Consider the following 72,089-nt stretch of genomic DNA (forward strand, 5'->3'; position numbering starts at 1 on the left):
TAATCAAGACCATGACACCTCGGTTGTTAACGAAATCAAAAAAATTAAGAATTAGTATAAAAAGAAGAGTTCAGCACTCTCTCTGTAAACAAGGATACATTTATACAAACATTTGCATCCATGTACTTAATTTTTTTAACTTTGAGAATTGTAGGTTTACATTCCACTACAAAAGGGTATCAAGGAGGGTAAAAGTTGACCTTGACTTCTTAGTCAGCAAAATGTCTGAGTGAAAGAAAGAAGTCTCTGTGAAGAAGAAAAAAGACTCCAAGAATCACAAAAATAAGCTCTTATTCCTCCGTTCAGAAAATAAGTTACCAAACCAATCGGAGGAAAGGAGAAAAGCACCCTAGTTTACATCAGCCAGAGAGGAATGCCTTAGCAGCAAAAGGCAGAGCACACAGGACACTTCTAATTTCCCTGGAAATGGTGTTCCTCACTGATTTTATCCAGGGACTCTGGGTGCTGATCAGCTTGGAAAGTCTCACACTGTTCAGAGGTTAAAATCTTTCCCTTCCACATCAGAGTAAACATTCGACAGAGTAACAACAGGGCTAAATAGGGCTTTTAGCACCCCATAAAACTGTGCAGCACCTGAACTGTTTCTTCTAAGCACCATTGAGTTAAAAATAGAGAAATCTTGCTGGCAGCTTGCTGCAAATACATATTATGACAGAATAAATTACATATAAAAATGTATTATTCATAAATACTACTACAGTCATTTCTAAACAAGTTCAAATTAGTGGGTTTTTATAGCTGTTTAGTAAAACATTATTGCCTTTTTTACTAGTAAAATACCTAATGCTGGTTTCAGACCATATAAGAGTGCCTTTGGCTTCTGCCACAACCAGGTGACTTCAGTGTGCAGCACAAAGACCAAAGTAGATCACTAAACAGCCAGTATTAAAATAAAAGGTGGTAGCATTTCAGATAATGATAATAAATCAATGGTAATATCTCTGATAACAGATTTCTTCTTATTATTTTATTACAGGTATTCTTTTAAAGCAGCACATTAAATTTAACAATCCTTTAAAATAAAATGTGAATACATTAATGAAAATTAAAATCTTTTCAGTAAATTTTGCCGTAATTTCATTCTAATCAAAAATTACTACACCAGTATCAAGCTTCTGCCATTTCAGGCAGAAAAATTAAAGTCTGCTGTGTACAAGACTTCTTTCTAATAAACTTCAGCTATTTATGTATTCCTTCATAGGATAATGTGTAAGGATCATGTTTCATTTTTATAGGACCCTGCAATTTAGCTCTTACTAAATTCTACAGGCTCTTTCAATTTAGCGAAGAAGAATAGCAGTTCTTGAGATTCCCAGTCTGTTAGTAGCTCAATTAAGACCATCCAGGGCAAGTCCTGATCAGCAATGCTTCTAGATCATGGAATCTGGTGGAGCCCACCAGGACATGCTCTGTGCCAGTGAGTTTGGGTTTTCTCCCACCAGCAGACCTGTCCCCAGGGGTATAATGGGAAAGGGTGGGATGTCTCATGGTTTAGACAGTTCAGTGTGTACTTCACTCCACGTTCAAGCAATGGTAGTGAGGGGAAGGCAGAAGCCATGGCCATGCTGCTTTCTCCACAGCATGTGAGGAGTCACTTTCCTTGAGCAGCAGTGACAAGACCACAAACTGATGAAAGCAGAAATACCACAGCTAGGTTTACCTTCAATCAGAGTGATATCTGTGTTCTGGCTGAAGAGCTCCCTTAATGTGTCTTCCCAAGAAGAGTGCAGACAGAGGTGCCCTGATTTTCTGAAGTTTCCATAAAATAATGTGCTTCCTGTTACCCACAGCCTGGAAAGATCTATCCACCTAGGGATAAAGAAAAGCATATATATTATGTCCACACATGAAGAGCTCCCTGAAAGATCAGCAAAACCCAAATAAGGCCACATTCAAAAAGAGAGGGACATGATCTGTCAGAAAACCTGGATAGACTTGTTTTGTCCAGTAGTGTGTGTTGTCCCGGAGTACGTTTATTGTCCTGCCCACCTCTGGGAAACACATGGGCATCTTTCCTTCTTTGAACAAGCATCTGATGGAATCTGCTCCCCGCTCTTTCTGCCTCTGCTGAATCAGTGATCATGTCTTTCCCCTTATTTCTAGGGAAGAAGCTCACATTCCCTCTCTCAAGATGAGTCATTGCTATCCCTAGCGTGGTTTTGCAAACATTGTCACTTGCACAGTTACCTGGCTGCCAGGTTGAGCCCATGGCCTATTCAGCAAACCTGGGATCTGGCCTCTTAAGAAATTTTGCAGCCATTTTGCATCTCTCTTGCAAATAAATAAACCTCTGAGCAATATCATCAGATTTCATTACCCAAAATGCCAAAATATACTCTATGAGCCAAAATTACTTTCCAGTTTGCTGAGCCCACACAAGGATTACATGTTTAAACTACTTCTGGAAATAAATAGATATGAAAACGATAAATAAAATGTCAAACAATGTGACAGAGTCAGAAAAAGACAAGACTAGACACAGACCATCACAGAATTAATAATGAGTAGGCCCACCCTTCCAACAGGTCTGCCTTGCAGGTGGTGTGTACCTTGTCTGACAATGTTGACACACATAATCTCAAAACTGACATGAAATAATAATGCAGCCAAGCTTTGAAAGAAATGGGGAGAAAAGTCTGTAATAACAGCGTTTTGCTTTTATTGCCTAGCAGTTAGAATAATCATCTTCTCTGGTTGGTACCCTATTATCAACAGAGCAGTAAAACTTCAGTGTAACTCCATGCCATAAAATCTAATTGACTGTTGTCCAAACACTGGATGTAAAGCAACATGCCACAAACTTGTCTCTTGTCCATTTACTGCAGTGCTTGGGAAGTGCTGTAGTGATTTACTGACCAAGGTGCTCTGCTTACTGCCTGTGATTTACTCTGCAGCCATGCAGAAAATGACAGGACTGACAGAGTCCAAGAAAAGTTTGTCAGCCATTACCCCCATGAGTTAGCAAAATGTTCTGGTTGGTGATAAGCAATTCTCACCAGAACACTATTTTGTATTTATTCTGGATTTTACTGTCTTATCCCTCAGTGCTTCTAAAAATGCTCTTCTTAAGGTTTTGAATGAAATTTTTATTGGCTCACATAGTGTGTAATTTACAGTCTCCATAAAAGTGCTGAATGCTAACCAGAAGTATTAGATAAGAATTTTAGAAAGCTGTATTTAAAATAACCTACAAAGGCATTCAGTAACGCAGCAAAAAAATAAATACTGAGGAAAGCACAAAAAAAGGACAGCAAATATATAGTGTGCTATAAAGTGTCAGCTTTTAGTGGTGCTGCTCTAAAATGGCTTGATTACCATTTGCATAGAATTACAGAATTATCTACAACCAGAGAACAAAGTAAAATATTATTATTTGGATTTGAGCTAAGCTGCTTTCTCAGGCAGGGACAAGGTTGTTAGGACATCATCACTCAGGTGCAAGGATTAAATGAGCTCTTTACTGCAACTTTTCTAGAGACAGTAACAGCCACTTTCAGGACTGAGGTGAGCAAAGCATTTAAAAGTTGCCAAAGATCAATAGCCTAAAAGGACAGCATACCATGTAAGACCCAAGATCTGTCTATAGACCAGTAGCCTGAATCAGAAAGAGTTGCACATGATAGGGCAATAAATGATCATTACTTGGACACAGACTTCCAAATTCTCATAAGCAGTATTTTAACAGACACCATTGCCCAGGATTCTCACAGCAATGCATCTACTGTTCTTCCATAAAAAACAGACTCCAGAAGACCCAACCCTTTCCTTTGCTAGTAAGAGTAAGCAATTTTGTTTTGAGATTTCTCAAAAATGCCAGGCTCCTTGGGCTACACAAGCCCAGGAGAGTCAACCACAAGAGAGGCTCCAGCCTCCACATGAAGGTTGGACTCACATGGGAGTACATAACATGCTATCAGCCCTCTCTAAAAGGTATGCAGATAGCCCAAATTAAAACTAAAAATGTTCAGTAGATATGAGAATATTCAGCTTTATAATACCTTAGCATATCACGTTATATTATGTGTTCCAGGGGAAATTGGGAAGAGCAGAATTAACTGTGTTGGTGTGAGAGAAACACATTAAAAAAGGTTTTATTCATAAGATGCTAGTGGTAGCATCAATGAACTTGTGATGGTCTGAGAGAAAATGTTTAAATAGTTAGTCATATTGTTGGAAGAAATGTGCCCGATTGCAAATCACACATGCCCCTGCTCAGTGTCAGACAATGCCTGAGGCAGGAGCCTGTTCAGCTGCCAGCCAAAGCCTTTCTCTGGGGCTGTATTTCCCCAGGATTTTTCTCCAGCCCAGGCCTGTGGGAGAGCATCTCTACCAGTGTTTTGCAGATGCTCTGCATGGTGTGGTCACAGCCTTCTGGAGGCATGGGATTTACTGTATAGCACTTTCAAAGGGGGCCCAAGATATCTCAGAAACGTCAAAACTTTCATGAGTGACAGTACAGCTGCCTGGGATTTTCAAATATATATCCTGCAATATATCCAGAGTAGAGGCAGCTGGATTTCCAGGTGTGAGGTATTCAGAAAAATTACTTCATCCTCAAATTCTAACTAGACAAATTTCCAAGAATAGACAATTTTTTTACCTGGGGAAATCCAGACATAAGGTTAGGAGAACAGATTACAGAAAAGCCTCCCAATTGTTTAGAGGTTCCTGCATGGGCATCATTTTTGTTATGAAGTGTTACAAGCCTGTGACATCTCTGTTCTGAAAGTTAAAATTATCTTAAGAGCAGTTTCAAGTGGATTTCAACAGTTCACAAAATGTTAGCTTATGACAATGTATTCAGAGACAGAACAGCAAGAGTGCCTCTTGGATTTATTAAAAACCTGTTGAGCTGTAGAAATTCAAAATAAAAATCCTCAGCGATACTAACATCAGAACTGAGGCGATAGCAATGCTGAAGAGGACTCACCTTCAGCATTAGACGACCAAAAAAAACCAAAAAAGAAAGAAAAATGTATGAGTTCTCTGATACAGCCAGGGATAAATCTGTGGAGAACATGCAGATATTCTGGTGGTATTAAAAGCAGTTGTTAATAACTTCATTTTTCTGCCCTGTTTTGTGTTGTTGATGAAGAAGAAATTAATTATGTTATGTCCAGGGCCAAAGGATCTGGTGGCTGAAGAGCTGTGTGGTTCTTTGCCTTGAGTGGCCATTCAGAAATAGAGAAGTCAATCCACCCATGTGGAACTCAAAAACCAGAAGAGAAAGTTATATCCCTCAACTTGTAGAAATGAACCTGCCCTAAATGTGTGTCACAGGAACCATCCCACCCAAATGTCATTACAGGACACAAAGAGATAGAGGAAGAAAGAAATCTCAGCTAATGTTGGTTACATAAAAGTTTGGATCCCTTAGCAGCAATAGGGATAGGTGTGTGAAGTAGATGGAATAACTTAGAGTCAGCAAGGTAAATCTCACACAGACAAAATTCTGGAGGAGATCAAGTCTGAGCAAGACACAAATACTATATTGATTTTAATATCTTTAGTTCTAATTTGTGCCATTGTTTTCTAAAAGGAAGGCAAATATGAACAGAAAAGAAAAATAAGTACTTAAAGGCTATCTGAGCATACAACTTCAAGACTGTATTTCAACATTTTATATGAAATAATAATATTGGGAATTATTCTATGAAGCTGGCATTTTCAGAGGGGAAAGTGGCAGAAATACCCAACTCATGAACAATTCTGATTGAAAGTAAAGCATAGAGGAATTCAAGTATAAAAATTTTAACCTAATCAGGAATTATTTTACTTTCTATTCACTCTCCTTACAGAATACCGTTCCAGAAATAATGGCTTTTTGAAGGACTGAAGGTAAAGGAAGCCAAAAATACCATGTCCTTTACTGGGATTATTTCCTTTCCTTATATGTTTATGGAAGAAACATAAAAACACAATAAATATTAATCTTTGCATGTTATACTAACAACAATGCAATAAGGAGTGTTGGAGTTACTGCAAGTATTTTTGGCAGAACTGAACTCATCAGCTGTAGAGATCTGTGTTTGCAAGTGCCTGGCACTGAGAAACACAAGCTGAACAAACCCTAGAAGAAATAAAACAAGTATGATTTTAAAATAAAATTATAAAACCCTCTTTGTTTTATTAAGCAAGAGGAAACACCAAATGATCTTCTACACAATACTGAAGCAGTAGAAGGGGTTGAAGTCTATCAAATCATCTGTTTAAAGATACTCTCCCCATGGAAACTGTAAACAATTTGTAGCTAGCTCTGGGTGCAGCTGCTGCTGCCTTTCTTGTCTCCTTGGTAGGTGCTACAGATGAAAGAAAAACAAAAACGGTGCAACATGTTAGTTGTCCTATCAGGTTATGTGATAACTAAGGATGAACAGAGAGAATTTCACGTGATGACAAATTCAGGCTCCTCCAGAAATTATTCCTCTTCCCCTTTTACTGCTACTTACTAGTGGGTCAGATTGTTTAAACTACTCTCTGTTTATATACCTCTTACTGTGCTTTTATCTCAGGTGAGCACACCTAATTGTGTGTATCCTTTTATTGTGCCATTTAAGGGTCACTTTTCCCTGCTTGTGCTATGTAGGCACTTACCTGCACGTGGTAACACTCCTAAATGACCAGAGACCCATAAATGAAATATGGTTCATAAGTAACTTCTGCAAAGTCAAGAATCAACTTACAAGACTACCTGGCTCCAGCAACTAGAAATCATATGACTGAGAATCTGGAATTATACTTTTACAACTCCCTACCCATGATGTATCCACCATACCCATTAATGCATCCTGCATGTGCAAAATCTTCCCATGCATGAGGAAAGTAAGCCAGAAGTCGCAAAAAGAGCAACTTTAATGTGGGTCTTGCCTATGCAGGAGTGTGGAGATGAACTGGAGGAACCATTAAATTTCTGGGCCAGTTCTACTGTAGTACAAGAAGATCCCTGGTTTGCACTGAGATCCATATGTATTTCTATTTATAAAAAGTAAATAAAGTGGGAAATTTTAAACTGCATGGCCAGAAAAATCCATTTCAACACAATATTAAATCCAGGAATCAAACTAACATTTTATTTTCCTTAAATTATGTTAAAGTTATACACCCAAATTGCCTTCAGAATTTAGATCAATTATATTTCTATTTGTGTGGTTTTGTAGGAAAATTATTCCCTACTTAAGATGAAAATTTCTTTTAAAAGGAAGTCCTGTCATTCAGAAGTATTACAACAGGTAGACTCACGAGTTCTTGAAGTCAGTATAAAGTATCCTGTTAACTTTGCAGGAGATAGCACTCCTGGTGAAAAAAAGTTTAACCATGGAAGAGATTTTTTACTTCTCTGTCCATCTGTGAGTTTCAAGTTTGCAGCACAGTATCTATCAAAGTCCAATGATGCCACCATACTTGCTGGCACTTGTCCCTGGCCCTGCAGTTCTCTGGAATGGAAGAATTGCTATTGCTCCCAGTCCACGTGCCCTGCTGCCAAAGGAAATGGGGGAGAGAATTCCATGTGCCTCCAAATAGCATTGGGGTATTGCCAGGATGCTTACCAGGACTTTGGCCTAAGAAGTTCTCTAATGACTTGTCATAGAATCATAGAATGGCCTGAGTTGAAAGAAACCTGAAAGATAGGCAGGGATACCTCCCACTAGACCAGATGGCTCAGAGTCCCATCCAACCTGGCACTGAACAATTCCAGGGAAGGGGCATCCACAACTTATGTAGCCAACCTGTTCCAATGCATCACCATCCTCAGTAGAGAATTTCATCCTATCATCTGATTTAAACCTAATCTTTTTAAGCTGGAAGACACCCTCCCTTGTTCTGTCACGACATGCCCTTGTAATTAGTCCCTCTTTATGTCTCTTGTAGGCTCCCTTCAGATTCTGGAAGATCACTATTTGGTCATTCCAAAGGCTTCTCTTACTCAGGCTGAACAATCCCAGTTCTCCCAGCCTTTCCTCAGTGAAGTGCTGCTCCATCCTGTGCCTCTCCTCTGGCCTTGCTCCATGACAGATCCATGTTCTTCCTGTGCTGGAGACCCCAGAGCTGGATGCAGCCCTGCAAGTAGAGCAGAGCAGAGGGACAGAATTCCCTCCCCACCCTGCTGGTGACACCTCTTCCTTTCAGCCCAGGACAAGATTGGCTTTCTGGGCTGTGAGTGCACATTGCTGGGTCCTGCCCAGCCACCCATCCCTTGTCAATGTCTGTATGTCCACTAGAGCTACACGTGGCAAGACACCAGTCTGCAAGAACAAGGGTATCTGACCTGACAGGACACTGACCCTGCCCAACATCATGCCTACCAGGATACTGCATTTTAGCAATGTAGGCCAGTCTGACAGGCTTTTTCAGTGCTTCTTTACCACCTGTTTGAACAACTCTTCAGCAAATCAGTCAAAGGAGGTTTAAGGAGAGTGACCTCCAGCAAATCAATTCAATCTTAAATGAAAGCCCTTTTGTAGTCTTCTTTAAAATAATAATAAAAAAGCCCAATTAAGTAAAATACAGTTTACCTTTAATAAAACTATCACAAAGTAATTGTGTTGTATAACAAAGGATATATCAGTGCCCATATTTATAGATTTTCCATAGTAGCCAAAGTCACAATGATCCATGTGCCTTCAGCCAGGTTAATTATTTCTTATTTTAGAAGTATAAAAAGAATAATTTAAATTTAATTATCCTTTTAAACTGCCATAAAACAGAGATTTAGCCTTCCAAGAAATCACCTTTAAATTCATCTCTGAATAGAGTGATAACACTGTTATAAGATGGCTAATTATTTAAGAATATGGTACTTATTATGGGTTAGCAAGGACAGTAATCAGCCCACCATTGTGCAGAGCTTTTAGAGTTCAACCCATTCAAGGGACACGTGTCCATGCATTAAATCCTGACCTCCATTACTACCACCTTCATAGCTGCTGGTTCAGTCTGTGCCTAGTTCCAGAGCCTGAATTCCCAGAATCTAATTGCTAAAAAACCTTCAGGATGAACCTTTAGCAACTACTGTGGATAAAAAAGTTAAATTAATATAAGATCCGCTAAGGGCATTTGCTCTAAATCTAAACTAAACTTATATAATATCCCTGAGGTTCAAAGCCTTTGGCTTTGAATTATTCTGGTATGTTTCAGCTTTTTGAGCTTTGGAGATGAAAGTGTCAAAATGTCACGAGTCAGCTTCCTCATATGAGATTTTCCATGAAATTTTGCAGACATAAGAGGTTCAGGAAATTTTGGAAAGTTTCAATTAAGAGTGTATTGCTTGCCTTTGCTCACCCTACAGTATTTGTTTGATGTGAAAAACACGTGCAACCACACATATGCAGGTGATATGCAGGGACTTCTTAGGTATTTAGTGCCATCAGAAATGTTCCCTGTCTCAGATCAATGAAAATTGGAGTTTTATATTACCTGGGAGGAAAAAAAATCAACACCAACATTTGAAGTGGAGTTGATCTATATCTGAAGAAAACAGTTAAATATAAACTGGTTCAATATATGATGGGATTTATTCCTTAGGTTCTTCAAGATTCAGTTTGAAAATATAAACTGGCATTGTACTAAAGATTTTGTTTAAGCAGAATGAAAGTACAATGGATTTTGAATATCAAAAAGCCTTTTCCAAGGGAAAACACACAAAAAATATGCAAAAAGGTTGTCTCAGTGATAAGACAAAGAAATAATTGAATAAACAATACATACCTGAATAGAGTCCCATTAAAAACAACTTATATTGAAACTGCTTTTATAAAGGCCATGAGTTCACTTAGAAGTAATGAATAACTGCTTAGCTTCAGCACAGTCAATGACAAAACCTGTATCTATTTCAGAAGAGCCAGAATTTAAATTTATATGTAGTGAGTATAGTTAGGGCCTGTACACCTCCTGGCTTTCTTACCTGAAAATTGGCTTATTCATTTGTAGCCCATTGGTATCCTGTTGGCTTCATTTTCCCCTCATCAAGGCAAAAACAGATTCCTGAATTTTGACTCAACTATCACCAATAATTCTGAAATACTGGATAAGCACAGAATTGATTCTGAGAGACTTGATTTGAAATGGCATCCTGAAATGAAGGGATGCATTGGATGACCAGATAGCTCCCTATAAATTGCTACTAGTAAACAACAAAGATAGTAAATAACACATTTTCTAGATTTCTATACTATCCTATACTTCCAGCACAATTAGTTGAATAAACTGTTGAATTTTTTTTCCATGTCTCCAAAAAGGTTGTTCAAGCTTTCAGATTCTATGGATGTATGTAGATACACTTTTATCTATGGGCATAATTTCTAGTTTACTGTTTCAGATTAGTTCCAACATTTCCAGGTAAATGTCCTTGTACCTTGGTTCTCCACCTGTAAAACAGATACCCCATAAAGCTACTGCAAATATAAATTAGTGTATCTGAGATTCACGACGCTCTGATGATTATAATTGTACAGGAAAGCAGAGAGAAAACATTTTTAGAATTCTTTCAACCTAAATCACAGGCAAAAAGACTAAAGGAGAACAAAAACATTAAAATTTAGATCCAAGTTCTCTGGTCTGTTTGTCACCTTTGGTTATGATCTTAGAGTTTATGAAATTAGGGAGGAGATACTTATATGTTGCAAGAGATGAGCTCTCCTGATTATCACTCAAAGAAGTACTCATGCCTGAAGTACTCCTTTCAGTCAATGCAGGAAAGGATTTATGGGATTTTGTATTTCTTTTCAGAGAAATTTCTTTCTCTGAAACTAACTTGAAAAATCTGAGTATTATATATGAGAATTTTCTCCATATGAGTTTACTAATACACTCCTAAACACTTCAGAATCTTTGGAGACTAAGAGAGATGGAGAGTGAGTTTTTAAGGGTACATATAGGTCATTTCTTGGTGATTTCTCATGGGCAGTTTCTCACAGCACTGACTCCTTCTTCTTCACACTACAACCAACAAACCCCAACTCTCTCCTCAACCAGCTAACCCACTCTTTTATATCACTCTTCTTCTTATTGGACACAGCTGTGGTGTATTAAGGGCAGGGCTGTTCCTAATCTTTGGGGATTAGTACAGCTGCAACTCCTCAAGTGTGAGATTACCTTCTGCACTATCTTTATTTTCTTACATTCTATCCATCCCCCCCCCATATAGGTAGGATAAATGGGAAAGGCTTTAAACTGAAAGAGGATGGGTTTGGATCAGATATTAGGAAGCAATGCATTACTATGACAGTGGTGAGATACTGGAACAGCACAGAGAAGTCGTGGAAATTGTTCAGGGCAGGGCTACATGGGGCTCTGAGAAACCTGATCTAGTGGAAGACATCCCTGCCCATGGCAGTGGGGTTGGAACTAGATGATCTATAAGTTCCTTTCCAACCCAAACCATTCTATGATACTATGACTCCATAAGAGAAAAAGAACTAAACAGAGATCTTTGCTTCAGATATTTCCAGTTTTTTATAACCTGAGATTCTTGATCTCCATGATATTGGAATATGGAGCATTTTTTTCAGACATCTTTAGTACTTCTAAATATAAACTATGACTTCCACAAAGGGATCCCTTAGAATGGTTCTAACAAATGTTAAAATTTTATTTTAGGATTTCTGCCACTGATGGAGGTCACAAATCATTCATAAAAGTGTAATTTGAAAAAATAAAATTGATTTTGAAATAAACTAAAACTCCAGCTAAAAGAAAACCACATTATAGAATATAGTCCACCAGTTACCGCCAGCACCTCTTAAGAGATCTGAATCATACATCTGTTTGTTCTGGCAAAATGAAAGGCACTGCAGATCAGAATATTTCCATTTTAGCTGGGAAATACAGTGTCATGCACATGTCTACTCCTAGGGGAAATACACTGTATATACAACACTATTATATGCCTTAAAGGAAGAAATAGTGGATTAGTCACCCCTTAATCCACTATCACTCCAAAGGACTTCTCTGACATTATATCCAGACTCAGACAAGCTGTATGCAGTTGAGACTATTGTCTTTTCAAGTGCATTTTTAATGTAATTTTTTTTAATAAAGTGTATGAAAAATATATTCCTCAGTAAAAGAAGCATTAGAAATAGTTATCCCAGGGAATGAGACAGACCTCGTTGAAATAAATCACTCTTTACTAATCAATTTAGAGCAGAGTATGAGTCCCAGTAAATATAACATATTTACATAACTATGGAAATGAAAGAATCCATTTTTCTCCCTAAAATTTGATGGGAAGACAGACTGTCTTTTCTGGAAGGATAAAAAAGAAGTCATTGCAGAGGAGAAAAAATATATGGTCTGGACTTCTGGAAGAATTGATTGAAGGACATTAATAAGAAAGCTGGAATACTCCACTACAGGATATAAGTGACAAGCATAAAGCCTGCAACCTGAATAAAATCTTGACAAGAAGAAATAATCCTGAAGTGAGAAGGAAAGGAAGACCTTTCTGATCTAATTCTAGGGAAGCTAAACAGATTTTCTCTTTTATTTCTTCACCCATTATTTCTATGAACTCCTGTGACTGAGCTATCTGCTTCTGACATTATAAATAAATGATTGCCTATTTGTTCAACCTGTTTTGAATTAAGAATAATTTTTTAAAAAGAAAACCTGAATCAAACCAATGCACTTCTCAAGAAGTTTCAAAGGTAAATAGTGAATTTTGTTGACATAGTAACAAAATAGGCCCCCATTTGAGCTTCAAAATCAGAGTAGAGAATAGGCAACAGAAGGTCAGGAGGTTCCCAGCTGTCTTCAGGTGGTGGCTGAGGGGACACTGGAGGATACCTAGCAATCAATAGCATACTGAGTTACATACTTGAATGATAAATCTCAAGAGTAATAAACTTTAAATAATGTCTGAGTGAGACAGAAATAAGGACAAATATCTCTTTCAAGCATATTGTGGCACTGGCAGTTTTGTGTGTGTTAATTACAGACCTCAAATTCTAGCAAAAGACATGGATTTTTCACTGTAATACATGGCTCTAAAAATGAAGAATTTTAAGATCAGGAAAAGGGAAAAAAGTCGGAAGATTTCAAGGAGAATAACTTCATGAAGAAACTGAAGTTGCTGTAGTCCTACTTCATTGTTTCTTAGCTCGCTCATACCATTCAGATGGTAGAGAACTGCAGACAACCCAAAGACTGGTAGAGAACTGACAACTCCAAAGATTCAAAAATCATAAAATAAGCATAGAAATTATGAGATTGTAAAACCCTGAGATTTTAAAAAAAATTGAGTATCTGTCTGTCTTTTTACTTTGGAAACATTAGGCTTTATGTGAACCATACAAACTCTTCAGCATGACCAGAATTAAATGAAATCTGAGCATTTCAAACAAACACAGAAGCTGGCTTCACCCAGAATCCACTAAGCATTGCAAGGCACATCATAAAAATTACAGACATCAGCAAACAGGATTATTAAAGAAGTCATGTTTTCACAGAAACTTCAAGCCATGATGAATTCCTTTCTTCCCTTGGTAGTCTGCTCCAACTTATAAAAGTTGTGGTTTCTTTTCATTTTTCATCTTGATACTTTTCTAACTCAGCTTCCAGCCAAGGAGAGTCTTGCCATGGCTTCATCATTTTAAGTCCCTAGTATTGAGACCCACTTCTATTCTGACAAAAACCACCAAACTTAACAAATATCCTGGGTGTTTTTATGAGTTTTACACTTTTTTTTTTGTTTGCCAGGGTAGCTGTCTCGCATTGGACTGAAAGATGGAAGGTACTGTGTGCAGACACAAAGGCAGCCTTGCCAGCTCTTTCTCTTGCCAGTTGAATCTGAGTCAGCAGTGCCCTGGAGCCAGGAAGGTGACCCTTGTCCTGGGTGCATCAGGCACAGCAACACCAGTGGGGTTGTTCTGCTCTGCTCTGCACTGGGGCAGCCTCACCTTGAATGTTGTGTGAGTTCTGGGCACCAAAATATAGCAAAGACATTAAACTATGAGTGTCCAAAGGAGGCCAACAGAGATGGTGAAGGGCCTTGAGGGGAAGCCATATCAGGAGCAGCTGAGGTCACTTGGTCTGTTCAGCCTGGAGGAGACTGAGGAGAGACCTCACGGCAGTCTGCAGCTTCCTCATGAGGGAAAGAGGAGGAGCAGACACCGATCTCTTCTCTGTGGTGACCAGTGACAGGTCCTCAGGGAATGGTCGGAGGGTTTTTGGGTCGCTTTGGGCTGGATATTAGAAAAAGGTTGGATATTATTCACTCAGACAGTGTTTGGGCACTGGAACAGACTCCCCAGGGCAGTGGTCACAGAACCAGCCTGACAGAGTTCTAGAAGTGTTTGGATCATGCTCTTGGGCACATGGTGTGACTCTTAGGAATGGTGCTGTGCAGGGTCAGGAGTTGGACTTGATGATCCTGATGGGTCCCTTCGAACTCAGCATATTCCGTGATTCCTTGTCTTTCCCCTGATGGATCACACAGATGCAGAGCAGGAGTCTGAATTCCACAGGTCCTCAAATGGTGTTCTCCACATGCATAAGCAACATTTGCATCTCTGAACCACGAGTGGTCTAACTAGCGAATACAGCAGGATGTTATTCAGTACAATTTGCAATATACACCTAACTTCTAACCCTCTTTTGATTTCTTCTTCCACGGATTACAACACTGTGTAATAAAAAGCAGCTGCAGTAATTTCAGTTTCATATGAGTGAGTATTTAACCTAACTCTTCTGGAAAGCAAACCACAAACCACTCAGAAAAGCAAAATATTGCTATCCCAGTTTGCATGGTATTCAGATATTACCATAAAATGTAAGTTAACCATTCATACAAAGAAAAAAGATCGTAGTAATGCATTTTTTAAATATAACATTATTAATGTCTTTCATATCCAGAGGAAGAAAGCAGCAAGAGCTTCTCTATGGATAACCTAAATGATTGTATAAAATAGTTATTCATATTTTTCACTTCCTTCCCACACTTTAAAAAATGGTAGTTCAGAGGACTATCTTGCCTGAAAACATTTAGAAAGGAGGTATCCATTTTTCTTGTTATTAGCCCAGACATTTTCCTAAGGACTTAGAAGATATCACAGTGTGTTTTGTGTTCAACTATTTTTTCTGTGGCTATTCCTTTATCAGGACTTTGAATACATCAGTGAAAGACAGTTTCTTGTCAAGAAGTCTTAAGGAACAGTAGGAACAGGAACACAGTAAAAGTTTCTTACCAACACATTATGTTTCATCCTTGCATAAAGTCTGAACACCAAATATTCCAGTTTGTTTAATAGAAGGATAACAGTTTTACAGCTATGGATCCTCAAAAGGCACATGGAGTTCCTGAAATGTATGCAGCACATAAAGTAAAATTGATTAATATAATGGTCACCTGACTTTCACTTTGGGCTTTTTGAAAGGATTTTTGTTTGTTTATTTGTTTCTGAATTAATTTTTAGTATAATAATAAAAACTAAATGAATTTCTGGAGCTTACATGTTGGGAGTATAGTATGCAAACTACAAGAGGAAAAAATCTTTCAGTGCTTGTAATATATTTTAGGACAAAGGGAAAACCAAGCATCAAAGAAAAAAGATCTGTTTACAAGATTTTTGCCCCTTTTTTGCAGAAGAAAAATATTCAGAAGAAACAATTAAGAAAACATCTTCCATGGGATTAAACAGTACCTAATAAAACACAAAAAATAAGCCAAATATGCTGAAATGATACAAAGAGTCTGAAAGTGTAATTTAACAAATAATTTATCTATGAAATATTTTCTAGGATATAAATGCAACTATTGCTTTGGTCTCTTTCATCTGGAACATTTGTTATTTGGAATACCAAGATTAAAGGACAAAATTTCTAATCCAATTTGTAGAGATAAGTTCATTGCTTCTGGTTCTACTTTAATTAGGTGATAGATATATAGAGGTTACGACCATGATGCATTTCTCCTGAAAGCCACAAAAACCAAAGCCATAAAAAGTAACAGAGTCAAATCCTTTGATCCATTAAAATCTAACACACTGATATTTTTCATCTTGTATGGTTATGTACAAATACTTATATCTTAGGAAAACAGATAATTTTTATCTTGACTACTATATTCAGATTTTTTCAGATTGATCAGTCTGTTAAACTGCATGCCGGAGATATATCTCATATGGAAGTTCAGCTCCTGAGAAGGAGTTACGTGTTTCTCAGGAGACCTCAATGACATCAGGTGTAACCATAGCTAAATGAATAAATCCCCAAGTAGCATTTAGAAAGAAATAGAATAAGAACCAGAATTAAGTATAGGCAAGTCATCCAAACATGTCACCAGTTTGGGCTTTTTTTCCACAGGTCACCCTCTTCCTCTGTAATTATGAAGCACTGCTATTGCATGTTTAAGTTCCATGGCGATGACGCTGTGTATTTACCAATCTGGCAGTTCATAACACCATAATTACATTTACAAGTATCTGACAATACAAGTAGGAATTCAAAAATTTGTTTTTCTTCAAGGCAGTGACCCATTAAAACCTTTCCAAAAATTAATGCTGTGTTATTTGAGAAAATGTACAATAATTAATTGATACACAGAAAATGTATGATTATTATTCACTTCCTTCAACTATTATTTTGAGCAATTACCTCTGCTCCAGATATGCTTTTTTAAGAGACATATGTGAAACAAAATTCAGAAGAAAACATATCATGGTTTGATTTTAGAGGAGGAAAGCACATGTTTGTATTCTCCGGAGATCGTGATGTATATTAGCAGAAAATTGTTTAGGAATCAAATTTTGGGAAAATATTATTCAACATTTTTGTCTCAAAAATGTAACAGCTGAAAACAGAGAGGTTTACATAGCATGATATGTATAGCTATCTGTCTTTTATTGCTCTATCTTTTCTAGATTATGATCAAACACTCTATTAGACTTACACTTCTGGGATTTGTACTACCTTTTGTAATCTTAATAGCTGTCAGGAATTTCTGACAGCTATTTATCTGTTTTATCATTACAAGTATCCAGTCGATTTTTGGTAACTCAGTGAATGCAGTGTTGAGGGGGTTGTTTTCTCCTAATATTATCAGTATCAAAGAGACACACATTGTTCAGGCAGAATTTAGGGTTTCAAAAGATTGTTTTATTTTAATTTTTCATTGAAAGGCTCTGTGTGTCTTCATATAGATAACCTGATTCGAATACAACAAAAATTGCAAAGACATGTTTCTATTTGATCCCCCAGGAGCCCTGAGAAATGTATCTAGTTGAGGCATATGATCAGTCTCTCTGACCCTATGCTTAAGCAGGTTATTTTAGACAAGGAGCACAATCCCTAGGCACTTAGTTATATTTCTGCCTATATAAACATTTACAATGGCTGGATGCTCAGGGAGGGAAGATAAGTCTGTATCATGCACTGCAGCATGATGTGGAGCTACACAAACCAGCTTTGGAAATGCTGGCAGGTCTACACAAGAATGGCTTGCTGTGAATTCTTCTCTGCCAGCTGAATGCATGGACCAGTTCAAGGAGAAGCTAGATGAGATTGTACTGTAATATAAGAGGGGCTAGAAAGAGACCATAAGAGCATCCCCATAAATGTTCTTCACCAGTTCAGTAATATATTTTCATGAAAAGATACTAGTTTTTGTCCTAGAGGCAGGATGACTGCCTCTATAATAGCAATGTTCTTGGAAATTAATCCTACTTTTCTAAAGCATTTTAGCTTCATTATAATCAGATTGCTTAACGTTGCACCCTTTTTACAATGTCTATTTTAACTAAGGTCACACACTTCTGCCTAACAGCAGCCAGTTCTGTAGCTTCCTGAATTAGAGATCTGGTGTCTGATTCAGAGCAACCCTTTTACTCAAACCAACCTCAAACAAACTCAAATGTTACTTAGTGCTCCCATCTCTTCCTCTTTATAAGGACTCTTTCTTCAGTACAATGATAACTTTCTTTCTCTCTGTTTCATATATGGAACTGGTAGTGTCTCTGATGGCATCTGATGTCCAATCTGATTTAGCACCGACTTGAGACATAGGCAAACTCTGAAAAGTGGTGCAAGTTAGCAGAATCCTTACCCCACTGGCACAGGGGTGGGTAAGGTCCCACCCATGGCCAGTGAGCTGCGTGCCCAAACTCTTCTGCTGATTTTTGGGACACAGCAAAACCCTGTGAGCTCAGCCTCAGCACTGCAGCAACACACAGTCCCCAGGGAGATAAAGCCACAGTTGGAGCCTCCATCCCTGCACTGGCATTCCTAGAGGAGAGGCAGGTCTGGAGAGGAGCTCTTGGAAGAGGCTATCTTCCCCCTGATTGTGGCTGATTGTGTCATCAGAGAATGGCACAGACACAGGAGGACACAGACTGGAACAAGGTGCAGAGACAAGACAACAAATATTCCCTGCTAGGGCTGAGCCACACATTTAATTCTTGCACATAGAGCAACTTAAGGAGATTATTATCTTGTCCCACTAGGAAACCACAGGCTCAACAGAGAAGGACAGGTCTCTGCCATAACCATGACTGCCATTTAACAATCCCCAAGACAGTATTATTATTTTAACTCATCTTAGGAGGAAGAAAATTGAATTTCTTCATTGCTTCATTATACTGAGATATCTTAGCCTGATCTTGGCTGATCCCAACTGGATTAACTGATCACAACTAGATTTATCCCACTTAACTTGAAGCACCTTACTGTGGCATAAAATTTTGAGGGTAGCCTGACCCCATTAGAATCAATGGGATGAGAAAAAATGGGCTAAAATTGACTTCTGGAATTAATGTTATCTCTGTTCATTACAAAGTGCATTTGACCCTGAATTGGGCACCTTCATTTTGTGTCTGAAGCTAAAAGGGAATGAATCACTCCTCTGCAACTTAAGACATCAAGTCCAATCAAGATTATAGACTTGCAGTCTTAACATTTATCCAAGATATTTGCTGCATCAGTTCCATGTTGAACAAAGTCTAGGGTTTACTGCATGGGTTCATCTGCTGCAGCAAACTAAGAGAGTTTCATAAAGATAATGTGATTAATTGCCAGCACTACAGGCATATTTAAGGACTGGGTTTTAATTCATGTATGCCTCCACCTTCTGAGTCCCGACCATCAAACACACTTTTAGAAACACACAGTAATTCCAAAGGAAAAGCACTTCCTGAAACCGTATTTCAGCCCTTCAACTCCCATTCCCTGAGGAATTTTCTCTTTAGATATTTTATACAGCATTTCTCTTCAGAGCTTTTGCTGCACACACAGCAGAATGGATATACTCACAATACTTTTTTTTGCATCAGTGGAGCTCTAAGCACAAAATGCTTTGCAGACTGGTTGGGAAAATCATCACTTCTGTTTGCTATACTGCTTTAGTGTGAGACATCTAACTCCTTTTCATCCTGAAGTGGTAATAACCAGAGCAAACAGATGATAAAGAAAAATCATTGTGATGGAATAAAACACAAGAAAGAAAAAAATTATACCAATTGGTTAGAATTCAAGGATTTTTTTTTTATACATTGATGTTATTCTACTCCTCTTTTAACACTGCAAGTACACTTGTAATCCAAAAAGCAGTATTGAATAAAACTAAATATTTCCATTCCCTCCCAAGCTCTTACTTCCCTGACACGTCAATCAGGGGCTTGAAATGCAAGAGTCATAATTCTAAAAACAAAGAAAAATGGTGTATTTAAAATACTAGTTCTGATGTGTGCATCCTTTTGACAGGAATATAATCTTCTAAAGAAAGCAACATACTACCTAAAGAAGATTTCATGTTAAATCTTGTATATTAATATTATAAAATAAATTGTTATATTTCTATATTAAATAAAAAAACAACATTTTACCTTGCTTTACTGGCTTGTTTTACCAATATCAATTTTTATATACATGTATTTCTAGGAAAGGATTGCTCAAAACATAGGAAGAATATGCTTGAAAGCATGTTGTCTGTATTAGGTAAACACAATGTCTTGGGCATAATTTGATTAAAATATGAGGGGGAAAGGTAGTGAGTTTATTTTGACTTTCCCTACCTCTTGCAGAAGACTCTTTCTAAAAGGCTTGCTTTATCCTAAGATAAATAAATTGTTAAAAGTGAAAAATAAAAGGTTAATTCAGAAAATGAATGAAGCTCTATAGTCTGAATAATCCAGAAGGTCAAGATAACTGATAAGAATGGTTCTTCTTCAATTAGATTATCAGTTTAGTGATCACCAGTGATCAAATCTAGATTAGTTCTTTATCTTAGAGACAAATTTACAACATTGTGCTGATTCCAGCTAAAAGCCTCAGATACCTCTACAAGGAAAAGCAATTCTGTGAATTAATGCTTTGATGTATTTCCATTTTTTTTGAGCTTTCAATCTAAATATCACCTTATTCAGCTCATGTAGAATGTCTAGATCTTTTCCAGAGGTGGACACATCTTCTAATAATGCAAACTATAGGGAAAAATCTTCACTATTCTGAAAAGCAGGTAAATCACCCAGGTATTGCAGTTAGAAAATGAAAGGTGCAAAGTATCACTTTCCATGACACACAAATAAAATAGGATGCCACTTTAATTTGCAGACAATCCTGAAATATATTATCTCCATCTGTAGCCCAGACATAAAATTTAGAAAGATTAAACTCTGTGGCAAGGAGAAATGATTTCTGAAAATGCCATGCTATCAGAAATAGCACACACTTTAAGGAAATATAATATAAACAACAATCAGGCTTTTGTGTCTTTGTTCCATAATTGAAAGATCATTTGATAGCATGGCGGAGAGACTTTTAGCATATTGGAACAAGAAACTTCACAATTTCAGGAATTGATCATTAGAGCGCAAGGTACCTCTTGCTGCAGTATGAACCAGGAAAGCAATAAAGACCATTCATGCTATCTTACCCCAAGATATAGTCAGAGAGGATCTTGTCAGACAACAAGAGGTGAAAACTCAAGAACAAAGGCAGGCACGTTTTTCTTCACAGTGTTTGTCAAAACACATTTACGTCTGAACATAGATGGAAGGCATCTTGTCTGGAGCTATTCAGAGTGATCTGCCAAATTCACACTGGCATAATTCCAGAAATCATGTTAAAGTTTTGTCACAGATAAATTTTGTCTAATAGGAAGCATAATATTTCTAGTGATGATGCCTCAAGGCAACAGTAGTAGGAGTACTAATCATCTCTATCTATGAAGGTGTTTGCTAAAAGAAATCACATTTCAGAGGCTTCAATTTCCATACTCCTAGTTCAATGCTGCTGAGAAGTCATACATTATAAAAACATACCTATAAGCACTGTAAGATTTGAGAAAAAAGGTTATGCTGTGAGCTGTACCTATGTGGCACATTATTAACCCAGAGTAAGAGAAAGGCAGGCACATGACACTTTAAAACCCAGCAGCATTTTCTAACTCATCAAATATGGTCAAACTTAATATTTTTCTTTACAACATAGTAAGCATCACTCAAGCTGTGATAATGCTTCCTATGTATTTTGACTACACATCTTTAATGATTTACTGGTAGAATATATTTAAATTAGCTGATTTAAATGCAGGAAGAACAAATTGAATGGTTATTTGTGGGATAATATCTTTAGCATTTACTTGTGGACATGTTCTCATGTCACAGTCATACAAAGAACTGCCTAAATATATAAAACAGTCTAAACAACTTTGTTCAAGCTCCAAAAACCTAAGTTCCATTTTTAAATTATTCAGCCTCTAGGAATCTAAGTTTCCTGTTAACAGTGCTGACTTTGACTTTTCAGTAACTAGATGGCTTTTGAAAACACACTAAGGTGGTCGTTTGAAAATAGAAAGGGCTTCTTCCAAGATCAACTTCAGGCTGAAGTTCAGCGCCATCATTTGAAAACTGAGCATTTTGAATGAGTGAGTACCAATTAGGAATATGCAGATTTGAAACCCAAAATTACCCTATTTTGAAATCAAAACCGTTACACCAAAGATATATCCTACAGATTTTACAAACCATGCCCTACTCTGCCTTCTCTATATAATCATGACTAATATTTCAGAGGCATATGCTCAAAAACTACTTTATTTTTAAAGGAATGTACTACATAGATACAGAGACGGAGTAAGGACAAATTATTTTACTTGCTGATCCTCTTCCACCATGGTTACATCTTCTTTGCTCCAATCTTTCTGCTTGGCCTGCTTGGAGACTAGTGATTCCTGAGGGGTGGTATTGCCAGAAAGACTGAGGCAAAAAGGCATTCATCACCTCAGTCTTTTCCAAATCCTGTGTAACAAGGTCACCCATCTCATAGTACTGGCCCCACATTGTCCACAATCTTCCTTTTGTGTACTTATAGAAGGTTTTCTTGAAGTTTTTAACATCTCTGGACAGATTCAATTCCATTTGGGCTTTGAGTTTCTTAAACCTGTCTCTGCATGCTAAGATAATATCTGTGTATCCCTTCCAGATTACCCATTCTTGCTTCCACTCTCTGAGTGCTTCATTTTTGTGTTGCAGTTTGCCAGGAACTCCTTGCTCATCTGCAAAAGTCTCCTGGCATGTTTGTCCAACTACCTACTCATTGAGTGGAACAGAAACACCTTAAATATTAACCAGTATTCTTTTCTTAAGCTCTTATTTGCTTTAGGAACTTATCCCATGTGACGATTTCAAGCAAATTTTTGAAGAAGCCAAAATCTGCCCTTCTGAAGTCCAGGGCTACAAGCTTGATTTTTACCCTTCCCTCTCTCTTCGAGATCCTGAACTCCAACAGTTTTTGGCTACTGCAGGCAAATTCACCCTTGACACACAACCCCAACAAGCTTGTCCTTGTTGGTGAGTGTGATATTCAGTAGAGCACCTCACCTCATTGGCCTGTCTGTCATTTGGGTCAGGAACATATATTATTTACTGGACTTGCCCTGCATTGCTTCCTCACATCATTAATACATCTTCCCAGTATATGTGACTACTGGAGAGGAGAGGATGGTTCTGGATGAGTAGTGTTCATCATACTATTTCACCAGTTGGAGAAGAAACATATTTAGCTTTTGTGGCTCACAAGAAAGCTCTAGAACAGTACGTGATGAAGGAAAAGCCCAAATGCTACCAATGTAACTTACGAGCAAGTAAACAACAAAATCCTAAGAGCGTCACTCTGAATTGTAAATGAAGAGGAAAACTTAAGGAGAATATTTGCTTCCTTCAAAGAATCAGCTTTGAAATATTTACTGTACGGGCTGACAGTTATAAGACATAATTTGTTTTCTCATCTTTCTATTTTTCTGAAATGTGTAGGCATTAATTGAACTGGAAAGGTCCTCTAAAGCCTCGTGTTGCTATATAATGTTTTACAATCAAGGTTTCAGATTTTAACTTTTCCTCAAAACACTGTTGATCATAAAAGAGATATCTTTCTGCTTTTAGCACTTAGTTTTCATTTCCTTCCAGCTAATGCCAGCAATAACTAGTGCTTCAGCAGCTTATTATTCATTAAATGCTCATTTAAAACACATTTTCTTCTGTATACTTTGGACTCTAAATAGTGTTTTGATACCTAGAGCCTTTTATAGTGTAAGCCTTTTCTTTTTCAAATACAATCTCGTTTGATTTTTAAAACAAGGGGGTTTTTTATACATTTTATTTTATTTGTAAAATTTCCAGGCTTAGCTTTAGTTAAAAAACTTAATGGAAAATATAAAAATATTGTTCCCCAAGCCAACAAAAGTAGGGGAAAAAAAGATCCTATAAACCAAAAGGTATAAATAGGGTATTCCAGTGTACTTTTACTAGATACTCCAAGTCTGCCAGAAATAAGCTCAAAATATTTCTGATTTGAGGTTATAACCCAGATTCTATAAAGCCTTGGAGCTGTACCCAATGGACCATCACAATATTTTTAAAAATAAAGTATGAATACACTTTGATAAACTATTTCTTTTCAACATGGCATGAAATTGGGTTCATCAACCATCCAGGTTCAGGCACACATTTTTACTGTGAGAGTTAAACAGGGTTTCTGCTCACACCTCCTTCATACCTAGCAGGTTCTTCCAAAGAACAGTTCCGAACAAGAGCCTCTCTCTAGCAAGACACTGGAAAGACTGCCTGCACAAGTAGCTCACAGACTTAGTCATCTAAACTTGAGATCAAAATTACACCTTTTCCTCTTACAAACAGAAAAATAGAAATTCAGGAAAAGTCCTGGGTAACAAGTTAAGCACGATTTAGCAAAGCATCCATTACAGCAACAAAGAACAAGAGCCTTCTGCACTTCATTGTACATTGTCACATACCACTCCCTGATTGGAGTATGTGAAGAGACAGACTCTTCCAGGAGATGCACAGTGACATGACATGGGCAGCAGATGCAAGCTGCAACCCCAGAAATTTATACAATGTACTAGAAAAAAATCACCCTCTGAGAGAAATCAGGCACTCAACCAAATTGCTGTGGGATCTCCATCCTTGGAAATATTTAATTTTTGCCTGGAAAAAAGCCTTGAGCAGCCTGGTCTAACTCCAAAATCAGTCCTATTTTCACCTGGCAGTTAGATTAGTTTACTTTAAAATGTCCTTTCCAACCTATATTATTCTATGAGTCTGTAAAAATGACAAAGAACTTAAAGCAGACATTTATCGCATTGACCATGTTTTCATATCAAGCTACTGCCAAAACAGAGGCTACAAACATTCACAGAAAAAAAAAAAGAAACCCCCCACACAAAATCTTTTTCTGAAATATTTTTATCACAAAAGAATACCATTTTGCTCAGTTTGGAGAGCAATAACATCTCCAAGAGTTTCCTCAGATGTAAATAGTCAAAGCTGCCTAGAGACCTACTCCTGTTCCTCTGCATTTATAGCCCAGATACATTGCCAACCAAAACTCCTATGTATTAGCCAAAAATGAAACAGACTGAAAAGGCCAGTAAAGGTCACCTAGTAACCCAGTCTTGTAGCCAGAGAAATGTGTCTGTGGGTGTGGCACACCATAATTAAAGTCTGATTTCCTCACTTTTACACTGATATCGCTTTAACTTGCTTTTAAAGCGCCTTAGTCACTCACCCACATCAAAATGATAGGCATAACAGATGCAAATTTGTACCCAGTAACACATGTTGCTGGTGATTAAAAAACACAGAACAGAAACTAATGTTAATGAATTCTGCATACCATAAATAGTGAATTACCCTTGCCACTACAAACAGCCACAAAGGCAAACCTTGACAGAAAAGAGCATCAAAGAGAAACAATTAGGATATCCTTTCAAAAGAGGCATTACAAAAGGTTGTTCACATAAATCTGTCAGTTACTCTTGACTTCTAACAGCACTGCATGGTACCAGACTCTGAGACACACACTCCTGTCCACAGTCTAAAACTTGCAGCACTCAGGGAAGGACCACCAGCATTACATGGCTCATCCCTTCCACACACCTGTTTGCCAGTGCAGGTTCACAGCCTGAAGCACTCTGGCCACACGTTGTATTCCCAATGTAAATCTGAATGTGTCAATCAAATCTTCTAAAACAACCACACAACTCCTTGTCAGTGTACACCCTTCTAACACTTAGAACAAATCAGCATCCAGTATTTAAATATTCATGGCCATTTTGTTGCTTGCAAACCACTGTATAGAAAATCCTCTTAGTTTGTGCAATATTGCTGACTTCACCAAGCTTATATCCATAAATAATTGGGTGCATACAGTCCCAAGTTAAGTTTTTGAATCTGTTTGCTCTGTTGTTGTTGATATCCATACAAACTTTTTTGGTGTTTGTATCAATGTTTGAAAAATCAAATATACTATTGTTTTTTTCCATTTTAATTAGGTGATAACAAACATTGAGGTACTAAAAGGAGATGCAAAGAACGTGGGTGCACAGCAATCACTGAAGATCATTTTGGTATAAGGCGTTTGCTTAAATTCTTCACCTTTTCATAAAAGTATGGTCAAAATAACAGAAATGTTTAAACAAGTTCTTAGTATCCCATCGAAAATTATATGCTTGGGGACAAAGGAGTGAGATTCCATTTGTATATTCTCTACAAAGACCCAGTCACATTACTAGTATCTCACTTCAAGTTTGATGACAGACCTCCAAAGTTCATGCACGCTGGACACTTGAACATCAGCTAAATGACGACTCGTGATCTGTACACACTCTAACTTTACACAAATTGTCAAGACACAAACAGAACCCTGGCAAGAAGTTTTAAATAGTGCATGAATTAGTGTTTAAAACCCCCCAAAACATTCAAAATAATTTTAATTGCATTCAGAGGATTGTAATACTGTCATGAGACATAGCATCCTTACAGACATCTCAGACAAGTGTTGGCATAAGAGAGTTAGGAAATAACATACATATGTTCTCATAGTGTATTTACAAAAAATGTAGGGAGAACATATGGTAGACACTATCATGAATGTTACAGGGGAAAAAAAAGTGCTGTTTGCCCCATTTTCCTTTTCTGATGAGAACTGCAAATAAAAGCACAGGGTAACACCGCAAGAGGCAAACCAGATATTGATGGATCAGAAAATGGCAAGACAATTACAATTACCATTCACTCAAATGCCTTTGAAAAGCATGGTTATGGAAGACAAAATGGATCTTGTCTGCTGGTTATACATGCAAGGAGGGTAATGGGTTTTTTAATAGACATTTGAATATTTAGGGATATCTGTTAGGGATATCTGTTCTTTATTCCATGGTACTTCATGAACCAGATATTCAACACCATCTTTGCTGCTCAGTAAATTGAATTAAATCCTTAGTTTCAATTTGGAAGTTAAATGAAATAAAATCATGGATATTATTCTAGCTTTATGCAATGGTCAATGACACCAGATTTTGACTGCATAGCTAAATACCAACTATTGTCTAAAAACTGTTCTAATTACTAGTACAGTGTAAATATATTAGCATTGCAACTTTTGCCATTAATTTCTGCAACAGTTTTCATTATTACTTAGGAAAATCTGAGCCAAGTACAAAGACATTTGCTTCCAATTTTTCAAATAAAATTATTTTAATGTATCATTTTGACAAAAAGCATCCCCTTTTCAGATTAGTTTTGCTATTGAAGGTCAGGGAAGGGGAAAAAAAAGAATTTTGGTCAAAAAGTCACAGTTTTGATTCTTTAACAAAGTAATATGGAACTTTGAAAAAAAATGTGCTTACATGAGAAAGGGGAACAGAATTGCAAGAGAAGATGGAAGAGAAGTTATAGTGTCTTTTGCCTGAATTAAACCCCTATAGAGTTTTAATTGCATTTTAAGAAAAATAAACTCATTTCAGTTTGGTGAGACTGTTCAAAAGTATGTGTTTTACAAAATTTTTTATTGTAAGTGCTCCATAAACCAGATTTTACATGAGTTTTGGTAAACATCTGCTTAGAACATATTTTCAGAAATTAAACTTGGGCTAACTAAGGAATGGAGTACAAGAGTGTTCGAGCACAAAAACAGAGAGAGAAAAATATTTTTTAAGACTACTGCTATAAGCACAGTATAAAGGATTATGTGGCAGGTGCCCTGACACAGTCTGTCCTATTAAGACTCCTTGAGTGGGATCCATTTGACCAGATACAGAGCTCTGAAGCAAGACCCAAGGTTTGTGGGTGATGGGGTTGCCCACAGTAAGAAGAGACAGCAGTCACTCTCAGGCACAATTCATCTCATACTAATTTCAGTGCCTAAACTGTTCTTCATTACCTCAGCTGTTAGTGGGAGGTGCTGCTGAGGCTCCTCTGCCAGAGCTGTCAAAGAGATGTCAAAGGTTTGTGAATTTATTTTCAGGGTCTCAAACCCTCGTTGCAGTTTCCAGGATGATTTCCTGGCCTGCAGTCCCTCTTCCTGTGATCCACTCCACCCAGCCTTGTGGAGGTTAAAAAGAGCAGAGTTTCCATTTCTGATCATTTACAGGTGACTGATAGTAAAGTCAGTTGACTTTCCTGCTCAGCACAGGTCACTGAGGCCACTGCTGGCAACCCTGAGCTGTTCCAAAGTAAGAATTGTGTCCTTTTTATCAGGAATATGTGAAGTGTCTGATTTATTGTACATCAGGGAAATATCTCTGCAGTTCAATGGGTTTCTGTATGAAAAATCGCTCCTATAAGAAGTTGGTTAAAAAAATAATATGTGGCATTCAAAAATCTGGGGGCATATATATATTCCAATCTACACTGACTTGGAAAAAAAAACAGCATAAACAGCATAAGAAACAAGCACTATATAGTCTAAGGGTAGCAATTTGTAAGATACTTTTTTTGCTGTCCATAACCCCATTTCAAAATACTGACATCTCTTCATATACTAAAAAAAAAAAAAATTAATAAATCTTACAAGGAGAAATAAATCAAAAGTACTTGAGACAGCACTCAAACAAAATGAACAAAAAAAAAGAAAAAACAACAAAACCCCCCACAACAATTAAACAAATCATTTAAAGTACAGCTGTTGATCTTTTTCATGTGAAAAGAAAAAGAGAACAATCTAGTGGTCACCACTATGTAGATTTGATGTTGACCAGAGCTCTGAAGCTATGCATTCTGTCATGTAAATATTTTTTGTGAATTTTTTACTTCAGCTATGTAAATAGAATCTGTTTCTAGAAACTTAAGCAATAAGAAAATGTTAGACTTGCAGTATAATCATAACTAACCACACAGAGAAGCAAAACTACCTAGCCTACATAAGCCTTATCTTCTTCTTAGGTTAGTACTTCATTGGTCCAAAAATTATTAGATACACTTTAAACAGATATTTATTACTAAAACAGCATGTCTTTATTAATATGTTCCTAATTTTGTCATTTGACCAGTATCAATTTGGGGTTATTATTATTATTATTATTATTATTATTATTATTATTATTATTATTGTCACATTAAAAAAATTTTTATACCATTTGAATCATTTTCATTCTTCTAAGACCTTCAGGATCTTCTCAGTACAGCCTGATCAGCTGAGATAACCAAAGCTTATTATTTTTCTCAGAATTCTGCTTCCATTATCATAAGAAATGAAATTTTTGCCCTGTCAGTAACATTGAAATAAGAGTATGAGATTGCCTACTTATGAGTTATATATTTTGCTGCAATGAAGTTAGGAAAACCCAAAGAAAAGGTAGCGTTAACTTTTGCCCAAATCAGACACTTTTCACTCATAAGGTACCACTGACAGCAAACAATTGCATAGCAAATTAAGCTTGGACCTTGACAGAAGGTTTGAAACAGGAGACCCAAAGTTTTTCTAATTGAAAGAGTGGCTGCACAGCATTTTTAAAGTCACTTCAGTGATGTAAAGAAATTTAAAAAATGCCTTGGTAAATGCACACTGCTGCCTAACAAATGATGTCTACAGTCCTAAATTGGGCGTTCTGAAAACTCACTCCATGGAAAAGCTCAAAGTTTTTGTTTCCACATCTGCATCTACAACACATACCCTCACCACAAAAATATAGAGCAATAAGCACACTTTATTCATATTTGGATGCAAAATCCCAGATATTTTTTCCTGAGCATCAGCTCAAGCTTCCAAGATGGGAGTTCAAATAGAGTTTTGTCTGCCCCTTGAGGAAGGAGCAAACCCTGCTTTACAGATTTCACTCAACTGTAACAACTGCAGACGATGGGAGCCCTGCATGAAAGACGCAGCCGTGTGCCTCCCGATCCTACAAACTGTGCATCGAGTGGGGAGGAGCTGCAGGTCACTGCAGACTGGTTAGAAAAGGTACAGCGTGCCACCTTCCCTCACACCCTTCAGAAATCAGCTTTCAGCTGGAGGAACTTGTGCTGATAAAGCATCATGAACCAGTCAGCAGCTCTGATGGTCTCCTCTGCTCCTTTTCCATCTTGTCTATGACTATCCTTGAGAGTAAAAGGCTGCTGAAAAGCCATTATGCCCAAAAAGGGGGATGGTTATTACCTTTCACGTTCCTTTCTCAGGCTATGCTGCTTAACATTTCCACTGTGGCTGTTTGGGAAAGTAGCACCATTTCCATCTGTTATACTTTCTTGCCCTCTGCTGGAAAAACTATCAACTGAATATGCAGAACTGAACTTTTAAAATTGATTTCTCAGATGATTGTGAAAATAACTGATTTTTTCCACACAGTCTTTCAACAAAACCCTCATAAGAAATGCTAAAAAATATTTGATTTCTTTTTAAAATCATCTGATTCCTAACAATTCAGAAATCAGACCAAGGCATTGAAAGTGACATCCTGTCCCTAAAATATACTCACTTCAACATACAAGGGGAAAGTTGAGAGGAATGAAGAACAAACACATAAGAGAAGGTTCAGCAATGAGTAATTTGATTGCATTTTTCAAAAACATAGATGAAATGCAGGTGCTGGTGTTAAATGGGAATACAGGGCAATAGTATTTTCTGCTTTAGTGTAGTGCATTTGTGATGTTTGAAGTGAATAGGTGGGTAGCAGGTTTAAGTCCATTTTCAGTAAATTGCATACATATATTTTCCTACTCACAATGAAAGAAGTTTTCATAACAGGAACTAAATTACCTCTCTGCTGTTACACCATTACTACGTGGACATATTCAGAAGCACATTCAGAACTTCTGAAGAGAGAATTTTGCTTCTGGATATTATACCTTCAAAACTCCAAGCTTCCAATTTTATCCTAACGCTTACAGTTTCCCATGAATAGCAGCTGGAAAAGCAGTCAGGTTTATCGGCTGTATTGTCACCATTCTCCTTTTCATCAAAGAGCAGCTATGGTGGATTAAAAAAGTAATGTCACCATGTCACAAAGAAGGAAGGATAGCTCTTTGTTAAGTATGCCACTGGGAAGGACCTCTCTGGCGCTTAATGCCTCTTCAGGCCTTTCAGACAATCAGTAGTTCCCTCCTGTGAGCCATGAACCTTTGCAGAAAGTCTTTCTGTCATAAGTAACCTTCTGCTTTCTATTTAGTGACCTTAATCTTCAAGATGACAGGGTATTTCCATGGCATGGAGAGTTTCCCTTACACACCCTTACACAGCATGTAACAACTCACATCAATAAGCATATCATATTAAGGAAAATGGAAATTTTCTTTTTTCAGTGAATGCTTTCAAAGACCAGGTCTCTGCCTGATACCACAAAAAGTAGTACTCTCTGCTTGGATAAAACAGATGGAAAATGGATGTGAGGAGTACTCATGTTCCTCTTTTCAGCTGCAGTCATGTTCAGTTTCAGATAGTCAGTCCTTTTACAGCGACTGATTTCAGTTATCGTGCTACATTCCGCTTTAATATCCACAAGTTCCAAACAATGTTTCATAATAGGAACCAGCTTTTTAAGGATTTGTTTAGGGAACTACCACGTTTTCACTAGCAGTACAGAGAGCATCTACATTCCTGTTGCTGGCTACCTAATACCCTTAACCATAACCATAACGTCTTTTTCCTCACAGTAAGGGTCAAGTTCTTTTAACTTTTAACGGCATTATAAGAGCTGGAAACTAAAAATAGATCCAGCAAAATTCAGTCAGTAAATTTTCAGCAGACTGTTGAAGGACTCCAGACTACAGATTAAGAAAAATTGATACAAACTACATTTGTACACATTTATATATAGGCATATTTTATAAATACTTCTGTAGAAAGACACCACCCATGGCATCCTCTGTCAGTGTCATTTTGCCTAAACAGTTGCAGAAATACATCTTCCTTTTGCGAGAATACTGTTCAAATAAAACCCCAAAAACATCAGGGATAATATATTTGCAATCTGGTATGGCTCAGGGAATAAGTAATGGCATGCAGAGTTTTCATTTCAAGGACATAAATTCAGGTTCTGCCCAAGACACAAGAGGCCTGAAAGCCCTGTTGTGACTCCTCTAACAACCCATTTAAAATGAGTTCATTTTCAAAATCCAATTTGTTTGCTTTTATTTTCCAAATCCAGGGAATATGTTCACATCACAAATAACATCAGCATAGAAGACAATCTTCTTAAAGGTTTTAGTAGAAAGGTCAATGATTTGATGGGATTAAAAAGCATGTATCCTCATTTGAGTCAGGTTTTCCTCCTTTGTCAAGACACCAAGGCACAGAGGTTCTCTTGAGCAGTTTCTCAAGAATGGTCAGCCTGTTACAAGGTCTCATTGCCTAAAGAATGGCAAATAAAGGCTCTCAGTGAAAGGTCAGGATTTGAATATTCAGATGATTTCAGAAAGAAGTCAGTGGGAAAAGGAATAAATGCCATTTTGAGCTAGAGCTCTGTCACATCAAACATCAAACAGAACTGCCACGCGGTCATATTGCTTTCTTTTTGTCACACATTGTGTGTAAACAGTATTGTGGACATCTCAGAAGGTGGGTAAGGGTTCCTGTGACTCATGTTAATGCAGTTGATACCCCTGGGTAATCAAAAGGGATTTTATGGAGGAGAAGCTGTGGTTCCCACAACAGTTACTTGAAACCTCTCGACAGGAAAGAGGAGCAGAAGCTCTTGAAATCCACCTGAAAATTTTGCCTCCATTTCTCATCTCTCATTTCTCATTTTGTGAAATAATATTTCACAAAAAAATCTTAATTAGATTGGCCAGTTTACATATAAACTCTCCACATGAGAACACTCCAAATTCCAAAAGGGACTTTCTGCCAATACCAGCAATTACTACAGAATGAAATATAGCACTCCAGAATCAATCTGCAACTGAAATTCAAGATTTTTGGTGTGTGACAATGCCATTAGCAATAATTTTGTTTCAGGGGGTTTTTTTTAATGTAAAAGTTCAGCTCATCAATCAGTTCTCTTATAGTAATTTTTTTTCACAAGCAATAACTGGATTCTGAATGCAATACATTTTTCAGAAGTAAAAAAATTTTACACTCTCTTTGCTTCACTTTTCCCTATCCTGTGGCAGAGGACAATTCACAGTGTAATGTAGTCAGATCAGTAGTAGGTACCTGCAGCTGACCATAGATTTGGGCAGTGATCTACATTTGTTTTGATGCTTCTGATTTTTCTTCAACAAGTCTTGGCATTGATACTATTTGCCCCTGTAACAACCAGCAGCACCTTGTGAGTTTTCTGCACTTTCCTGTTCTTGTTTTGGCAAATAATCAGTATTTTCTTAGCGAGACAGGTTTTTTTCTCGCAGTCTTACTCTATCTAGCAGGAATGGAAAACAGTGTTTCACAGGTGTTTTCCAAATTCCCTCAGGGAATGATGGATTTTATGATTTCTATGGTAATGATTTATGGGTATGTCTACAATATACACAAAAAAAGAATAGTTGTAAACTACATTATCTAACTCAAGAGAGTAATAAAGATAAACTCAGTTTTAATTGAGATTTGACACTCTTTTTTAGGCATTACTCCAAGAGTTAACTGTCATTACTGGCTTTAAACTGAAGTTTAAAGTCAAGTGAAGAGGGAACTTTGTCTTCGATGCAAGGTACACTCAAATTCTCAGAAATATCCTTCCTTAATGCATTTTTTCCCTTAAGGTCAGATGGAAGAAAAGGGGAGAATCTGCCCGTTAAAAGCATCTCACCAAATACAGATGGCCTGAAAACATCATCTGGGATTCACCTGCTCTTTGTGAGGACACTCTGCAGTACCAAGCACCTTTAAGGTATCAAAGGAAAGTGCTTTTACCTGCATTATACAATCAAGAACTCTAGATATCATTTTTACCTTGAATCTTTAATATTTTCTCCAATTTTAGTTACTTCTAATGGACAAGTCACAAAGTCTGTCAAAATATGTTCTGCAGAAAGTTCTCTTCCAGGATATTTTCTAGTGAAGGTCCTGCAGTCAACACACAGCAGCATTAGCCAACATGCAATTTCAGGTTCTTCAGTGAAACTACTATCTTTTTCAATTGGTTTCACTATTGTCATCAAGAAACTGCAGCTTTGCATCATTTCTGTTCTGTGGGCATAGACAGAGGTGCTTTATCTACACCATCAGGGAGAGGATCCACTGGATCTGGAGAGATGAGCCAGGATCTGAGGTGGTGGGTCTCCCACAGGCAGGGCAGAGCCCCTCCAGAGAGAGCACAGCCCCCAGCACCTGCACAGGGCCAGGACAGCAAGGGTGGCATGACCTGGATGAGGCTGGTAGTGAGTCAGATTTGAGGTCCATCCAGGGAGTCTAGGCAATAAAGTGAGACAAGGCGACACAGAAGCACATCCTGCCTCACCTAATGCTCCATGACAGATGAGGAAACACGGATTGTATGAGCCCATGGGGGTTAGAAATATGCAATGTCTCTGCTTGCTACTGAAACAACATGTGCACACTGAATTTGTAAAGATCTGGGAAAGCCCACAATACAGTAAGGATGAGAGTCAATGCTGGATAATGATTGTTCCACCAGAGAAAAGAACACAGCTTCAAGACTGGTATATCATTGTAACCCATCTAACACAAGAATAAATCATTTTCCAGAGGATCCACAATCATCTTTTAACCTTCAAATGAGAGAAATCCAGAACTGAGGAAGAAAGGGGATCACCAAGTATGAGGACACAGACTGACTCAGATTAGTCAATAAGAATGTTATACCTTTCTAAGGATTTGAGTATCCATTTAATTTTTTTTCTTCCATTCAGAAGCACACCAACTTTGTTCTCATTCCACTCTGATTTAAATTTGACCCTCAGCAGTGCAACCCTGATGTAAGATCCTTATCTGTGAAGTAAATGCAGCAGAACTGTGCCCACACAAGTTATCAATCACTGGCTAATCCCAGCCTGCAGCAAATCTCCCTGACTCTGACTCCACTGCTACACCAGGGAAATTCCAAGACAGGTACACAGACTGAGAGCAGAGGTGTGGCAGGAGGCAAAGGTGGATTGAATCCTAGCCTGCATTCTGAAATAAAGAATGTATTTGAAGTGGAAATGCATTTGTTCTTTCTTCCATATCTGCTATAAACCCAGTCTGTGGTGTCACGTCTGTAGTGACTCACGGTACAAGAAAACTTTGTTTGCTGAGCTCTGTGTGGACATAGTTACTTTTATTGGAAACAAAGAATGTGAGTGTGGATCATTATGACTTATGTTTAAAATAGAATGAATGTTATTTGAGTTGCTTTCAAATTAGCATGATTGTTTAAAAATATATGAAGTGCTTCGCTGAATTTTAATCTCTCTACTGCAAAAACAATTTTAAAAGATTACAGGCTTCAACATTTTTAGAAGGATGTAATCATACTAGCTAAAACATAAATTTCACACACCACAATAATTTTTAATCATTCTGCAGTGCACATAGACAGCATTCAAATGTCTCTTTCAAATGTCAAAATGAAATTAATATTTATTACCATACCTCTGAACTAGTACATTTACAAAACTGAAGCTCAGGACATTTTTTACTAAGCCATTTAAGCCATTTTGTATGTTCTCAGTTAAACACATTTTCTAGAGCTATTGCTCTGCCCCAGGGACTCACAGGATTTCTGAAGCACTTTATGGCTTTTTTGACTACATTCTTCAGGAAAAATCACTCAGGTCAAGGCAGGAAGAGTATTCCAATTTCAGAGGTGGTTTTCAATATTGGTAGCTTGCTGTAAATAAATCTGAGAGAATAATTGACATTGCTGAACCTTACACACACACAAAAAAAAAAACCTGAGTAAAAATATAAAATTAAACACAGAAAACTCATATTTGTACCAAAATCTTCGACTTTGACACCTCCAGGGCACCGAAAATTGTCAAAGGGTCAGGACAGCCTCTGTAATAACTGGAAGACCCCAGGAGAGTAGAATAAAAGCAAGGTCCTCCATATCTCCTAGTCTGGGGAAAATAATAGCTCAAGTGGAGAACTTCATGGGCTCAGATCCACCTGGAAAAGTATCCAAAAAGACCTGTAGGATCTTGCCAGACAGAGGAAAGCATTGTTCCCAGTCCCTACTGCAAACTAAACATTGGAGTGGTTTCTAATTGGGTCCCTGACTTCACAGACATAGGGCGTGGAGAAGGATGTGGACTTTTCTCTGCAGCTCTTTTGCATGGTACCCTCACTGTTAAGAGGGTTGTAACAGAGCAGAGAGATGTGCTCTATCCAGAGAGATGTTCAAAGGATTTTGTGTGTCCATAACAACCTCTGTGCTGAGTTTCTTCAACCTCCTGGGATTTTTTTGACTGTCTTCACACTCTCCAGCCAAATCTCAGGAATTTAGGAGACTTCAGAGGGGTAAATCAGTGCATTTTTGATAGTAGTCCTGTGTTATGTGGAAGGAAAAAATGAGCAGATCCATCCTCAGCTGCACTAAATCACTTCACTGGCTTTGAAAAATCCTACCTTTCCCACAAAAACACTAGCTGACAAAGATCTTGTTGTCAAGCAGCATGAACCAAACAAAAATCCAAACAGATATAGCATAACTGTTTGCTACTGCTCATAAAACAATTAATCTGGCTTTAGATTTCTGAGATATCAAACAATTCATTCAGATAGTGAAATTATAGGTACTGCTGCCATGGTGTACCAGGAAGAAGCAGCAGAAGGGAGCTCTTGTAACTATTTTGAGTTCAGCTAAATGGCAGCTGTTACCTTGTTGGTCAGTGCAGAGCACTGTCTGCCAGCAGTTTGCACTATCCAGTGTTTTGTAGGGCCCCCTAACACCTCCCAACACCAGTACTTGGGGGTAATGGCTGCCTTTTTACAGCTATAGCAAGACCCTGACATTTGTTACATACATCCTGCCCTTCTCAGGCTGTTACACTTTGTTCGGTCTGGGAGATAGACAAAGTCAATATAAAAATTGTGACTTACTAATTTTCTAATAGTACTTGTGTTCATTTTGAGTTTATCTTCTATGAACATGAAGTTTAAATTAATATGACTGGAGTGACTCTTCTCTGAGACCATGGCACCCATAAACACCAGCTGCCCCACTGGAAGCAGAGTTACAGCTCATCCAGTGAGGCAGCAGAAACAAGTAACATTGCTCAAGGTGTCATGTTGGGCAAAAAACCTCCTCTGTCCCTCCATAAATGTTTATAATGTAATTCATGCACATGTTTCCAGAAGAATGCTCCAGCAGAATGAATTTATTCTGATGATGATTTCAAAATAGATAAGATGTTCAAGAAAGTCCCTGACCTGCAAAAGGGTTATGGAACTTGTCCTGTTGGCATGGAGTGACCTTGCCCGTGAAGCTCCTGGCAAACAAGCAGCCACCTTCCGCTGTAATTATACAAATATGCAAAACCACCATACCAAACCCCCCAGAAATCTCTGCTGCTTCCCTGATGTCAGCACCAGGTGCCAAGAGCCATAATTAACTTTTGATTGAACTTTGATCAGTCTGAATGGATACAGCCTGTGGGCAGTGCCTGGGCTGGGAGCTCTGCCAAACCTTCAAGTGCCTACAGGGAAGAGAAGCACTACCTGATGGTTGTTCCTGTCCTCATGTCATCTCCCCAGGTATTTGCTGCCCTCCCTGTTAAAGGCATCAGGCTGAGCTAGTTTTTGACCTTGCCTGGTGTAGTTTCTCTTTCTTTCTTCGTACGTTAATAAGAATTTGTTAAAAACCCCGATGACATCTGAACAAGGTAGATCAAAGAATTGACAAGTCACAGCAGAAAAAGGGAATTCCCTCACCTCAAAACTGATCCCCACCCAAAACTGTCCTACTCTTCAGAGTTAAATCCAGCAAAGTTTGGGTTCCCATGACATAAGTACAGGCTGTGTCAAGAGGGACAGAGGCTAGAAATGACTGCTCCTGGTCTATCGCAGCAGCCCAGTAAACCTCAGCAAGAAATGGGATTGGAAACCTGGCAGGGGAAAACTGCATCTTGTATTTCTTCTGTTAAACGTGGTGTATTATTAGTGTTATGCTAATTTAGGTCACCTAAATGGGCTCTGCGTAATTTAATAAATTTAATTACTTAATAAAAGATTGGATTTGGCTGGGTGTCAGGCAGACAGTTAGAGAGTGATTGACTGATACCCAGGGAAGCAACTCTCCCTAGAGTGGAGAGACCCCGTCTTGGGGTTATGATGCCAAAGTAGCTTCGTTAAACAAAGACATGGCTTTTGGCAGTAGACGTTCCTGGTTTCAGATTCAAGGTCCCAAGTTCAGCCTCTTCTCTCAGTGATCTTCCCAGGGGTGTTCTGTTACACACCGACAAAGAAGTGCATAAGCTGAATAAATCATTAATTAAAAAACATTTGTTCAGCTCCATGCAGATGCAATGCCTCTCTCCCTTAGGGCAAATGTCTTACTCTCAAATCAATCCAAAGGGCCAGGAGAAGAGGATGATAGTTTCACTTACCACTCGTCCAATTCAAGAAGAGTGAATGTGGCTAATTAAATATGCAATGCTTAAAAAAAAAAATCCTGTGTCACTGACTCCTACTTTGAAAAAATAAAAGCAACATACAAACAAATAAAAGACCCAGTGAGGCAGGAAGACTATTTTAAACCTTCAGAGATGCAACTTGTCTGCATTTATTTTTTCTTTCACTTGTCTATATAGACACTTTGAAGAATGCTCTTGAAGAACAATTACAACAAATGTAAAATACAGTAAATTTTGTTGATATCTTCATATATGTAATTGCAAAAACATATGGAAAAGGAAGTTTTAGTTTTAGTTTACTTAATGCAATCTCCCTCTTCAAGACATCTTGAAGATTATTCTTTTTTTTTGGCTTTTATACAGGCTTTTATATACAAAGGATCAGATATTGTGGTCAAAACCACACATGGCAATACAATGTCAGCAGTCAATGTACATCAACTATTTCCATTACTGTAAAGTAGTAGCTGGTTTTTATCCTTCAGCTGCTTGTCAACACTTCTCCACTGCTAGGACAGTTTTCTTTTAACCAAATGTAGGTATTTTTATCTGAGCTGGCCATCTCTAAACTTATAGGAAAGGAAAGGCACTTCCAGGACACACATCCTTCCAGTTCCATTTTACTAAATATGTAGGTCTTTATTACTGAGTCAGAGTGCCTACTTCTAAAGTCAGTACAGTGTCCCTTCAGAAGGGGAATACAGGCACCTCCTGCCTGGTTCACACCCCAGAGAAGTCTCTTCTTCTCTGTATTAGGGTGAATGGGAAATAATAGTTATGTCCATAGTGGACTTTCCACACTCCTGGTTTTTTACAATATTTACTGATTAATTGCTAGATCCTTCACCTAGAAGAATTAAGGGCTTGCTCCTGAAGAATTTTGTCCATTTAGCAGAGGAATGTCTTATAGTTTGCTAAAAAAGAAGATAATTTTCTTTACATTAGGAAAATATGTTTGCCTTTTTTATTTTGATTTGTAATTAAAAAAGATTTTGGGGTGGCTGCATGAAGCACATTCTCTGATTTGTTTCTGATTAAAAATTGTCTCAGTTTCTGAAATTCCATTTGAATTTTATTTTAGTTCCTCCATAATGCATTTTTACTGTTCTACATGTTGTAATGCCATGTCAACAGAAGTTCATGGAGCATCAAGACTGAACCAGATAACCTTCAGGTATTCCCTTCCAATAAAATCTTTCTGCTGCTAGTTTACAACAATCATCATTACATTTTAATACCTCCAGCTCTAAAAGATGTACCAATTTAGATAGATTTACATTAAATTTTATTTAATATAACAAGTTTTAAACAGTATTTTGTGAGAGTCTAAAGAGACAGAAGTGTCACACATCAGCAAATTGAAATTCAGGGCCCTGTGCTTTCACTTGTCATTCTATTGTACCCCAGAGAGAGGTGAGCACTTAAGCATTTGACTAATTGAAAACTTTTATTTGCCTCTCTTTATGCTTGACTTCTTTCTTTGCTCTTTCTTCTCTCTACTTGTGTTCCTGTTTGTTGTGTTTGAAATGGACTGAAGATTTTCATGGATAGTCACTTGAATGGAAATGCTCCTGGCTGAACAGTCATTTCCAAAGTCCTTGTTGCCTTCAGACAGTCCACTTCGCTCCTTTTTCCTATATAAAATCACTAACTTCAAAGAAATCCTTCTTATACAGATCTTGACCTACATGGTATTTGTTTTACTATGAGCTAGGACCTTTGAACCTGTAACATCATTTGAGGGCATATTGCAGAGAAGTGTGGCTGCCCTGTAGCTCTGTCAATGCTGCATGCACAGCCTTCTGGAAAATACTCAGAGACATCCATAAAACAGTAAATTTTAAGGAATAGCTGTACAAGAGTTGTGGTATGAAAATTTCTAGTTCAGTTAACTATATGGTTTTATTACACACATCTACCTGTTATACACATAGCTTCTAGGACTACAAGACACTACAAGATGAAATCCAAACAAATAAACTTCACCTTGAACCTGAATGTTCATAGCAAGCTTTGTATGTGCATTGAACTGAGACTGAAAGTACTGAAGTGAAAGAAAAATTTTGTTGCTGCTTAAATTAAATATGGAAAGCAAACTGCCAGTAAAAGATACAGAAAGAGTAAAAAAACCAAAATCTAGCTGGCAGACAGACATATGCCTCATTTCTAGACAGATGATTTTGCTGTGTCTCATTTTTATATTGGATTCCTGTCTAGACCTCAGACAAGAGGCTTGCTGATTACCCATTTTGGAACAAATTAGGAGATGAAGTTCATTGTGCTACAAAAAAGATTTTATTTGTGGCTATGCAGCTGGCTAAGAGCAAATTAGTCTGAGGCAGTACACAGGCCATCCTACCTTCCTAAAATTTCAGTCCATGATAAGTGCTTATTTCCCCAGAAGTTTACTAGTTTTCAGTTTACTCTACAAAGCTAATAAATAATATTTTTTATAATTATAAATATATTTCATATATTTGTAATTATAATATTATGATTTATAAATAATAAATTATAAGGCATATATTGGTAATCCAAAAGTTGTTGCGTGGAATCTGAAAGGTTCATGGAATACTATGCAACATTTTTTAAGTCCACAGATCTTTAGGAACTGAAAAGCAACAAATCAGTTCTTGAAAGACTAGAAGCCTTCTCCCTCTCCAGCTGATAGATTATAGAAAGATTTGTCTAGTGACATTTGTTTTGCAAATTCTAACAGTTTTCTCTGGATTTTCTTTTCACCCACCAGAAATAAGAATATAATGATATCTGCACATATTTATCCTTAATTGTTGGACAAAAGCCTGAAATAAGCAGAAGAGTGACTGGCATGCCTGATATAATCATTCTCCCACACATCCCATACCACAACAGACAGAAGAGGGTATTTTTAATGCAGTAATCAGGAATATTTAAGATAATTAACAATGCTCTCTTGTGTTCCTCCTAGATACAATTGTTTCTTGTATAAACTCTTCAGGAAATTTAACAGATTGGTTAAGCAACACCTGAACCATGTAAGTGGATGACATATTTCTGGATTCCTCCTCAGGACCAATATTATACAGCTAATGCATCATATTCAGTAAAATGGCTTTAAGTGATAACAGGTGTTTAGCATAATGGAAACTGCTGCTAGTTGGTCAACACATAAATTAATTTTGTTATTTACAGAACCAGATGGTCAGTTCTGGAGTACCAGCATGGGTAACGTTAATAAGCCTCCTTGCTGCAGAACATGATGTCTCATCTGTAGCTTCAACAGTTTCTAATTCCAGCTACCATGTGAGTACCCCTCTGACAGAAAGATTACTGACTTACCCTCTGCCCAAGAATACTACACCATATATCATCAAGTAAAAGTGGCAAAAGGTCATACAAATGAGCTTCATGAGATATTAACAGAAGTGGTAAGAAACAATAACATTCAGCTTTTTCACTTTTTTTCACTCTATACTGCTTAAAGTGTCAGTATGATTTGAGATCATTTTCTACATGCTTTCTTTCTTTCTTAGAACAAAGACTTGGCATTATGAAAAATGCAGTTTAGCTATAGGGTTCAACTGATAAGCCATTTGTATTATAAGACAGAAGAGCTTATTACTATGTAATGTTAAGCTTTTCTTCAAAAGTCCTATTTGAGAAACTCATAGACTGACTCAATCTGTGATTTAGAAGAAATCCCTTTTCCATCCACAGTCAAAGCTTGTTCTGATGGAGAAAGGGAGATACACATGCAGGCAGGACTAAGAAATCCTACCTGGCTGAACTTCCAGAACCAAACCAAAAGGGATGGTGAAGGCCTTCAGCATTACAGCCACATTACTCAGGGCAGCTCTCTGTGCCCAGGCTCCCACTTGCAGTGTGAGCTGTGCACAGCAAACACAATGCAGTGGGGGCACATCAGACCCAGAGCACTCCAGCTGTAAACTCATGGGAGCACATACAGCACTCAACAGCAGCTCCTGCCACATTGCCAGGTGCTTGAGACTCATGACCATCCTCCCCCTTATCCTCAAACTGCACTTGGACAAAGTCTAAAGGCACCAAACCAGGCCACTTCAAGGAAGCTCAGACATGCAGTAATCCTGCACACACTTGCAGTGAGACAGATCTTACAGCAGAAAACACTGAATCAGGCTCCTTTGAATAGCTGCCTCCTCACCTGTGATCCCTTCCCTTTGTATGGCACAGCACTTGCCCAGAATTGGGGTGACAAAGTGACACAGAGGGAGGATGAGAGTGCTCACAGTCCCTGCAAAGCGCAGAGAAGCTCCTCTCGTCCCAAGTGTTCAATGCATTCCTGTTACACGCTTTAGAGCAAAGTGATTTATGCACAGCAGAAAGAAATAGTTATTGATAACAATTTTGTGCCTCATATTTTCACTTAAGTAGGTTTCTTTGATGAATATAAACAGGAGCATAGTCATTGAACACTGCATCTTTGACACTCCTCTAATCCAATTTAACTGACTTAAACGGAAGGAAAACATAGCAAATATAAATATGTATTTAATTCTAATCTATAACTACAAATACACATACAGATCTTATCTAGAACTTATATCTTCTATTTCCTTTTCTGCATGCATCAAGAATGTTTTTTTTTTTTCTTCCCCTCTTCACTACTAGGAGATTATGCTTTAAAAATGCAAAATGTTAAATTACTTGCTAAGAATTCTCACGTACATGTGAACTAGTTTTGGAATTCAAGTTGCATATCTGGAAGCCTCCTGTCACACTGAATTATTCAAGTAATGAGTAATGTATTAAAATGGGTAAAATCCAGACTGTCCTATTTCTTATTTTTTATAATCCCACCTATTTTAGAAATATTTTGGTCTGTAAAGGAAATAAAAGCATGCAGCAAGGTGAAGGAACAGAAATTCCTATGGATTGCTTAGATCAGTAGTATCACACACAACAGTGCCTCTAAGTATATTAAACTGTACACTACTTGTGTTATACAAAACATTCTTGCACATTTTTGCTGTTAGCATGCCATGTAATGTGTGAGACATGAAGCAAAATAAGTCATGGAAGCTTTTTTTTTTTTTTCCAGGAAATATGTGTGTATCTCCAGACATCTGCAAAGCACTGTACACTAACTAGTGCACTAACTGTACACTAACTGCACACTAACTAGACTTCATCTTCCCAACTGGGAGTCCATGGGGCATTAGTTGGCCAGCTTAGAAGAAAAGTAAATCATGGTAAAACATGTAAAATAAATATATTTAAGTCACAGAAACTTAAATAAGGTCCTCAATGCACAAAGCAGAGCAGTAACACACATCTGCAAGTGAGTAGAGGTTATCATTCTGGTTCAAGTGTTTTGACTGAAGCCACAAAAACCAGGGGCAAGGACAGAATTAGGGGTCCAGGCTGGCATTTGAATGAGGCAGCTTTTTTGAGCAGTCAGTTGGCAGGGTTGTGTTGCTCTGTTAAATCTCTTGTGTACTGTATGCCCAATGGATGTTACACAGATCTTGGGGGAAAAAAATGGAAGCAAAACAAAAATTGCAGACATATATCTCCCAGGAAACACCAGACAGAAAGGGAGAGAGCCTTTGATTTGGAAGAGTTCTTGCATGTACCACAGAACTCCCCAAATGGGCCATTAGAAGAATTGAGAAACCTGGGAACTGACTGCATGAAGAGTTTTGAGTTGCACAAAATGTTGATGGTTGCACTCAGCCAGGCAAGCTGTTGGCAACTGCTCAGAGTGTCAAATAACAACTCCAAAATATCTATTTACAGCCTGAGTCTTTTCAGTGACCCAGTTTGTAACACAGTTCCTCAGATTATACATACGACAGTTTTTGCTTTATTCCTGCTATTGACATTAAACTGTGCTTACAAACAAGTGCATAGTGATTTAGTAAAACATTCTGAACAGAGAAAACCAGATGTACAGCCACTGAACTCTGCAGTATTTGATGGAGACCCAGCTTTGTACAAGTGAATACACGTCCTGTAACGCAGGAGCCTTCCCTTACGTACTGGTGGAAGCTTGTGTCCCCTCAAACAGGCCCAAGAAACCTCTTCTGGTACAGAGCAAAGGCACTGATTTACAAATTTCAGTCTAAGGAGCAGGATCATTGCTCCTCTGGAGAGTGAGAGGCTCATTGTCTGACATCTGCAGGACTGTATTGTGTCACCCTACTGAAGAAACAGAAATGCAACGAGTGCTGTATGCACAAACACACCTTTTTCCACTGGGTATCTTAATCCCACAACTGCACCACCAACAGTGGAGAAAATTCTTCCTCCCAGCATCAAAATATTTCTGTGTATTTGCAGCAAATGGCTACAAATTAACATCAGTAATGCTGCATGGGTTCTTTAAAAACAGTCCCTGACTTTTGTCCAGCAGCTGGCAATTTGTTTCTATTATTTAATACCAACAGTGATATGCTTGAATAAGACTGTAGAGGAGTTTAATTGAAGCATTAAATAAACAAAAAAAAGTTTTTCTCTTTGAATCCAAATAAAACAGACAATGAAAATTGACAAAGGAGAGGGGAAAAGAAAAAAAAAAACTACAGCCAAACAACAAAAAAAGCCAATTAACAGACACCAAACCTCTGATAAACCATTCAAGCAAAACAAGCTTATCCCAAATCATAATGACGGCTCATTATAGAAAAACCTAATGCTGCACAAACCACAGAGTTTTCAGTAATTGCAATCATCTTACTTACCTGTGATTCAGCGACAAGAGAACAAAAGGAAGGTGAAACTGCATAACAAATTGGGCAAAGCCTGTGCTGCTCTCCAGCATCTGCAGGAAATGTGCAGTCAGATTTTCCCCAGCTGAAGTGCCCGGCTAAGGTGAGCGGGCCATGCTCAGAATTCTGGAGGGGTGGAAGGGGCTTGGCAGCCCTCAGTGAAGGCAGAGTTCCCAGGTAGTTCTAGGAGGCTGTGCCCGGAGCACAGAGCTGAGCTAAGGGTGCTGAGCAGACCACACACACAGGTCCCAACAGCAGAGCTTGCAAAAGGAAGGTGGAGGGCAGTGTAGTAATATCAGGAGATGGAGCAACAGCTGGGCAGTGTAGTAATATCAGGAGATGGAGCAACAGCTGGGCAGTGTAGTAATGTCAGGAGATGGAGCAACAGCTGGCTACAGGCATATCTTAGCATGAGGATGACTTCTTAGTACTCCACAGGGGTTGGAATAAGTACCTGCATGCAGCAGTGCAGCACAAAGAAGCAAGCTGCCAAAGTGCTTTAGGTATTTCTAAAGAAAATTAAGCGCTTTTCCCATCATGGCTTCAGGACTGAATGATGTTTAGTGTAAAGACAGGCAGGAAAACAAGCTGCATTCAGCTCACTTAGGAGAGTATAAAGACAATAATTGCTTTAAAACTGAGCTGTGTAAATATCATGAATTATATTTAAGTAATCAGAATACAACATTTCTACCATCTCAGTATCTCAGCTGTAGCTAGGTACTAAATTCTGTGAACTGCTCATAGCAATGAATTCAGGATCTTCCTTTTCTATCTCAGAAATCAACAATCCACATAAAATCATGCATATCCATAAGCTTGTAGAATATACACAACAATGTGACTGAAGGTCAAGGTCAATTAAAAATGTCTGAATAATATTCCCATGAGAGATAAATTTTTAAACATTACCATAAAAACACGTAAAACCTTCTCTGTGACATATGAAGAGTTTGTGTGCTTGTTAACTCCCTGCTTTTCCAGTGTTCACAGCAGTTTTGCCAACAGCTAATTGTAGTAGAAGGAACAGAGGATGGAAGCCAAGCAGGAAAACATGTGATTGCCATGGACAATGCAAGAGGAAAATTTGAGAGGAGAAGTCTGTATGTTTCATAACAATAACCTGCAGTTTTATTGCACTTTTCTTTAAAGAATTCAAAGCACTCTATAAGCAAGATTTCATGAAGTTGCCCCTTGGCAGGACACCAAGACCTTCCTACTTATTCCATTTGATTTTTTCCAAAAAATCCTTTCTGTCCTTTAAGACTGTCATGTAAATTGGTGAAATAATACCTAGTTGAAACAGACAGTCAAGCACCAAAGTTAATTTTCTCTCCTTGGTCTCTGTGGATACCTCACTATTAAATTACAGCAATATTTCTAAGATAAATCTGATACCTGCACTCTGTGTGCACTGCAAATTTCTACTTCTCAAGGACTTTTAACTAAGAAACCTCCAAGAAGAAGAGCAAAAGAAGTAAAGTAAACCACACCCTCATGCCTTGATAGGGTGCTGCCCACCTTCTACCCAAAAGTCTATAGATGAGCTAAAATGGGAGACTTGTGCTCCAAATTAGTTCTTAATTCTCAGCTGAGAGGTCTTGGATCTCTGTCCTTGGAAGTATAAAGGCACCTGGACCACAGCACCTCCAGTCTTCATGTCACTTCTATAATGCACAAGTCATAGGTTTCACAAGGGCCTTTTCTAAAAACTCCCCCTTAACTTTAAACAGAGAATATTTGCAAGCAAGAGTTTAGTAACAAAACCACTGCCTTCCAAAGGTTTCTGCATGGCTTCAGAGATAAGGTCTCGCTTCACAAGTCATTTAGGAAGTGAGGACAGGTCCTCTGAATTGGTTTCTATTGATAGTTAAGTTACTGCAGGGTACTAAGGCTTATTAAGTGTGACTGACATCAGCAGAGTTCCCAGAAGTAATGCTGCTTGATCAGTATACCTGAAATTTGACCAATTTAACTTGTTTCACTCAGAGGGTAATTTAATGTACTGATGCTGACTTAATATGCATCACTTTACAATTCCTACTGAATTTCCTCTTGGAGCAGTTAGCTGCACTAGAATATTGCTATTTCCATACCAGGAGAGCACTACCAGTGCACATATAGCCTGCACATCATTTAAATTTAATGGGGCCTGATTTCTCAGAACTATGTTTTAAAGATATTTAGGCTTCTAAGGATGAGGTTAGTGCCTGAGGTACTTTGGAAAAAATGGTATTACCTATGTGCATCCCAAGACATCTGATTTCTTTGCAAATAAAGACCTACATGAGTTACTTACAGATATGATTATTCAATTAATCCAGGACTTCTCTAGATGCTGCACAAATAGGTAGCATAGGCAGAACTGCAATCCAGGAAGAAGAATTCAGAAGTCTGTGCAGTAACCACAGAATAACCTTTCTTCCCTTTTACTACTTCACTCTTCAAATCAATACACACTGATCAAAAACTACAATGCTTTAAAAATAATTTTTTTTTAGACTGGCAAAATCATTTTTAAAGTCTGATCAGAAGGGAAACTCCAATGTTATAGTTTTAGAATCTTTATAAGTTAAATTATATTTTACCAAGGCCTATATTTTAGCCTACTGTTGGTAGTAATAATTGATTGGATGTTTATGCACATTTATTTTCATTCTTATGGCAGGTTTTGTAGCTTTTCTAATATAATACTCTTTTATTTAATGTTTTGCAATGGTAATGTCTTTTTTTAAAATTAATAAGTAGTTTAAAGAGAATAATAATATACACTGTTAAAGGACAAGCAGCATTTTCATAAGATACCAAGCAAGATAGGTAGGTAGATAGATAGATAGATAGATAGATAGATAGATAGATAGATAGATAGATAGATAGATAGAATAATTCTTTCACAAGCTGCATTTTGGCCACAAATCTATACTTTGTTCAATATTTTAAATTGGTAGCTTTATTCAGTACCTCTTCTAAAGATAATTACACTACTCAGGATTCATTATAGTAAAAAAACCCAACCCTATAAAGGTACAGCAAATTAAATTTCAGGAGCACTTTTGTTTCTTAATTGATCAAAAGAATTATGGAGCACTGTACAAGTGTAACGGCCATGGGTCTAATGGACAAGCCAGCTCATCTGGCCTGCAAATGGCAGGAAAGTCACTTCATCAGACAGGCCAGCAGGCTAAATTCTGCTGTCACCACACTGAAATAGATGGTGTTGGGCAACTGTGTTTAAGAGCAATTTGACCCATTGACTATAGTGGAAATTGTGCTAATGCATGTAAAAGAATAAATGTATCTTTCTCAGCTTAAATATAGCAGATTGAGAGCCAGGAATATTATCTCATTTACATTGGCAGGGGCCATTTGAAGTAATGCTATTGTGTTAATGCAAACTGACATTCTTTATGTCTTCCCAGCAATCTGTCAGTCTGCTGCTATGTATATCATATATAATGTGTACTGTTTTAGTGGGTAAAAATGATCTTTTTAAATACATAATGTCATGCATCTGTCTTTATTACAGCCAAAACAATGAAAGTCTGCCATCTCACTCTACAATCAAACCTCTATTTTTTATTAAAGACAATTCCATTATTCTGCAATAAGGGACCTATTACATGCCCTAATTTTGGTGAAATTACTAATGCAGATTGAATTTCCTAGAAGAATTACTGAACTTCTGTATTTTTTGAGATTCTAACTTAATTCATGTGCTTATCATGATAATGTGCTTTACTATTTGTTGCACCAAGTTGATGAATTCTCCCTAGGCAATGTGTAATTATTTGACAGTCCCTATTACAAGAACACTGAAAATTGCTGTTAGACAGTGACTCCTTGTAGTTTACACCCTCCCTTTTATATTTCATCTCCTGACTCAGAGCTGTCACTCTGATCTGTCTGTATTAATTCAAGGAAGAAAGTTCTATCAAATTTTCAAATTATCTAATTATAGTGCCGATTTCACATTAAGATATAGGAAATAAAATAGAAGGACTTTGCATTATTTTATCAGTTTAACATTCCTTAGGTATGTGAAGCTACTATCCCAAATCCAATCCACTAAATGCAGCTTAGTCAAAAGTTTTAGGACATACTCAGTGAAACTGGGTTAAAACTTCTACAGATGAACAAGCAAAAAGGAAAATGCTATCAGTTTTCAGAACTTATAAATGTCCCACATTCTTCATTCAAACAAAAGCCAGTCAATGTATAAATAAGGAGAACCCCGAGTATATTGGCTAAATATTTTACAACTGATGGTTTTTCACTTTATTGCTGCTCTTTTTCAAGTGTTTATATACAGAGTTTTAAAATACCAGAACATTCCAGTTGCAATTAAAAATTTAGTTTTATCTCATAAAATTTCATAAAAAAGCTTAAAGGTGATAAACAAGAACCCAAGAAGAGCATATAAGAAAAGAAAATCCCACTTTCCCACATGTATTGAATTTTTCATACTTAGCAGTTTCCAGTTCTAAATTTGTAAGCCTCAGTTTATGTGTCCTATGCCACCAGTGAGTAAACAGCCTCCTTGACATGTGCTGGGCCAGTTATACACCAACAAGCTCCAGCACCTGCGGGATGACAGAAGTAATCCAGCCCAGCCATGGACCACTTTCCCTCTTCTAGCTAGCTGACCTGGTCACAGAAGTTATACTGTTTCAGCAGAAGAAACCTATCTTCACAGCCCAGCTGCCCTTATGCAATGCTGATTTACAGCGCAATTGGTTTCAAAGTTGTCATTTCACAAGCACCAGAAGACCTTTTCTAGGGCGTTCTATTCAAAATCGGAACACCGAACTATAATCGAAATGTTTGCTGAGCTGACTGAAATCTTCCACTTAGAGTCAGCCTGACATCAAAATGCACTTTGTGCATTTTGTGCTTCATGAACACCATAGGTTTAAAGTGCCTGGAGCCCAAAAGAGAGGAGCTGTTTGTCCCTCTGGTTGGCTGCATGGAGGAAGTTCTCAGCAGCATGAGAGCGCAGAAGCTTTCCACAAATAAAGCCTGCTGCCTGGCCATGAGAGAAACCGTATTTAATCTTTAGCAAAACAGAGTTAATGTGTTCATTACACTGAATTTCCCCTGTTAAGAATTATTCCACTCAGTTTGTGGAAGCCGTAACAGTGATTTAAGCCAAAGCAAAAAAAATGGGGGTTGTGTTTATTGCATTACAAAGCTTAGAAAAGAACTTCTCACAGGTCACCATGAATATTTAACATCCCATAACTGCTATGATAGTGTGGTTCTAGTTTTATTTTTCTCCAATAGAGGAAGATCTTTCTTCAGTGTGCACTTGTTGTGCCAGTGTGGAGGAAATTCAGTTTACATTTCAATGATGAGGCACATAAGCAGCAGCAGATGGTATTTGGAACACAGTGAAGATACAAAGATATCTGGGGAGCTGGAAGCAAGGATCTTAGCATTTCAAGCTGCTTTATAAACCCTCACTGAAAAACCATGCACTTCTTCACATGTTTACTTGCTAACTTTGTTTTCAGCTACTCTCTCTAAAAGGCTAACAATAAAACACGCTCAGAATTCTTCAAAACATTGCATTAAAGCTCAAAAATAAACCCCAAAGTAAGTTTATGTTTTCCATCCTTTATAATTCCCTCCTCTATGCACACTGCTTAACTGAAAAGAGTATTACATGAATTTGGCAAATGTGGAACTGAGTTGCAGAGGGGCAGAGGAACCCCACTGGAACCTTGTAATACTGCTAAAAATGCAGCAGTAGTCTGCAGGCTTAAGATGTAATGCATTAGTTGTGATGTTGCCTGTAGGAAAAATCAATAAAAGGTACTTGAATGGGGAGAAAAAACAGGAAACAAGCAGTAAGGAAGATCTGGTGGGAGTTTAGCTGGTTATCTTTAGAATGTGGTACAAGACAAGATTATTAGGGTCTGGGGCTAGTGAAGAGACCCCAAGTCCAAAGCAAACCACATGGATTGGAGTCCTGGATTGCTACTGAAAGCTCAGCTCTCTTGGGAACACTTGGGAATTAAGCGCTGGTGATGCTCTTCTCATGTCACATGTCACCCAAGTGCAGAGACAGAGGTCGTGCAGGTAGAGAAAGTAGCTCAGGTTGGGACTGCAAACAGGTGGCAGATAATTGGAGTGGAGGTTGGTGTGACATGATGGCTCAGACTGAACTGAGTATTTATGCAGAAATCTGCATAAATCCATTACCTTTCATAAAACCTGTAGTGAACCAAAGCAGCACATGCCGAATCCCCTAGTTGGTAAAGGAAACAAAATTAAAAATTAGAAGGCCTTTGATGAACTGTGCTTCCCCATACACAATATTCAAGTTGAGAAAACAGAGAACTTTGAGGACTGAAAAGAAAGTGAAAGTCTTGACTGAAGCAAGTGTCCTAGCAGTGGGTGAATTTCCTAGAGGCCAGAGCTGCATGGAGAAAAATGCAGGGGATGCCCAGAGCCCTTGGGTCCCAAAAACCAGGATGGGTTGTGATGAGCAACAGCACAGTAGGAACCAATCCAACTTTCTGACCAGAATTCTCAGACTACCAGTGACCTCCCTGACAAAAAGGGATGGAAAAATCTAATGATCAGAGCTCTAAGACAAGGGAGCAGGAGGTGTGTAAAACTTCATCTCACTTCTTAAATAGGCCTTAGAAGACAGATCCACTCTGAGTTATCATTTGCACTTTCTTACTGTGGCATTGGAGTCTTTGAAGTACTGTCAGGTCCCATCTAAGTATGGCTGTGGTAAATTCAGCAAAAGAAGTCCATTTTTTATTTTTTTCTGCAGATTCAAACTAATAAGAGTTCATTAAGCTCTCAGTCCAGAGAAGTTTAGGTATGCAGGTACCTAATATACATTTGGGAGGTTTTGAATAATATGATTTTTTTCCTTTATACACTTCATTTCCAAGTTCAGTTCCACATGCAGTCTCAACAGAGTTTTCTTGTATGACAAAGACTCATGAAGGAATCATATGGTTTGTGAGACACTCCACCACAAAAACCATTTGAAAAGCAGAAGTCTACTTGACCTTCCACCTGCCTTTGCAGGTCTAAAAAATAAATAATTCCCTCTGCCTGGACCTGGGATAAAACAGGCTGATTATTTTACCTCTGTTATTCTTACTCTGGAGCAGGAATTATGTGACAGCTTATTTTTAAATGCTAGTTTATTTTAAACTGTCATTGACTAAACAAGAACACACTAATTGTGATTAGTGATAGACAAGGATTGCCTGGAGGAAAGCTTGGATTCGATGAGAATGGTTTTGAGTTTTTTTTATTCTCGTAATGAAATCAAAACATGGAGGAAGCATTTTAACTGAGTAATGGGCTGCATATTTGTAAAACTCTTTACACAAATTGATGAGGCAAACAGGATTTTGCTTTAATCCACATGGAGTGATCAGAGCAGTTCACCTTCCTATAGTACTGCTGCTAACATGTTTCAAAATAAAGATTCTGACAGAAGGAAATTGTTTTTACCATCTCGTTTGCATGCAGTGCTTAGGGGAGGTTCCACACCTTGGGGATTCAGCTGCCATTGCAGAGACAACTGATCTGCTAGAGAAACAGTTGAGAGATATTGTTAATAGCTAGTTTACATTTAAAGATAGAAATATGCACCACTAACTAGTTAGAAACACTGAGCTGTTCAGTGTGGAAATGCTGAGGGATTATTTAAACACCTTGGGATATGTGGGAAACTATGAGAAGAGTAGGACAAATATTTGGGGGAGCTGGAGCCAAATGACCTCCCTGTTTGCCAGCAGCAGTCTGAAGGGTTTTTCAAGCACATAGGTAGTGAACAAAGATCAATTTTTAAGGTACACAAATTTAGCAGCGTTTTCTTTTAGAATGTATAATTTGTTTATATTATTTTAGCACCTAGGAAATAACCAAGATGAGGATCCCAGTGCCTACTACTTGAACATTTGGAGAAACAGATGGAGCAGATGAACATTTATCACTTGTTTAACAGTTAATGCACTGCAATACTCCAGTCATTGGTGTTGCTCAGTAATTCCTCAACAACCATCATGTGGTTAACTCCTGATAGGATCTGACTTCTTAATGGCACCCTCTGAGGTCCCTCAGCCTCTGGAGGAATGGAATAAAAGTATACCAAAAATTGCACTTTTGAGTTTCAATGCATAATTTCTGTGACCGTCTAGAACACTGAAAATCTGATTATACTATTTTTTATACCTACATGCTTCCAGCAAAAGTGATGTTATAAACAGATGAGCCTGCAGTTTAGATAGGGTATTAAAAGAAATCTATTTTTATTAAATCAGAATTGTATTAAAACATGTTGCCTGCACAAACAAGATTATTTCCATGATTTTGGGCGTTTAAGCATGAATTGAATTTTTATTTTGACTTTTTATATTATTAATCAGTGAAATATAAGCATTTTGAGCACAAGTTTTCAGATGTCCTATTCTTTTATATGTTACAGGTGATATGCAGATGTATAAAACTGCTGAGTTTACAATACAGATGTAAACAATATTTAGATGAATTAATGCATGGTCTAATGCTAATTAAATCAAGAGGGTTAGAAGAAGAGTTAATTAAGCCATTTCAAGTTCTGTTCAAATTTGCATTGTACATACAGAATTAAGGTGGCTTTTTCCATTTCAGTCTACACCATAGGTCTATAAAATTCACAGTTATCTATATTTATATTTTCATGATTTTTTTAAATTTAAAAGATTATGAGAAAATAATTCTATTCCAGCACAGTCCGAATTCATTCAGGAAGTATTTCTCTCCCTACTGTCACAAGCAAGGAAGACAGGTTTCCACAGGATGTATATCCAGACACCTGCATTCCCTTTCTGTTCCCCAAACAGGGCTTCAGATTCTTTCTAAGGATGCTTAAATAAGAAGATGAAATCTGGACAGTATCCAAAGTCTTCAACAGAGAAAGGAAAGTAGAAGCATCTTAATGAAAGTTCAACTCAATTCAAACTTCTACATGATATTGCTAATATTCCTTTCAGATCTCTTCAAAGACTGAAACTTCTCACCACCTTGATATTTTCATTATGCTTCATTCTTCTGAATGCTTAAACAGTCAGGAAAAAAATAAATGTAGTACACATTTATAAACTGTGCACTATACACAATAAAAGCATATAGGTATATAGATAGATAACTGGGCCAAAACTGTTACATATGGAGTGGATGTTGTGGTTTTTTGGCACAGGTCTCCAAGCAAATCCTACCCAGGAATTTAAAAAATGCTATTCTTAGAGCTTTATAAGAATAAAATCTAACAACTTTTTTATATTAACATCTTAAAAATTAATTTGCAATCTTAAATATGAGAATAATAACCAAGGAAACACACTCCCTCTTATATATCAAGAGTCAGTGAATTTTATCAGTGGCTGGACCTGACAGACATTTCCTGATATGAAGTGAAACAGATTTATTTGTGTCTAACCTGGCAAACTGATTTTACCTTAAATATATCTTTTTTTTTTTTTATTAATGCTAACATTCTATAACTTTATCTGTGTAGTACTCGTTTATAATAATACTATTTAAGAGCACACAATGGAACAAGTCCTAATGAGGGTCAGATCTCACCCGTTTAAATCACTGTGAATATCTAAATCTGTGCACCACAACTGACGGCATCACTTGCCACAGAGCAGGTTATGGGAGTGAGAAGGAAGCCACCCCACCACAAAAAGGAACTGAGGCTGTTTCATTCAGCATCCAAGCCATTAGTCTTATCTTCCTGTTCATACAGTTATTGATGTGTTGACAGACAACAGGAGTCAAATATTTATGTGAACTATAAAGAAAAAATTATGCAAATGTTGCCTACAGAAATGGTATTGTACCTTCCCAGACATTGAAAAAATCCCTGCAGAAGCAATAGTCTTCATTTGCCAACATGGGAATTGCCTGTATCTCTCCTGCCTTGATCCTATCAACTCAATAGAAAATCAGAAGCAGCAAGGACCTGTTACCCCAGAAAGAGAAGGTTTAACATCCCTGAATAAATAAAGAACTCAACAGTCTCAATATAATCTTGAAGAAATGGTCAAAACTTAAAATAATGTGAATCCTCCAGACTCAGGTTCTCTTCTAAAGATGAACCCAAAGCAACTAACAGGACTGAGCATGCAGCCACTTGCTCACAGCAGTCATACAGCTGACAGGCAGTGGACATTGAAATAAAAAGAAAGGTTTCTAACTTGCATTTTGGAATCGGCAGATTAAGCCCATTTTTCCCCCTGAATATATAAAATCCGTCATCTTTCTCTCATGTGTGTTGGATATTTAACTTCTTTTCTCTTCCACCTAACCTTGACTTGTTTCAAACATCATTTCAATGTCATTAGCTAACACTAGATTATCCCATCCCTACAGTCTGGTAATCTTTAAATAAAACAGGCTACTGGAATAATGTCACAGTAACAGTCATATTAATACATGCACTCCAGAGAAGTGGCCTGTACTTTCACTTAATCCCCTAGGATGCCCTGAGAGGTGATATTGCAAGGATCAGAGAGACTTGTCTTCCAGGGACCTGCATTAGTCAGAGAACAGCTCTGACATACGGCAGCAGAGATCATGCTTTGGAGCCAAGGGAATTTTTAACATTTCTTCTTTGATGATTCAGAGAGGCTTGGTTGGCATATAATTGGATCCCATCAGCACATAATCTACCAGTGAGAATAATTGCGTGCCTGTGCTCAAATCATCAGCTCTCCAACTTCTTTGCCAGATAATCTCCTCAGTGTGGCTGAATTAAGTAGCAACTTTAACAACACCAAAGGTTAACTAAGCTTTACAGAAGTCCACGTGTTGCTGTTTTGATAGCAGCCTTTACAAATATTACCACATAATCTTATGCATTTTCATATCAACATGCTTTATAGTAGGATCTGGTTTCAATATTTATTGTAGCAGAATATGGATTTCATTACACTGTAAGACTTCTGAAGGTTAAAAAAAAAAACCAGATTTTTTTATTAACAATACTTTGCTTAGTCCAGGTCTGAGCACCGAAGTTTTCACTCTGCAGTTCTTTGTACTCAAGGCCTGATCAGAAATACTCAAGTCAAGAAAAGGTCTGACCAGAAATACTCAAGTCATGAACTTGCAAATGTCTCAACTCTATGCTAATCTGGATGGAAAATCTTGGAATAAGGATTGCCCAAATGGTGTTCTCAGTCCTCCTCAGAGTAAGGTTAGAGACCCCCTTTCTGGATCAGAGCTGCTCCCACTGACAGAAGGACAGTGGAACCAAGTGACAACAGTTCTCCATCAAACAAAAATTCAGTCATCATGAGTTCTGGTTGAAAAATCACTTTGCAAAGTGAATGTAAAAATCTTTTCATTCTTTGCCTTCTGTTTAACCATACATTCCATAGCTGAAGCTCTGTCCAATTTTGGTGTACATATTTACTAATTTTCATGTAATTTTCTTCTTTCATACGCTTCTTTGGTAGTAGAAAGGAAAACAAATTACTTCATGTAAAACCCACTTTTAAGTACAATGTTAAAAAAAACAGACTTTTAATTACAATTCCAATTTTGCAAATCTATTGAAAATAATGGTATTTAAGGGTTGAAGTAGATGATTTTTCAAGGTCCCTTTCAAGCACAGCTATTCTATGCTTCTATGAGTTAAAATTTCTGTAGAAATGCAGATATCTCACATATTAAATATTAAATAATTAAAATATTTGTTTACCTTCTTTTTTCTTTTTTTTTCAGAAAATGATTGCATCACCTAGACTTTATTCACCATATTTACAACAAGCAAGAAAAGCAAAATATATTTGTGTAAGACCTATTTAGTGACAGAAATTCAGATGAAAGAAACAATGATAATTTTCCAATTATCAAAACTGACAAGCAGCAAATCTGTCATTACGCATAAGTCTTCAAGTGCACAGGTTTACTTTCTCCAAGCATGATTTTAACACAAAAAATTCAGTCATTAAAATTGGAAGAAATCCCATGAGAAAAAAAAAATATGTACATCTAAATATGCTGGTAGCAAAAACATCCAGTTCCTGGGCAAAAAATTATTACAGACTTCTTTAATGAGCTGCTGAAATAGAAATAATTATTAGAATATGTTTTCATAATTTTAAAGATGATTCATTTTAGCTCTTGTTTATTTAATCAGGACTGTGATGATAAAAGCACTATTTCCTACAAGCAAATGCAATAGAATTTGAGACTTAAAAGTGGAATTACATTCAAATCTACATTTCAATAAACTGTTCATTCCTGTCACAGGCCTTGCAAGCAGTTGTAAGAGTACCCTTGTTCATCTATGCAGAACCAGTTTTGTAGATATGCAGTCCCTTGCAGAACAGTAATCTTGCTGTACTTGATAGATTTTTCTTCTCAAAAGTTTTCTTCTCTTAACTTACACAAGTACAGGGTGCCTGAAGCATTTGTTTCTCAAGGTTGAGCTCAGAAATATTAGTTTAACAAAACTAAACTTTTTTCAATTTATATATACTTCAGAAAGTAACAAAAGGTCTAAAAATTTAAAACGGAATCTTTTTATTCAAAACCTTGCAAAGAATTTATGTTTCTCTTAAATCTATAAAACCAGAGACATATTTCAGTCTCTCCATTCCTTTGCTGTTTGAATTTGCTTCTTCTTGGTTTTAGTTTACCCAGCAAAATGTTCGTTTTATGAGGGGGAAACTTCTCTTAGCTTCACAAATAATATCTAGGTTTGAGTAGAGGAGAGCTATTTCTATTGATTTTGTATGTATAGTGAGTTACAATATTGGACTGACTGTCAGCACAAATTTACTTCTGCTGTGAACTACAGATTTAAACTGCTTAAGACCCAAGTAAACTCATATTCTCTTCATCCCACATTTCTGTAAAGGCAAGGAGGAGACAGAAGGGTATCCCAGCTAACATTTAGTCCAAAGAAATATTGCAAGGGTTGTTTATCATAGGCTCTAAAAATATATTTTAATTATAAGCATGTGTTAAAATCCTCAAAGAGTTCTGCCACAGCTTTGGTATTTATATCTTTTGCAGCATGTAGTAGTCTTGTGTATCTGGTGTGTGCTTGTTGTAACAAGAAAAATCAACCACAGCACCATGGCTGCAAGAACACCTGTTCTACCTGTTACTCCTACAGCTGGGAACAGCAAGATATGAAGAACAATCTCTCTTGAATTTCCACTTCCTTATTCTCTTAAGCATAATAAACCATGAACCAAATACATTTTCTACTAGATCTTCCAGGCTTTTTTGTTCTCAACCTGACATTGCAATAGAGATAAATTAAAAAAACAGAATATACAGTATTAACTCTTAATTTCCATTTTATTTGTTTGACATTTGTGATTGGCCTTTTAATGCAAATGCTCTTTAAGGTATCAATGAGTAGAGTGACCTTTATTAAGCATCCATGGCCATTCTGTTCCATCATGGCTTTCAGACTTCATAAAAAGCAAGAAAAAAACTATGTTCCCAGCCAAGAAAACTGCTGATGGGAAAGAGGTATTTTAATGTATAATAATCATATGTTTCTACAGACCTTCAAAAGTGTTTTTCATGAAAGTGCTAACATTTCTGAATTAGAAATAGAGAATTAGGGACTCAGTGTTGTCCTAAATTATTTCAGTTCAGAAAGAAAAAACTTCAGGTTATACACGTGGATTCACTTTTAACAACTGTCTTTAGGCAAAATAAAGTCAAAAATTTAAGAGTAAAGTGCATAAGGCCCATTTTTTGCCTGAGAGTTATAAACTACTTTAGTGATTCTGTTCCTTCTGTGAGGACTGAAAAACCCAATCAAGTCATTGGAGCAGTATGATGACCACTTGCTTAGTAGCTGAGACCTTCTTTCCACATAATATTTGCTACTCTGCAAGAACATTTCAAGTTAATTAATCCTTCCATTTCCCTGATAATCACTCATTAAACCTGTCCTGATAATAATAATTTATGAGGTTTGTTATATAACTCACCTTGAAGGATTGCAAGAAGTGAAAATCACATGAGATTTCATGCTGCAGTGACCACTGATGTAAATTTGTAACATCTGGGCTGTCTTGGATCCTCACTTCTTAATTCTTTGAACAGGCTGCTAACATAAGACCCATATGCCTGTGAGCATGCTTCACATCTGTAATTGATGTCCTGCTGTCTACTGCAACACTCTTCTGTACCCATAAGATATTAAGATGAATGCTGCACTGATCTCTAGGAGAAAAAAAATTAAAAGTCAAAAGTCTGTAATTTCTACAGCAGCAAGAAAGCAGTTAAAATTACCATGCAGTAGCACAGACTAGGTTTAGTTTGAACACAATTTTTCTATTTAGGTGGAAAAGAGAGCCATCAAAAACACATCAGAAGTTGTGATTAAAACCTTAAGGACAACATAAAAGTTAGGTAATATATAGTTAAGAAATTTTCCCAAACCTCTGGGTTTTTGTGCATGGAAAACTGTACATTTTCCAGGCATCTGCCAGTCTCCTTAACACTGAACTTTCCAATAACAAAGTAAACTGTAACCAAAATTGACTTCAAAGGGTCCAAACTCTTGGCCCTCCACCACGGTGAAAAACAGATCCTATGGTGACAGGACAGAACTTGCACACGGACTTTTCTCTCGTTATGGGCACAAAAAACAGTAGCATAAAAAGAACCCATCTTTACAGGTATGGTTTGGACCTCCAGTTTGTCTTCTTGGTCTTTATTTCCTAGAAAATGGTTGCCACAATTATTAAATTAAAATTCAATGTTTATTTTTATACAAACATACTATCATATGAAATGTGAAATAAAGGGTTGATTTTTATTTTTTCTTTAATTGTGGAAACCACTTTGTGTATATTATATACCCTGTTCTTCCCCTGCAAGAACATCAAGAAACATTTACAGGTCTCCTGCTGTGCATGAATAGTAAAATAAAAAGCACAAAGGTAAATAGAGAGTACAGGCAAACTTATGAAGAGCATATGTGAACAGCACTGAACTTCAGTTAAGACAAGAGCTGACCAGGAACCCAGTTGCTTTATTTTACAAATTATCTTACAAAATGAATCTTAAAAAGATATTAAACTTGAATTCTGAACCCATTTCTGTGGGAACCAAAGAACATCAGGAAAAATCTGCTTTTTAACAGCCACACAATTTCATGGGCAGAGTTTACAAACACTTTCATCCACAACAGCACAAAATTACAAAACAAATCACTGCCTTTCTGCATGTGCATCTTCCCATTTTCTCCGGCACCGCTAATGAAAGCCTAATGGAAGCTATTAAGCCTTTTTAAAGCCATAAAAGCCATTAAGCCCCAAACATTACAGATAGGATACTCTAACACACTTATCTAAAAATTAATGTTAAATATGTTTTAATCAAATTATGTGAAGGTCTATCCATCTAATTTTACATATTCAACCTTGGAGCCTGTTTTAGTAGATGGAAGTCTCAGGCTTTTAAAGAGCCCTCTTAAAATTTTGGCAGCCTGTGACTTGGAGTCATTCCATCCAACTCCAGACACACAAGTGATGCACCAAAGTTGGAAATGCAGTTATTTTAAGTTCTCTCTAGCATCCATGGTACAAGTTGGTCTCTTCCACATGTCCATTCAGATCTTTTATGCCCTGGATATTTTGTCTTTGTCTTGCCTACCAACAAGAAAATATTAGTAATTTAAGAGCTTTTTATGATCGCAGCAGCACGGGAGGCTCATTTACGTTCCAAAGAATCAACATTCTGGAAATTTTTGTTTCACTGACCACTTTTGAAATTAATTATATCCTCAGATTGAGACAAGATAGGATCACTAAACCTGGAGGGTTATTGGTTATAAGAAAAGACAGTTCACTAAGAGAAAAAAAAGGATAAGCATAAGTGTAAGTGTAAGAATAAGAGAATGGTAAGTCCAGATAACTTTGCCCATAGGTAGGGCACTTAGAGCAGCAGCATTTTCCCCAGGAGCAGGAGAAAAAAGCCAGGCACTACAGCCAGGGCTTTGAAACCACAGAGGTTATGGATGTATCAACACAGAAGAAAAGCTTGAGGCAAAAAGCCTGAAGCGAATCACGCTGTGACAGCTGCATCCAAACTGCACCTTGTGCTTCTGAGAGCATGAGAGAACATGCTGTGCATCAAGAGGAAGGGTACTTTCAAGCATGACAAATATAGCAGCCATTTGTTCAGGAGTCTGTTGGCTACTGCTGCAGCAAGATTAAATTTCTGCTGGAGGTACCCCCATCTCTTTAAAACACAAACGTCTAAACTTGCTAGGGATTAATTTTGATGTGTGTGCATATCTATTTAAAAGCCTGACAGGTAGGTCAAGAAGCCCAAAGGCAGGTAGTTCGAGCACAAAGGAAGGAGGGAGATGTGCTTTGCTGGCAGAGGAATCCCGTTTCATTCTGCAGGTAGAAGCAGGGGCAAACAGCGCGAACCCCAAGGCTCAGAAGTCACCTCTAAGAGAGAAAATTGAAACTACTCCAAAATGAAAAATGAAAAGAAAAAAAAAAGCATAAGGGTATTTTTAAGCCTTTAAAAGCATGAGAGAAAGCACTCAGGAAGAACCACTATAGCAAAGTGCTTGTGAGGCTGAGGCTCTTGGAAATGAGACACTTAGCCTACCAGGGTCTCTGAGAAGCAGAATTGAACCTGAAGCAGAGGCTTTCAGATGGCAGGCACCATTTCTGCAGCACGCAATGCTCGAATCCTCCATGCCCAAGTGGTCAGGGCCGCCTGAAGCACCTGAGGAAAGGGAAAGCTAATGCAGACACCTGATTAGGTTAGAAATGAGTATGTCCTCCAGGCTGCACATGAAAACTAACAAAATCTGAATGTATGTGATCTAATTATGAGGACACAGAAAACAAGCGGAGACACAAATAAAATTCAACAGACAGTGGGTGATCCAAAACTAAAGATGAATGACTTCTCTTCCTTAAAGATACAAAATCCAAGCATAAAAATACAGTTATATGAGCACAAATCCTCCCTTTGGTTTAAAAGTTTCTGAAGCCTTCCAGAATCTTATAACTCTAGAACTTTTCTAAAAGTGGAATCACATAGAAACACTAAATATACTTATATTTTTACGTATTTTGAAAGGCCTTAATTCCTTTATCAAGTTCACCTCTAAAAGTGCTTGAAGGAATTTGATCAAACTTAAAAACTTTTAGACAGGACAGAATATGAAGGAGAATAATCAAGTTCACATAGCTGTCATTTAAGAAAATTATTGTATCTGGAAAAATCTCTTTAAAAAGAGAACATTTAAGTAACCATAACTATCTACACCCCACAGAAAAAAAAATCCCTAAAATTCTAAGAGATAAGATAAATAACCTTTAAAATCTTTTCTGGTAGGACAGCTATTAGGATAAATAGGGTCAAGGTTGCCTCTTATAAGCTGTCTGTTTATCAATGCTTCTGCATCAGTAAGAGGGAAAATATCTGCACGATATCACTCAAACAGCTTTTTATAGAAAGCTTGCCTCTGGTCCACACCAAATACTGGAGTCAAATGAAGCCAGAAAGACATTAATAAAAAAATAAATATTAATACTGCAATATAATGAGCTCATCATTCATTCTTCTATACTTACTGTTAAGAATGTGGATTGTGATTAATTAATCTGCCTTAATCTAGCAGTTACAATGATTCATAGAATTTCCAGTACAAAAATCATGTTTCATGCAAATCTATGTCAATTATATAAAATTACATAGTTTGCTAATTTAATTCAATAAAATCTAGGAACAATTATGCAACTGCCTTCAGCAAGTGACTAAAAAAGTTATATATGAGCTAGGAATGAATGAGCTACAATCAAACATGAAACATCTTTTAGATTCATTATTCAAGCACTCTCTTCCTCTGTAAACAAACCTTTCCAGACTTAAATTTGGAAGACTTATGAAGGAATCACAGAACAGAGCAAAAGAAATCTTATAAGTGAATTTTGAGCAAGAACAGAATGGGTTACATCTTCCTTTCTTTCTTTTTCTCTTTTTTTCTCTACCAATATTTACAGTCCTTTTGTACTCATAATTTCATTAATGTTTCTCTATATTCTTGCGAGACATGTACATTTAGACGGCTTTCTTTCTCCAATAAAAAAAAAAAAAAAAAATCACAGGGGAAAAAAGGCAAAAGAAAAAATGCCATTTCATGGTAACAAGCAATGTCTCAACACAGGGTAAAAGTACCTGAGAAAGACCAGGTGTCCTTCAGGAGGCATTTCCTGGAGAGCATTCACAAGTCAGTGCTCCTCTTCCACCACAACAAGCAGTTTGCAAGTTTTGTCAGAGTAGCAAGAGTCAAATTCCCAAGCATTAATGTGTTATTTTCCTTACAAGAGATAGGGTTCCCCATGACCAAGAAAAATGTTGAAAAGATGCTGGACAAAATCTGCTTGATGCAAAGCAGACCAAAAATACAATTCCTACATTTACAAAGTCCATTGTAAAAGCAGGGATAACTAGTCTTGTCTTCCTGGGTGAACCCTGAGCTAAAAGATAACACTAAGGTAATAAAAAGAGACTAAAAAAAGTAGGATTTGACAAAATTCCATTTTGGGATGTAGTAGCTGACAGGTTCCTACATATATTGAACTTCTGCTGGGGTAATCACTTCACCCAGGCCCTCTGAAACAAAGCGGCAAGGTGTTGATTCTCCCCCCAGCTGTCATCGCAGCCTCTCTGCCTCTCTCCCTCTGGAAGTAGGTATTCAGCAAGGCACCACGGGTGATAAATTTACAGTGAAGTCCTGCACTCTCTCTTTTATCATAGTTAGGCTAATCTACAAGCCATATATGACAAAAAGAACAAAAACAGTCCTAGCAGTTAATGTGATAAATCACTGTTCAAATCAGCAAGCCACTGGTAGTGGCCCTCCCAGTCCTGCACTGGTAATGGGTCAGAATCCTGTCTCTGGAATGCAGCTAATGAATGTGATTAATGGCAGAAGGGTGTGACACACCGGGCATTCATTTTTCCTTAACTTTACAGTGTTAAGCAGTTTTACTGGCATCCTCAAAATGATAGATACACCTAATCAGTAGTAGTAGAAGTCCCATTAAGTTCTCATTAAACTTCTATATCCTGTGTATAACCTTGAACAATGCATTAGACACTAATGAGTGTATTCTCCTTCCACTGTGCACTCCACTTCCAGAGCCATGAGTGTGGTGTAAATACCCACACAGACATTGTTGGAGTGGGCTTTCTCTGCAAGCCTCAGAATAATTCCTTTGACTAGTGAAAGAGACAGTCTTAGCACTAGCTGTACAGACTGTGTGTATTTATTTGCATTGCACTTGAGCCCTAAAGGCAGACCAGGACCTCACTATGTTTCATGTTGTTCAAACACACATAGAGGACACCAGAGCTAAAGATGAGCTAAAAATAGCAACACTACAATACTCAGACTCCAGCTCTATTGTTCTTTTATTGATAGGCTAGGTGCAAAACTGAAAGATGGCATGGTTTTTTTTTTTATACTACTCTTCTTAAAATTACTTAGTACCTCTGTTAAGGTTATAATTAGTTATATGGTACAATTTCAAGCAGCAATACACCAGCAGGCAAATAAAAATAAGTATTTTGCAAGCTGTTTCTCATCAAAAAATGATAGTGTTAATGTTATGAAGCCTCAGGAATGACTGAGAAATCTCAGTGCTGTCCAAAATAATGAGGTCAAACTGGTAGGATAGGGATTTCAGCAGTTGTCTGGTGAGTTATGTGCTCAAGAGTTCATGGAAAGCCTTATGTTGGGTTGCATTAAGTCAGTAAATGGGGTTTCATTGAGCCACAGTGCTTGGGAAAATATTAATAACAGCTTTCCTGTTTTATTCCATGAAGAATTTCATTTTAATATAGACTGAGAGACTGGAGTTGTTTTATTTTCTTTTTTTGAAAATTTATACCCAAGTTTAGAAAACAACAAGAAAGGAGCAACTTGTGTTCACATGCATCACTTAAATCAGTTCAACAAAGCATTAAGTATATTCTTAGATCAAAATGTATTCTGTTTAGAGAGGCAGTTTGAAATCTAATCACAGACTAGCAGTCTGCTTTCGCTTCAGTCAGTCCAGAGAGGCATTCACATCTCATGGTGATTCATACCACGCACTGAGTAATCTTTCTCTTTCCAGGGGATAAAAGGGAGTTTAGCCCAACAGGTAAGTTAAGAAAATTGGAAAACTGCTTCAACATAGGTCTGAAAAGGTCTGGAAAGCGGCTGGAGGAGGATCAAAAAATCTCAGGTTTTTAAACTAAAAGGTGCTAATTAGGAAGTTGCTATTTTTCATCTACCTTTACAAGATCTTGATCTGGGACATGAGAACTACTTGTATTTCTCTTCTAGCAGTAAAAGTCAGAGCTTTAGAAAGTAAGGGTGACTTCTACAATTAATTGCCAGTTGAAATATTTTGAGTACTTTCAAAAAGACATTTATCATGGAAAGGCAAAAGCTATATATAGTATATGGAACAGCAAAATAAATTACTGGCAAGGCCAAAAGCCCCACTGCAGCGTTAAACAACTGAAAAAAAGAACAGTATCAAACAGGAATATATCACTTTCACTATCTGTTTTTTTTTCCTGGGATGATACCTTTATTCCAGTTTATCTTGAAACCTTAACTTCTGAAAGATTCCTTCCTTCCTTCCTTCCTTCCTTCCTTCCTTCCTTCCTTCCTTCCTTCCTTCCTTCCTTCCTTCCTTCCTTCCTTCCTTCCTTCCTTCCTTCCTTCCTTCCTTCCTTCCTTCCTTCCTTCCTTCCTTCCTTCCTTCCTTCCTTCCTTCCTTCCTTCCTTCCTTCCTTCCTTCCTTCCTTCCTTCCTTCCTTCCTTCCTTCCTTCCTTCCTTCCTTCCTTCCTTCCTTCCTTCCTTCCTTCCTTCCTTCCTTCCTTCCTTCCTTCCTTCCTTCCTTCCTTCCTTCCTTCCTTCCTTCCTTCCTTCCTTCCTTCCTTCCTTCCTTCCTTCCTTCCTTCCTTCCTTCCTTCCTTCCTTCCTTCCTTCCTTCCTCCCTCCCTCCCTCCCTCCCTCCCTCCCTCCCTCCCTCCCTCCCTCCCTTCCTTCCTTCCTTCCTTCCTTCCTTCCTTCCTTCCTTCCTTCCTTCCTTCCTTCCTTCCTTCCTTCCTTCCTTCCTTCCTTCCTTCCTTCCTTCCTTCCTTCCTTCCTTCCTTCCTTCCTTCCTTCCTTCCTTCCTTCCTTCCTTCCTTCCTTCCTTCCTTCCTTCCTTCCTTCCTTCCTTCCTTCCTTCCTTCCTTCCTTCCAAAGATGTCCAAAAAACCCTTCTGTGACTTTTCAGCCACATTTATGTCTCTAAAAGATGATTATTGTACATCAGAGATAACAGAAACCTATTACTTTTTCAAACCTAAGGAGATAATATATTGTCTACACAACACATTTTAATGTAACTTATCTGATTTTCACAGTGGACCATATGTACATTTTGACAACAAAGATTTATGATAATGACTTTCAATTTAATATAGCTATTCCATAAGATGACCTTCATTGAGCTAATAGAGAGTAAGGGGTAATTTCAGTTTGCATAATTCAATTCTCAGTTCAGATTAAGAATGGAGCCTTTGCCTGTTTTATATTTTTTTAACTCTTCTGTTTTTCTCCTTTACTGTAGCATATTTCTACTTCCACCACAGCTTCACTGTGATACCTTACATTATGTACAATTCTAGAAAAAAAAATACTAATACTTTCAGGCTGAGTGTTAAATGGGTTTGGTATTTTATGTAGACCTACAGTATTTCTTGGATAGCTTCTCATTTTTCTTCAACATTGTTAGAGAAATGTTTGTCTGTGCTCGTCCATGGTTTATTGGAGAAATTGTATTACTGTGCTTCTGTGAATAATGTTGTCCAGTTTTGAACACGCTTTATTCTGTGCAGATAGACTCTGTGGACTTTAACTGTCTGAATGCAAAATATACATATATATTTTGCATACATATATATGTGTGTCTGTGTGTGTGTGTATACACATACACATATATATGTATATTTATATATATGTGTGTACACACACACACACACACATACACATACACATACACACACACATATACTTCACATGAATTAATCCATTCTAGAGCTAACTCTAACCAAGACCACAGACTGATTCAAGTGAGTCATATCAGTTCTTTTGCCAAGCTTTGCCATTCCCCAGATGCTGGACTGTAGTATGGACTAGCCTACAAAACCAGAGAGCAGCTATGGACAAAGTGATGCTGATTCTTTTCTCCACCAAAAAAAAATATAGTTCATGTAATTCTTGGTTTAAAAAATGACCTCGTATTTATTTAAATTCCTAATGACTTTTACATAAGTGAGATAAGTTAAAGTTATGAACTCTATCCCAAATGAGTTCTATTACAAAGGTCTTTGTTGGGTGGAAGTTAGGCCCACATTCATCCCAGACCTCATTTTGGTAGGCTGTAATCAGTGCAGTTACAGATAGAACACCAGCAACTAAGCCACAGATCTCTAGCCTAAGTTATGTAGAAGGAGACCTTCCTTTCCTTAGGGGATTACCCTCTGAATCCACTGTCTCCTCTTCCCACTGCCTGGAATGAGCAGTCTGATATGATGCATGGGGTAAATGCAAAAAGAAGTGGTTAAATCCTCGGTGTGAACCATCTCCAAAAATTGCTCTCTTGCTTAGCTTTCAGTAGCTGAGAGTCCCTTCTGTTATACTGCTCCTGCTCACAGTGAAGGAGAGCTGGAAAACATGAATAACAATGGTCTGTTTCCGTGCCTCGGTCAGCCTGCACAAAGCATCTGTTCTACTTTAAGATACTATAACCATTGAAATGAAAAGGTGTGAATAATACATATTAATAGTGATTTGGAGTGGAAAATTAAAATAAGATGGGATCCATTTAACAAGGATGATTTGTCTCATATGCACTTTTCTTTTAGATTACATAGTACTCTGCAACAAAGTCACCAACCACCAAGTATTGTATTAATGGACTGCTTAGACACTTCTAGGACAGACAACTCATCCCTGCAATGTTCATCTCCTTTGTTTTGATTGCAGTGTTATTTATTTTAATGTTCAAGCATAAGTACCATTTCAGGCATTATTTTAAAGCTGTTTTAAATAACTATTTGAAGAGAGTTAGAGACTAGAGACAAATATAGGAACATTTGAGTTCAGGTTTTATCCTGCTCCAGCACATTCAGGCAGCAGAGTCAAGGAGACAGCAGCTGTGGCTTTCCAAGAGTGTTCTCTCTCCTAACTCTGTCCGAGAGAGATCTCAGAAGCAAATAAACCCTTTTTCAGGGAAAAGCACCCTCTAGGACTTGTTTCATCCTGAGCTAAAGATCTAAAGAGGTGAGCTGGATCTTACTCTGAAAATACTTAATTTTGGTTTGTGTTTATGAGTTAAGGTAATGATGGCTCATGACTCACAACTATGTCAAGGTCCTCATCACGCCGTATCTGAATTTGGGAGAAATGAATTCTACACATTCAACAGCAAGTTTAACAATAACAAGTAGTTAGAAGAAAAACAAATATCAGGGAACTTTGGCAGCAGGCCATGAGGTCGCTGAAAGTCAAATGGAAATGTACTTTACTTTTAAAATACAGGAAAACAGTCTTTAAATCTGTAGTGATAAAAAGAACCAAAGTTTAACTGCATAGTCATAAGTAAAAACTTTAAACACATAACTACAACAGGAGAAGCCTTGTACATATGAGCAGATTTTGGACAAATTAAGATAGTTTATAGGGATCTTCATCTCCAGTGAAATGCCATTGCTTTGGCTTGTTACCTGTTTATGGTACTGTATAAATCATCAGAGATTAGAATCAATAGAGGTACATAAATGAAGATGCACTAGCAATTAAGTGGATGGCTGAATAGGTCTGGCTGGGATGGAGTCCAAAACAGACTGCTTGGAGTTTTACTTCGCTCAGAAATTTAGCTGATTCATTTGGGCAGCTAAGCAAAAGTTACCCAAAATCAAAACTAAAGCCATCCTTATTAATTTCCCAAGCATATGCTTCCTCAGAACCCCTCCCCTGTGTTAGCTGGAAGGAATCCTGAAAGCCTCTGTGCTACTGAACTGGATGAGTGCAGAAGGACAAGGAGAGACTGGAAGGTGGAATCTTATTTCTCAATCTTATTTCAATCTTATTTCACCCCTCCACAGAGGGGGGGTTTTAAAAGTTTTATCAGAATAAAGTGATAGCACAAAATTCTTGACAAGATATCTGGAAAGAAGAGTGTTAATTTGGGGCACGTCTAAATTACAATAAATAACAACAACAATAACAATAAGGACTTCTCAGCATAAAAATTTCTATTTAAAAAGCTGAAACAAAACAACAAAAAACCAGAAAGCTGTGAATAAAAAATTCAGAGATTTAGGTTATTTCTGTGGCAAATTTAAACAGCAAACTCTCCTCAAGAATGTAGTTCCAGTAGTAACTCTGAAATAATGCCAAGTACACCTCATGGCTGAGGGGAATTTAAATTACTATTTCAATATAATTCATAGGCATCACAATGTCACAGGCATTAAACAACTTTCTAGGCTGAAATATATGTATTTTAACTCATATCAAAAACTGTTGGAGCAAACAGTGCCCAGACAATTTTGAAGAAAAGGAAAATTTAAAGGTCTCAGTTTCTTGCAACAATGTTAGAAAAATTTAGAGACTTTAGCTGAATGAACCAGCCCGTTTCAACATTAGTATTTTTCACTGTTTCAAATTTCTGTAGGAAATCTCAGTGCTGATTATTAAATAAAAGCTGAATCTTTCCAGGAACATGATAACCACTGGCCTATGACAATACTACAGATCTTGTTCAAAACAACATGCATCCAGTTCACTGAACACATTTGTGTTATAAAGCAATTTTCACCAAATAAATACTTTTTAAAAGGGGCATAAACCAGCGTGCCTTAAAGTAGTAACTGAACAGAGCTGCTGCAAAATCCAATTCTCTCCTTTGTCAAATTTAACAATAGATGTAGCATCCATTTATTTCTTCTCAGCAAGCAAGTCTTAAAAACTGATCCTGTTGCCAAAGCCATTCCCAAGGATTTTCTGTGATGGGATGTCACAAATGATTTTTGCATGGAAATCAGACAGCCTAATTCTAAGGCACCACAAAAGAAATCTATAAGGAAGGGGAAAAAAAAAATAACCAAATAATTCCATGACCAAGACAAATTTAAAAACAAAGAAGGAAGTTTTGCATTCCAGTCTTCTAATTTGTAACACAACACAGAGAAATTACAGTAGCACTCCTGCATTTAGCAAATGAGAAATGTCAAAAAAAGGAAGGCACTAAATCCATACAGGAGCATGACAAATCGATTTTGAAATCATGTTTTCAGCAATCAGATGCTGTTTCCATGATTGATCGTTTCAAAATTTTATACACATGCAAGGTCTTAGGCTTATGTTTTTGAGAAGGACAAAGCAATCCAGCAATTCGAGAGAGCATTTGACATAAACTTGCATTAGTTTTTCTTTTTGTCATCATTACCAAAATTATGATACTTTGTGGAGCCAGACAGAATTGTTTATAGACCTAAATTGTTATTTGCCAGGTTCATTTATGCTTTTGATTCCTCCTGCACATAAATGGAATTTTTTTCCTACTGCTTATCTATTCCATAATTGATACCTCTGAGAGCAATGCTGCTTTCTTTATTTGTTATGACTGGCAGCTGTTTGACAGTCTTTTAACATATTGTTGGATAATAGAGTAGAAACCAAAAAAGTAAAACTTCTACCTTCCATAAAAATAAGTTGCCTTTCATGTGTCCTTCAGCTCTTAAATTCAGTCATTTTACATAAGAGCAGACAAGTGTAAATGAGTAGGACTGTGAGGTTAATTCTTCAGTAATAAGAACTGTAAGAACAGAAAATATCAATGGAATATTTTTTACAGTTAGACAATCCTGATCTATCATATAGAAGAAAAATTTAAAAATCAGTAAAATAATTCACACCATAACAAAAGTCAAGATCAAGTGCCCAGTCACTATTGCAGGTTTAGCCACAATCAAATATTTATAAAATTAGCATAATGTTGCAGAAATAATGGAGTTCATAAACTGAAACACAGATTGAATCATTTCCCTAAAACATTTTTCATAGCACTCAGAATCAAAATTATTGTATGCAGAAATTAATGCCAGAAATTAAATTGAACCACGTTCTCCAGGAATTCCTCTTTCCTCTCAGAGTCCATAGAATAACCATGTTTCTCTAACTTTAAACTTCACCAGGATCTAAGACAAAGGGACAGAAATTTAGAGAGCTGTAACATAGTATGGGAAAAAGTCAGAAGATGGTGATTTTTTTTTTTATTCAAAACTGTATTATAGTTTTACCTCCATAACAAAATGTTGGTTTGGTATTAGAAGTGACACAAAAAAACCAACTATCTTCTGCAAAGCTGTATAGCACAGGTGATGAGGGGATTCTTGTTTGTGCCCTTGAGAGGTGTCACTTTCATGCATTGCTGAACATCTTGGAGGGATGTGGAGGTGGAGTAGTGGGATGAGAAGTTCCAAAAGGTCAGACTCCCTAATCTTCCAGAAAACAGTCTTCTCTCACAAGAAAAAGGGTTTGGGGTTTTTAATAACCAAAAAGCATGATCAGCTAAACTCACTTTTATTCATTTCTTCCTTTCCTGAGCTAAAATTTTGACACAATGATTTAGAAATCTCTGGTGAATAGGCACACTCTTCTTGCTGTACCAGATGGGAAGGGAAAGTGTCTAGACTAGAGGCTAGACAGAAAACAGCACTCCACATGGCTTAAAAATAACTTTTAGGTGCTTAGGACTAACTGAAAGATAGCTTCATAAATAACATCAATGGGACAAAAGTAATAAAAAATAAAAAGAGCAAACACCCACTTGGACAGACCACAGAAACCAAGAGCTACTAGCTTAGCTCTGTCAGTACACAAGAAGCAACAAACAGCCTCCAGATAAGATCACATTATTCTCCTTCTCCTCCTCCTCCACAACTCAGTGACACCAGTCACACAACACCTTCACACTGCCTCGGGTGAGCACATTTTCCAAGATGAAAAAAGCCCCAGCCAAG

Source organism: Fringilla coelebs (assembly GCF_963513975.1).
Source record: "Fringilla coelebs genome assembly, chromosome: 2".
Lineage (NCBI taxonomy): Eukaryota > Metazoa > Chordata > Aves > Passeriformes > Fringillidae > Fringilla > Fringilla coelebs.